A 72089-nucleotide genomic window follows, 5' to 3' on the forward strand; every position below is an offset into this window, starting at 1 on the left:
ACCTCTCAGAATGGTTATTGTCAAAAAGGCAAGAGAAAATGGAATCCTTGTGCACTGTTGGTGGGGATGTACATTGGTACAGCCACTAAGGAAAACAACATGGATTTTCCTCAATTAATTAAAAATAGAACTATCGTATGGCCCAGCAATTCCACTTCTGGGCATATATCAAGTGAAATAAAATGATTGTTTTGAAGGATAGCTGCACTTCCATGTTCACAGAAGCATTATTTATAATAGCCAAGATATTGAAACAACCTCAGTGTCCATCAATAAATGAATGGATTAAGAAAATATGGTAAATATATATTATATAAATATTTTATAGTTATAAAATATAAAATAATGGGGTATTATTCACTCACAAAAAGAAAATCCTTTGTCAAAAGTTTACTAAATTCTACCAGGTGCCACAGTTATAGATATACAGATGACCCTAATTCAGCTGCTGTTTTAGAGAATTTTCCCTGCCTGGGTGGGAAAAAAACAACAACAAAAAGAAACACAATGCTTTTGTAAAGCTTTGGCTATCAAGATGCTAAACTAATGCTTTGATTTCCGAAAATATCCACTGAAATAAGAGAGAAAAGGATACAGAACCTGATTTTCAACAAAGCTTATTTCTTAAGTTATATAGCATGTACTACCTATAATAAATTTGCTGATGGGTGTGAGTAAACTGTAGATAGTACTTGATTCCACATCAGTCACATAATCAGAGTCTCTGAGTGAAGGTCCCAGGGAACTATATTTGAAACAAACACTCCAAGAGATTATTAATGAGCAATGTTTTGAGAAACACTGTTTTGTCAATGTGTTACTGTAAGCTACATAGGTTACTGGAAGAGAAGAGAGGAGATGAGAAGTTAAATGGTCCTAGTTCAATTTTAGATAAAATGATAATTCAGTCCTCTTTGCTATCTTGAATGAATAGAACTAAAAGAAATCATCGTACATTTTTTTAACATATATGTGTATTCTATTCTGTTTTATTATTTGGTAGTCAAAGGCAAAAACTTAAAAGCTGGTAAAATCATAAGTTATTTTCTCCAAGATTGCAGTGAGTGGGTATGCAAAATTAAAAGAATTTCTCACTTAAAATACATTGCATTTGCTTTCATTAGTAATCTATTTTTTTAAATGTGTATATATTTTTGTGTGTGCTTATCATATTAAAAACTATTGTTTTTAGGAGTGTCTGAGCACTTGGGTTGAAACTGTTCTAAAATTAACTGGATTTTCAATTTTCCCTTCAAGTAAGTTTGTCATATGTATCCTTTCTTCTTTTTGCTAGGAAATTCTAGCTCCATATCTAAAGCCATGTTCTTCTTCCTGGGCACACTGCTAGACTACATACATTTCTCCCTTTCTATTGTGACCCAGTACATCAGTCTGACTATTTCTAGCCTGTGGAATATCATCTAAGTGGTAAGTGCCACTTCAGGGGCTGCCTGTTATAGTTTTTCTTGTGTACAACCGCATATTCTTGTCCTCATTTAGCTTGTTGAATTAGAATCTATACCCAGGGTAAACTAAGCCTTGGACTCTGGATGACTGTGGAGAAGAGCAGCTCACTGTCAATACACCCATTAAATCCTGCTATATGAGCAAGATATATGCTCCTACTTTGCTTGAGACATGATATATTTATGAGTATGTTTATTATGTCTGTTTCACCTAATATACACACAAATAGAATTATTGGAAATTCATGGATCATATACGATTATTTTTTAAACAGTCTTGTATTAAAAATAAATTCCCTAGACTAATATTAGCAAAGTATTTTTCATAGAGAAATTGAGGATAACAAAACGATAATATGAAGCTTCTGCTTTACTCACAGGGATATATAAAATCTGGAAAAAGCATCAGCCCAAACCATACAGTGAAAAGAAGCTGGATGAACTGCAAGTCTGAAGCTTCTGTTGAACATACCAGGTTTCTGAAGTTGCAGAGCAAGAACTTGACACAAAAATCTAAGAAGAGACTGGTGCCAGTTGGGAGAGATGCAATGGGAGCAGTCACTTAACCAGGGCAAGATTCACCTACAAACCAGAAAGAAGAGTTCAGGCAGGATGACTTGTGAATAAGTAGAGACTGAGTGAATACTGACAAGAGAAGATGAAACTCCCAGAGTCTGCAAATGTACGGGGAGTCCATATCCTCCCACAGCCTTTCTCCACAAACCCCACCAGGCACTCACAGAAAAGATTGGGAGTGCCCCGAAAAATCTCCCTCATGGTGCATAAGTGCAAGAGAAGAAAAGAGGCTACTGAAAATCCCACTGAGACTCCTCTCCCCTATGGAATGAAAGCTCGATCTGTGGAGTTAAGGACAACAAAAACTAACCCACAGGATACTGGTGAAAATCCACTGCAACTGGAGAAAAGGAACACAAAATAGCATCTGTACTGAGGAAGGAGCAGACATAAGTGCTACACAGAAGTTCAGAGGAGGCTACACCATGAAATTCAAAGATACTGAGCCTGCCGATGATTAAGACTTAATTAGAAAAACATAGAATATCCTTAAACCTCCACCACCCACACAACCAGGCCAACAAATGTCTAGTAATGAGTAACGTGCAATGGTGTGACTCTCGCAAAAGTCCAGCACAAAAGAAAGACTCAAAGCCAAAGATGGAGCAGACATTGGGGTTAAAACAACAACAACAACAACAACAACTCTGGCTAAGCAGGTCCTACCCTTAACACAGATATAGTTAAGGATTTGAAGTCTCTGAGGCACTGAGGTTCACCATAGGAACAAGAAACCACAAATCCAGTTCAAATAGTTGTATTAATTTATTTCTCACTAAGGGTCTTGTGGAAGCAAAGGCATGAAAGTTAGCAAATACAAAAACATGTCTTTTCAGTCTCCACCATCATTCAAAATATACCTGCTTTTCAACAACAAAATGATGAGGCATACTGAATTCAAAATATATGCATACTAGGAAGAGACAAAGAAATCATCAGATTTAGATTCAGATGGCACTGATGTTTGGACTATCTAACAATAAAACATATACTGAGGCATACTATCTTCCAGTTTCTAGAAGCACAAAGAAATGGAAAATTGTAAATATAGGCAGAGAAGAATGGACTCATTTCACAGAGAGTAACCCAGATAAGAATTCTCACTTCAGAAACCATATAAGCTAGAAAACAATAAAATGATATATTTAAAGTGTTGAATGAAAACAACCAGCACTCTATGACCAGTGAACATATCTTTCTAAAATGAAAGCTAAATGAAGAATTTCTCAGATAAACAAAATCTGGGGACTTCATTGTCAACTGACCTACACTTAAGAAATATTAAAGGCTAAGGAATATGCTACCAGACGGATACTTCATTTACACAAAGAAATAGAGTGTAGAAATAAAATAAATCAAAGTAAAATAAAATTATTATTAAAATAGTTTAATGCCTCTCAAAGATAACTGAGTTTCTAAAGCAAAACAGGAATAATAAACCATAGGTTAACAGCATTTTTAATGTATGACAGAAATGGCACAAGAGCTTTGAGTGAGGAATTGGAAATTTACTGTAATACATTTCTTATACTACTTGTGAATATTTGTAATTTTATTTGAAGATTGACTCATTAATAGTGTATATGAAACAATATGGCAAACACTAAATTTTTTAAGGTATATAAATAATAAGTCAATAGACAGATAAAGTCATAAAGAATCCTCAGTTAAACCAAGATTAAGCAGGAAAAGAACAAAATAAACAAAGAACAAGTTAGAACAAAGTAAACAGCTTGCAAGCTGGTAGAATTAAATACAACCATATTAGTAATCATATTAACTGTGAATAGTCTAAAGAGACCATTTAAAGAAAGAGATTGTTAGGTTGAATTAAAAGGCAAAACTCCACTACTTATATGCCTACAAAAAGAAACACAATTTAAATGAAAGACATTGACAAAAGTGACATCAGCAACATTTTTGAGAAAGAATCTCTGCAAATTCTCTCCCACATAAAAGCAATTAGAAAAATGATAAAAATTGATAGAATTAACTTTTTCAGAGCTCTGTATATTAATTAGAGGCTTGTAACAAAGAGATAAATATTTCTAAACAAAATTGGCTGCATCTAAGTGAGAATGGTCAGTTTTGTGGTATTACAATGTTCTAGTCACACTCCCTGGTTACAGTTCTCTTGTAGCCTTGAAAACTAATAGCCAGCAACCACAAAAATTAGCAGCACAGCAAAACTCTACTTTCATGAATGGATAGGACACCTAGACAGAAGATGAACAAGAAAGTAAAAGATTTAAATGCTATAAACCTAATAGAAGTTATGGAACAAGTCACTCAACAATAACAGAATACATATTCTTCTTCATTATACCTAGAACATTCTCAAGAATGTAAGAATATACCATAAACTAGTCTATAAAATGTCTCATATATTTAAGAAGACTGAAATCATACAAAGTGTGGACTGCAAACAAGATTGAATAAAATTAGAAATAATGGAGAAGGAAACCTGAAATATTCACAGCATGTGGAAATTAAACAACACACTCTGAAATTATTGATGGGACAATGAAGAAATGACAAACAAAATTAGAATATTATTTAAGATAAATGTAAATGACAAGAGCTTCATGATGACAGAGGAGAAGATATGGAGATCACCTTCCTCCCCACAAATACATCAGATATACATCTACATGTGGAACAACTCCTACAGAACACTTGCTGAACACTGGCAGAAGACCTCAGATTTCCCATAAGGCAAGAAACTCCCCACATATCTGGGTAGGGCAAAAGAAAAAAGAAAAAACAGAGACAAAAGAATAGAGATGGGACCTGCACCTCTGTGAGGGAGCTATGAATGAGGAAAAGTTTCCACACATTAGGAAGCCCCTTCACTGGAAGAGATGGGCAGTGGGCGGGGGGGAAGCTTCAGAGTCACAGAGGAGAGTGCAGCAACAGGGGTGTGGAAGGCAAAGTGGAGAGATTCCCGCACAAAAGATTGGTGCCGACCAGTACTCAGCAGCCTGAGAGGCATGACTGCTCACCCGCCGGGGTGGGTAGGGCCTGGGAGCTGAGGCTCGGGCTTCAGAGTTCAGATCCCAGGGAGAGGACTGGAGTTGTCTGCATGAACACAGGCTGAAGGGGGCTAGTGCAACACAGCTAGCCAGGAGGGAGTCCAGGAAAATGTTTGGACCTGCCTAAGAGGCAAAAGACCATTGTTTTGAGATGCGTGAGGAGAGGGGATTCAGAACACTACCTAAATCAGCTTCAGAGATGGATGAGAGCCACGGCTATCAGTGCAGACACCAGAGATGGGCATGAAATGCTAAGGCTGCTGCTGTAGCCACCAAGAAGCTTGGGTGCAAGCACAGGTCACTATCCACATCACCACTCCTGGGAGCCTGTGCAGCCTGCCACTGCCAGGGTCCCATGATCCAGGGACAACTTCCCCAGGAAAACACATGGTGCACCTCAGGCTGCTGCAATGTCATGCTGGCCTCTGCCACCAGAAGCTCACATCACATTCTGTTCCCCTCCCTACCCCAGGCCTGAGTGAGCAAGCACACCCTAATTGGCTGCTCCTATAACCCCCTCGGTCTGGGTAAAGAACAGATGCCAGAGGGTGACCTACATGTAAAAGTGGAGCCAAATCCAAAGCTGAACCCCCAGGAGCTGTGCAAAAAAAGAAGAGAAAAGTAAATTTCTCTGTGCAGCCTCAGGAGCAGTGGTTTAAATCTCCACAATCAACTTGATGCACCCTGCATCTATGGAATAGCTGAATAGACAAGGAATCATCTGCCAATTGAGGTGGTGGACTTTGGGACCAACTGTAGACCTGGGGTTTGCTGAATGAGACTGACTAGATTCTGATTTTTACGTTTATCTTAGTATAGTTTTTAGCACTTATCATTGGTGGATTTGTTTATTAGTTTGGTTGCTCTCTTGCTTTTTTTAAAATTGTTTTTCTTATTTTTTATTTTAATATTTTAATTTTTTTAATTTTAATAACTCCATTTTATTTTATTTTTTTCTTTCTTTCTTTCTTTTTTTCTGAGATAGGTGGTTGACAGGGACTTGGTGCTCTGGCCAAGTGTCAGGTCTGAGCCATTGAGTTGGGAGAGCCAAGTTCAGGACCTCCAAGCTCCATGTAACATTAAACTGTGAAAGCTCTCAAAGAGATCTCCATCTCAAAGCTAAGACCCAGCTCCACTCAACGACCACCAAGCTACAGTGTTGGACACCCTATACCAAGCAACAAGCAAGACAGGAACAGAAGCCCACCCATTAACAGAGAGATTGACTAAAATCATAATAAGGTCACAGACACCCCAAAACATACCATCAGAAGCAGTCCTTCCCACCAGAAAGACAAGATCCAGCCTCATCCAACAGAACACAGGAACCAGTCCCCTCCACCAGGAAGCCTACACAACCCACTGAACCAACCTTACCCACTGGGGGAAGACACCAAAAACAATGGGAACTATGAACCTGCAGACAGCCAAAAGGAGACCCCAAGCACAGTAAGTTAGGCAAAATGAGAAGACAGAGAAATACACAGCAGATGAAGAAGCAAAGTAAAAACCTATCACACCAAACAAATGAAGATGAAATAGGCAGTCTACCTGAAAAAAAATTCAGAGTAATGATAGTAAAGATGATCCAAAATCTTGGAAATAGAATGGAGAAAATACAAGAAATGTTTAACAGGGGCCTGGTAGAACTAAAGAGCAAACAATCAATGTTGAACAACACAATAAATGATATTAATAATTCTCTAGAAGGAATCAATAGCTGAAAAACTGAGGCAGAAAAACGGATAAGTGACCTGGAAGATAAAATAGTGGAAATAACTACCACAGAGCAGAAAAAAAGAAAAAAAAGAATGAAAATAATTGAGGACAGTCTCAGAGACCTCTGGGACAACATTCAATGCACCAACATTCAAACTATAGAAGAAAAGGAGAAGAAGAAGAAGAGAAAGAGAAAGGGACTGAGAAAATATTTGAAGAGATTATAGTTGAAAACTTCCATAATCTGGGAAAGGAAATTGTCAATCAAGTACAGGAAGTGCAGAGTCCCATACAAGATATATCCAGGAGAAACAGGCCAACACACATATTAATCAAGCTATAAAAAACTACATACAAAGAAAAAATATTAAAAGCAGCAAGAGAAAAACAACAAATAAAATACAAGGAAATCCTCATAAGGTTAATAGCTGACTTTTCAGCAGAAACTCTGCAAGCCAGAAGAGAGTGGCAGGACATATTTAAAGTGATGAAACGGAAAAAACTTTCAATCAAGATTACTCTACTGAGCAAGGATCTCATTCAGATTCGATGGAGAAATTAAAACGTTTACAGAAAACAAAAGCTAAGAGAATTCAGCACCACAAAACCAGGTTTACAACAAAAACTAAAGGAACTTCTCCAGTCACAAGAGAAGGAAAAGACCTACAATAAAAAACCCAAAACAATTAAAAAAAGGTAATAAGAATATACATATCAATAACTACCTTAAATGTAAATGGATTAAATGCTCAAACCAAAAGACACAGACTGGCTGAATGGATACCAAACAAGACCTGTATATATGCTGTCTACAAGAGACCTACTTCAGACCTAGGGACACATACAGACTGAATGTGAGGGGATGGAAAAAGATATTCCATGCAAATGGAAATCAAAAGACAGCTGGAGAAGCAATTCTCATATCAGACAAAATAGACTTTAAAATAAAGACTATTACAAGAGGCAAAGAAGGACACTACATAATGATCAAGGGATCAATCCAAGAAGAAGATATAATGATTGTAAATATTTATGCACCCAATATAAGAGCACCTCAATATAAAGGCTAATGCTAACAGCCATAAAAGGGGAAATTGACAATAACACAATCATAGTACGGGACCTTAATACCCCATTTCAATAATGGACAGATCATCTAAAATGAAAATAAATAGGGAAACACAAGCTTTTAATGACACATTAAACAAGAAAGACTTAATTGATATTTATAAAACAGTCCATAAAAAACAAAATAATACACTTTCTTCTCAAGTGCTCATAGAACATTCTCCAGGATAGATCATACACTGGGTCACAAATCAAGCCTTGGTAAATTTCAGAAAATTGAAATCTTATCAAGTATCTTTTCTGACCATAATGCTATAAGACTAGATATCAATAACAGGAAAAAAAATGTAAAAATACAAACACATAGAGACTAAACAATACACTGCTAAATATCCAAGACACCACTGAAGAAGTCAAAGAGGAAATCAAAATATAAATAGAAAAAAATGACACTTAAAGCATGATAACCCAAAACCTATGGGATGCAGCAAAAGCAGTCCTAAGAGGGAAGTTAATAGCCATACAATCCTACCTCAAGAAACATCTCAAATAAACAACCTACACTTACACCTAAAAAAATTAGAGAAAGAAGAACAAAAAATTGTAAAGTTAGCAGAAGGAAAGAAATCATAAACATCAGATCAGAAATAAATGAAAACGAAATGAAGGAAACGATAACAAAGATAAAATAAATACTAAAAGCTGGTTCTTTGAGAAGATAAACAAAATTGAATAACCATTAGCAAGACTCATCAAGAAAAAGGGAAGTTCTAGATAAAACAATCAGAGAAGAAAAAGAAATAAAAGGAATCCAAATCGGAAAAGAAGAAGTAAAGTTGTCATTGTTTGCAGATGACATGTTACTATACATAGAGAATCCTAAAGATGCTATGAGAAAACTACTAAAGCTAATCAATGAATTTGGTAAAGTAGCAGGATAAAAAATTAATGCACAGAGATCTCTGGCATTCTTATACACTAATGATGAAAAATCTCAAAGTGAAATTAAGAAAACACTCTCACTTACCATTGCAACAAAAAGAAAAAAACATATCTAGAAATAAACATATCTAAGGAGACAAAAGACCTGTATGCAGAAAATTATGAGACAATGATGAAAGAAATTAAAGATGATACAAATAGAGAGAGAGATATAGCATGTTCTTGGATTGGAAGAATCAACATTGTGAAAATAACTCTACTACCCAAAGCAATCTACAGATTCAATGCAATCCCTGTCAAACTACCACTGGCATTTTTTACAGAACTAGAACAAAAAATTTCACAATTTGTATGGAAACACAAAAGACCCCGAATAGCTAAATCAATCTTGAGAACGAAAAATGGAGCTGGAGGAATCAGGCTCCCTGACTTCAGACTATACTACAAAGCTACAGTAATCAAGACAGTATGGTACTGGCACAAAAACAGAAAGATAGGTCAGTGGAACAGGAAAGAAAGCCCAGAGATAAACCTACGTACATATGGTCAACTTATCTTTGTTAAAGGAGGCAGGAATGTACAGTGGAGAAAGGACAGCCTCTTCAATAAGTGGTGCTGGGAAAACTGGACAGGTACATGTAAAAGTATGGGATTAGATCACTCCCTAACACCATACACAAAAATAAGCTCAAAATGGATTAAATACCTAAAGGTAAGTCCAGAAGCTATCAAACTCTTAGAGGAAAGCATAGGCAGAACACCCTATGACATAAAACACAGCAAGATCCTTTTTGACCCACCTCCCAGAGAAATGGAAATAAAAACAAAAATAAACAAATGGGACCTAATGAAACTTCAGAGCTTTTGCACAGCAAAAGAAGCTATAAACAAGACCAATAGACAACCCTCAGAATGGGAGAAAATATTTGCAAATGAAGCAACTGAAAAAGGATTAATCTCCAAAATTTACAAGCAGCTCATGCAGCTCAATAACAAAAGAACAAACAACCCAAACCAAAAATGGGCAGAAGACCTAAATAGACATTTCTCCAAAGAAGATATACAGACTGCCAGCAAACACATGAAAGAATGCTCAACATCATTAATCATTAGAGAAATGCAAAGTAAAACTACAATGAGATATCATCTCACATCAGTCAGAATAGCCATCATCAAAAAATCTAGAAACAATAAATGCTGGAGAGGGTGTGGAGAAAAGGGAACACTCTTGCACTGTTGGTGGGAATGTAAATTGATACAACGACTATTGAGAATAGTATGGAGGTTCCTTAAAAAACTACAAATAGAACTACCATATGACCCAGCAATCCCACTACTGGGCATATACTTGAGAAAACAATAATTCAAAAAGAGTCATGTACCAAAATGTTCATTGCAGCTCTGTTTACAATAGCCAGGACATGGAAGCAACCTAAGTGTCCATCAACAGATGAATAGATAAAGAAAGTGTGGCACATATATACAATGGAATTTTACTCAGCCATAAAAAGAAATGAAGTTGAGTTACTTGTAGTGAGGTGGATAGACCTGGAGTCTGTCATACAGAGTGAAGTAAGTCAGAAGGAGAAAAACAAATACAACACACTAACACATATATATGGAATCTAAGGGAAAAAAAAATGTCATGAAGAGCCTAAGGGTAGGACGGGAATAAAGACACAGACCTAGTAGTGAATGGACTTGAGGATATGGGGAGGGGAAGGGTAAGCTGTGAAAAAGTGAGAGTGGCATGGACATATATACACTACCAAACATAAGGTGGATAGCTAGTGGGAAGCAGCCACATGGCACAGGGAGATCAGCTCTGTGGTTTGTGACCACCTAGAGGGATGGGATAGGGAGGTGGGAGGGAGGGAGATGCAAGAGGGAAGAGATATGGGAACATATGTTTATGTATAATTGATTCACTTTGTAGTAAAGCAGAAACTAACACACCATTGTAAAGCAATTATACTCCAATAAAGATGTTAAAAAAAAAAGTAAAAAAGGGAAAGACTCAAATCAACAGAATTAGAAATGAAAAAAGAGAAGTAACAACTGACACTGCAGAAGTACAAAGGATCATGAGAGATTACTACAAGTAACTATAGGCCAATAAAATGGACAACCTGGAAGAAATGGACAAATTCTTAGAAATACTCACCCTTCCAATTCTGAAACAGGAAGAAATAGAAACTATGAACAGACTAATCACAAGAACTGAAATTGAGAGTGTGATTAAAAATATTTCAACAAACAAAAGCCCAGAACCAGATGGCTTCACAGGCGAATTCTATCAAACAGTTAGAGAAGAGCTAACATCTATCCTTCTCAAACTCTTCCAAAATATAGCAGAAGGAAGAACCCACCCAATCTCATTCTATGAGGCTGCCATCTCCCCAGATACCGAAACCAAAGATGTCACAAAAAAAACAAAACTACAGGCTAATACGACTGATGAAAATAGATGCAAAAATCTTCAACAAAATACTAGCAAACAGAATCCAACAGCACATTAAAAGGATCATACACAATAATCAAGTTGGGTTTATCCCAGGAAGGCAAGGATTTTTTCAATATATGCAAATCAATCAATGTGATACACCATATTAACAAACTGAAGGATAAAAAACATATTATAATGTCAACATATGCAGAAAAAGCTTTTGACTTAATTCAACACCAATTTATTATAAAAAAAAACTCTCCAGAAATTAGGCGTAGAGTGAACTTACTTCAATATAATAAAGGCCAAATATGACAAACCCACAGCCAACATCATTCTCAATGGTGAAAATATGAAACCATTTCCACTAAGATCTGGAACAATACTGGGTTGTCCAATCTCACCACTATTATTCAACATAGTTTTGGAAGTTTTAGACACAGCAATCAGAGAAGAAAAAGAAATAAAAGGAATCCAAATCAGAAAAGAAGAAGTAATACTGTCACTGTTTGCATATGACATGAAGTTATACATAGAGAATCCTAAAGATGCTACCAGAAAACAACTAGAGCTAATCAATGAATTTGGTAAAGTAGAAGGATACAAAATGAATGCACAGAATTCTCTTGCATTCCTATACACTAATGATGAACAATCTGAAAGAGATTAAGGAAACACTCCCATTCACCATTGCAACAAAAAAAATAAATAAAATATCTAGGAATAAACCTACCTAGGGAGACAAAAGACCTGTATGCAGAAAACTATAAGACACTGATGAAAGAAATTAAAGATGATACAAACAGATGGAGAGATATACCATGTTCTTGGATTGGAAGAATCAACATTGTGAAAATGACTATTCTACATAAAGCAAAGTACAGATTCAGTGCATTTCCTATCAATCTACCAATGACATTTTTCACAGAACTAGAGCAAAAAATTTCACAATTTGTATGGAAATCCAAAAGACCCTGAAGCCAAAGCAATCTTGAAAAAGAAAACCAGAGCTGGTGGAATCAGGCTCCTGGAGTTCAGACTATACTACAAAGCTACAGTAACCAAGACAGTTTGGTACTGGCACAAAAACAGAAATATAGATCAATGGAACGGGATAGAAAACCCAGAGATAAACCTACAAACAAATAGTCACCTTATCTTTGATAAAGGCAGCAAGAATACAAAATGGAGAAAAGACAGCCTATTCAATAAGTGATGCTGGTAAAACTGGACAGCTACATGTAAAAGAATGAAATTAGAACACTCTTTAACACCATACACAAAAATAAAATCAAAATGGATTAAAGACCTAAATTTAAGGCCAGACACTATATAACTCTTAGAGGAAAACATAGGCAGAACACTCTGTCACATAAATCACAGCAAGATCCTTTTTGACCCACCTCCTAGAGAAATGGAAATAAAAAGAAAAATAAACAAATGGGACCTAATGAAACTTCAAGCTTTTGCACAGCAAAGGAAACCATAAACAAGATGAAAAGACAGCCCTCAGAATGGGAGAAAATATTTGCAATCGAAGCAACTGACAAAGGATTAATCTCCAAAATATACAAGCAACTCATGCAGCTCAATATCAAAAAAACAAATGGCTCAATCCAAAAATAGGCAGAAAACCTAAATAGACATTTCTCCAAAGAAGATATACAGATTGCCAACAAACACATGAAAGATGCTCAACATCACTAATCATTAGAGAAATGCAAATCAAAACTACAATGAGGTATCACCTCACATGTGTCAGAATGGCCATCATCAAGAAATCTACAAGCAGTAAATGCTGGAGAAGGTGTAGAGAAAAGGGAACCCTCTTGCATTGTTGTTGGAATATAAATTGATACAGCCACTATGGAGATCAGCATGGAGGTTCCTTATAAAACTACAAATAGAACTACCATATGACCCTGCAATCCCACTACTGGACATATACCCTGAGTAAACCATAATTCAAAAAGAATCATGTACCACAATGTTCACTGCAACACTATTTACAATAGCCAGGATGTGGAAGCAACCTAAATGTCCATCAACAGATGAATGGATAAAGAAGATGTGGTACATACATACAATGAAATATTACTCTGCCATAAAAGGAAACAAAATTTAGTTATTTGCAGTGAGGTGGATGGGCCTAGAGTCTGTAATACAGAGTAAAATAAGTCAAAAAGAGAAAAACAAATATCATACGCTAACACATATGTATGGAATCTAGAAAAAAATAAAAGGTTATTCTGAACTTAGGTGCAGGATAGGAATAAAGACACAGATGTAGAGAATGGACTTGAGGATATGGGGACGGGGAAGAATAAGCTGAGACAAAGTGAAAGAGTGGCATTGACATATATACACTACCATATGTAAAATAGATAGTGGGAAGAAGCCACATAGCACAGGGATATCAGCTTGATACTTTGTGACCACCTAGAGGGGTGGAAAAGAGAGGGTAGGAAGGAGACACAAGAGGGAGGAGATATGGGGATATATGTATACGTACAGCTGATTCACTTTTTTATACAGCAGAAACTGAGAAAACATTGTCAAGCAATTATACTCCAATAAAGATGTTAAAAAAGGGGAAAAATATATATATAAATGAAAGCATGACATATCAATAACTTAAAAGCAGTGCTTAGCAGGAATTTTATAGCTGTAAGTACCTTTATTGAAACAAGAATAATCATCTCAAATCAATAACTTAAATGCCACCTTAAGAAACTAAGAAAGAGCACAGTCAATCTGAAGGAAGCCTAAAGAAGGAAGTAATAAGATTTGGGTGGAAATAAATGACATAGAGAGTCCAAAAACAATGCAGAAAATCAATGAAATAAAAAGTTGGTTCTTTGAAAATCAACAAAATTGAAGTCCTTTAACCAGATTGAAAAAAAGGAGAAAATTCAAATTATTAATATCAAGATTGATAAAGGAGACATTACTATCAACCTGACAGAAATAAAAAGGATTTCATACAACATGAACTATTGTTTGCCATCAAATTAGAAAGCCTAGATGAAATGGACAAACCCCTAGAAAAATGCTGAAACTGGCTCAACAAGGAATAGAAAATCTGAATAGAACTCTAAAGAACAAAGAGATTGAATTAGCAATTTTTAAAGTTCTACAAAGAAAAGCCCAGGGCCTGATAGCAATGGGATGGCTTCATTTGTGAAGTCTACCAATGATTAAAAAAAAAAAAAAAAACCAGTTTTTTCAAATTCTATAAAAGACAAAATAATAATAATTAAAAATAATTGTAGAAAGAGGGGAAAACACTTTCTAACTCAATCTAGGAGGCCAGCATTACTCTGATACCAAAGTCAGAGAATGGCATCACAAGATCTTAAAATTACTGACTCAAATTCCTTATGAATACACAAAATTCTCAACAAGATATTAACAAGTCAAATCCAGTAACACAGGAAAAGGATTATATACCATGCCCAAGTGAGATTATCCATAGGACATAAGGTTGATTCAATATACAAACATCAGTCACTGTATTGCATCTTATTAATAAATATTCCCCATATTCAGTGCAATTATTCTCAATATCCCAGTTGGATTTCTTGCAGAAATTGACATATTAATTCTACCATTCACATGTTAATCCTACAATTTACATGTAAATGAAGCATCCCAGAATAGGTAAAACAATCTTAAAAAATAGGAATAAACTAGGAGAACTCACACTTCCTGACTTCAAAACCTACGGCAATAGGTACAGTAATGAAGATAGCATTTTACTGGCATAAAGAATAGACATAATAGTCAATGGAATAGAACTGAAATTCCAGAAGTAAACCCATATATCTATGGTTAGCTGATTTTCAATAAAATTGCTGAGACCATTCAATGAGGAAATAATAGTTTTTTCAACAAATTGTGTTAGAATAACTGGATATCCATATATAAAAGAATGAAGTTGTACTTCTATTTCACAACAGATAAAAAATAACTCAGTGTGGATCAAAGACCTTACATTTGTAAGATCTCACACTATAAAACTCTCAGGAGAAAGTACAAGTGTAAATCTTTGTGACTTTAGATTAGACAATGCTTTCTTATATATGACTCTTAAAGCATAGCAACACCTCCCCCCAAAAAAAAAAAGAAATCAAACTTCATGCAGATTAAAAGCTTTTGTGATTCAAAGGACACTGTCAAGAAATTGATAAGGTACCCAAAGAACATGAGAAGACATCTCTAAATCATTTATCTGATAAGTATCTCATTTCCAGAATACGTAAAGAACTCTCAAAACTCAACAATAAAAAATCCAATTAAAAAATGGGCAAAGGACTTTACTAAACCATTCCCCAAAGAAGATATACAATTGATCAACAAGTACATGAAAAAGTGTTCAACATCCATAGTCATTAGGGAAATGTAAAAAAACAAAACAAAACACAATGACATAACACTTCACTCCTGCCATGATGGCTGCAATAAATTAAAAAAAAAAAAAAAAAGGAAAATTACAAATGGTAACAAGGATGTGGGGAAATGGGAACTGTGGTAACTTGAAATATGAAATTGGAACTGGTGGGAATGTAAAACTGTGCAGCTGCTTTGGTAAACAGTGTGCAGTTCCTCAATAAGTTAAGCATAGAGTTACCATAAAAGCCTGCAATTCCATTCCTAGGTATATACCCAGGAGAACTGAAAACATAGCTTCACACATAAACTTGTACTAAAAAGTTCATAGAAGCATTATTCATAATAGCAAAAAAGTGGAAATAACTCAAGTTTTAATTAAATGATGAATAGATAAGCAAATATATATATATATATGTATAAATATATACACAAGTGGAATATTTTGCAGTCGTTAAAAGGAATTAGGTACTGATACATTCTACTAGATGAATGAACTTTGAAAACCTTATGCTAAGTGAAAGAAGCCAGCCACAAAGGCCACATAGTAAATAAGTCTGCTTACAGAAAATATCTAGAAACTGGGAAATCTATGGAGACAGGAAATAGTGGAGTGACTGCTAATGTGTATGGAATTCCTTTTGGAATGATCAAAATGTTCTGAATTAGGTAATTGTGATGGTTGTAAAGCCTCATGAATACACTAAAAATGTTTAATTGTATACTTAATTAGATGAATTTTATATGAATTATATCTCAAAAAAAAGGCATAAACATATTAAAAGAAAAAGAATGGACAGAGAAACTCCATATAGACACAAAACAAAATAAAGATAGAATTGCTATATTAATAACATAAAAAATAGACTTCAGAAGAAGAAATATTATTAGGCATATAGTAAATATTACAAAATGACAAATGAGTATATTATCCAATAATACATAAAACACTAATGTGTATTCTCCCCCAAAGAGTTTCTAATGTATGAAGCAAGAAATGAAAGAAAAAATCAACAATGCATAAATATATTTCAATATTCAACAATATTTTCTCAGTAATTAATAAAGGTAGGCAGAAAATTGGCAATGACCTGAAAAACAATATTTATCAGGTTAACTAAATGCCTTATTAGAATACTCCACCCAACAGCAGAATACACATTCTTCTCAAGTGTGCATGGGCTAGTCACCAAAACAACCTACAGTTGGGCACATAAAAAATCTTTACAAGTTTAAAAGAATACAAATAATACAAAGAAGTTTCTCAGACTGTAACAAATTAAAATATAAATAAATATCTGGAAAATACCAAAATATTTTAATATTTGGAAAGCACTATAGTTTTAAATAGCACATGTGTTCATGAGAGAAACTCTAAAGAAATTAAAATACATTTTGAATTAAATAAAATTGAAAACACAGCATATAAAATTTGTCAGATGCACCTAAAATAGTGCATAGAGGGAAATATATAGTATAAAATGCTTATAAAAGTGTAGATGAAAGGTCTTACTTGAATCAGTAACTTAAATTTATACTTTACTAATCAAGAGTAAAAAGAACAAATTAAACCAAAGCAAACAGAAAGAAGGAAATGTGCTTCATAGCACAGGCAGTGAAACTGAAAACAGAAAAACAATAGAGAACATCAATGAATCCAGATGTTATTTCTTTTATAAAAAGTTAATAAAATTGATACAACTGTAGGCAAACTGAACAAGAATGAAGGAGGAAACATTATTCTAGATCCCTAAGTCATTAAAATGATAACAAGGGATTAATATAAACAAGTATATGCACATAAATTCAACAATTTAGATGAAATGGACCAATTTGTGAATAGACAAAAGCTATCAACATTCAATCAAGAGAATCCTATTATGCTAAACAAACACAATTGGGAAAGGATAGTTTCTTCAATAAATGGTATTGGGAAAACTGGATGTCCACATGTAGAAGAATGAAACAGGATCCTTATTAACACTATACAAAAAAAAATCAACTCTGTATGGGTTAAAGACTTAAACATAAGACCTGAAACTGTAAACTACTAGAAGAAAATAGGGAGAATTCCTTTTGACATGGGTCTGGGAAATGATATTTTTGATATGACCTCAAAAGCATAGGCAGCAAATGAAAGCTAAAATAGACAAATCAGATTGCATCAAACTAAAATGTTTTTGCCTAGCAAAAGAAACAATCAACAAAGAGGCAACCTGTGTTATGGGAAAAATATTTGCAAGCCAAGTATTTAATTTGGGGTTAATATCCAAAATATATAAAGAACTCAAAAACAAGAAAATAGGCTGATTTAAAAATGGGAAAAGGACCTGAATAGACATTTCTCGAAAGAAGACATACAAATTACCAACAGATATGTGAAAAGGTGCTCAACATCACTAATCATCAGGGAAATGCAAATCAAAATCACAAGGAGGTATTGTCTCACACCTGTGAGCATGGCTATTATCAAAAAGACAAGAAATAACAAGAGCTGTTGAAGAGGATGTGGAGAAAAGGGAAGCCTTGAACACCGTTGGTTGGAATGTAAATTGGTGCAGCTACTATGGAAAATAGTAGGGAGGTTCCTCAAAAAAACTAAAAATAGAACTACCGTAAAATCCAGCAATCCCACTTCTGGGTATATATCCAAAGGAAATGAAAACAGGTTATTGAAGAGATATCTGCCCTCCCAGGTGCACTGCAACATTATTCACACTATTCACAAAAGCCAAGATATGGAAACAACCTAAGTATCTATTAACATATGAATGTATAGAGAAAATTATATATATATATATATATATATATATAGTATATGTACTATAGATAGTATATATTAGTACAATCTATAGTATATATACTATATATATTGTGTATATATATTTATATACACATACACACATAATAAGATTTCCTTATTTCTTGAGGCTGAACAATATTCCATTGTGTATTACGACAAAATGGATAAAACTGGAGACCCTTATGCCAAGTGAAATAAGTCAGACACAGAGAGACAAATACTGTCTAATCTCACTTAGATGCAGAACATACAAAAGTCAGACTCTTAGAAGCAGAGAGTAAAATGGTGGTTACCAGGGGCTAGGGGATGCAGAAAATAGGGAAAATGTTGGTCAAGGGGTACAAAGTTTTAGATATGCAGGATGAAGTTCTGAAGATTAGATGTACTACAGCATGGTGACTGTCATTAACAATACTTCACTGTACACATGAAAATGGCTAAGTGAGTAGATCTTAATTGTTCTCACACAAAAAAAATGGTAACTATGTGAGGTGATGGATATTTTAACTAACTTGATTATGGTAAACATTTCACAGTGTATACATATATAAAAACATCACATTGTATACCTTAAATATATTCAATTTTTGTCTATACCTCAATAAAGCTGGGGAATAGAAATAATCTTACTAAATGACTAAAGATGTTACAAGAAAGGGAGACTACAGACCAAAAACCTTCATGTGTATGAATGCAAAATTATTAACCAAACAAGAGCAAATATATTCAGTAATATACACAAAAGAAACTACATCGTGACCAGTGGGGTTTATCCCAAGATTGTAAACTGGTTCAACAATCAAAAATAATTAATACAATCTATCATATCAACAGCTTAAAGGAAAAGCACATGATCTTCTCAATAAATGCAGAAAAAGCATTTGACAAACTCAACATTCATTTATGGTATATCTATGTATTTGACAGATAGTCAATAAATCCATATTGGTTGAATAAATTAAAATACTCATTAAAGCCATAAAAATGGAAGGAAAACAAACAAACAACTTTAAAGCCATAATACTGATTGCAGAGTTATGATAAATTATAAAATGAAGCCACAGAAGCCAAATGAGAGAGATTTTTTGAAGGAAGGTGACCAAGAGCAGTGAGCTGCTGATGTCCTTCATTATGAAAACTGAGGAAAACGTACTTGAAAATTAGAAAATCCCTGGTGATCTTCATAATACAAGTTAAACAATCTAAAACAGAAGTGTGTGTGTGTATATATATGTATATATATACACACTAAGAGGAAGAGGGGAAAATAATTAATACCTGATACCTTTTTTTCAATGTGAAGAAAAAAATCTACCAAGAGGCAATATGAAAGTAAGCATCAAAATAATTTTAAATATGTTAAATACTTTAGAATTTCCAAATATTTTAGGGAAAAATATCATATGACGATTAAAAGTAGACCACCTCAGGAAGTTCCATAAAATTTTACTGCAATGGCCCACATATCAAAAATTAATATCGAGATAGAACATCCGATCTAATGTATTCATTTTAGTGAAGAAAGACTTCAAAAATAGAAAATTTGTATAGCACCTTGATTTCTAGAGAAAGCAGTTTAGGAAAATTATTTTTAGAGCCAGTCCTTCAAAAGAGAAAAATGATTAACTCTGTAAGTATTAGTTTTAAGACTGAAACAAAGCAGTATACATTTTACATAATATATTTTTGTGAGGGAGAGAAAGTTCACTGGTTAATCCATTATCTTTCGTGTCTGAATGGCCATTCATTGATGTATTAAATAAAATTGATGCCATAGCAAATTAATTTTTGCAGAACAGATACCTGTAGTGAAATTGAGGACAATAGTGAATTAAATGGGATCAATATTCAATTTTATAAAACAGCAGTATATTTACTAATTTTTAAGTAAAGTTAATTATTTTGGAATAAAGTACACAAGAAAAAATCTTAGTATATAAACTATGCCTTTGCATCCTAATACTCAGAAAACCAAATTCACACTTTAAAAAAAAATGAATGTATAAAATGACTATTCATGTGTGTTACATATACTCAGAAAGAATTTTGTTTTTATTCAATGTAAAATGAAAAAAAAAAAGCTCTTGTCTTACTTACTCTGGTGAAACTTATCCTTGCCTGATTATAATGGTGATGGATAATTTAACACCATCTTCACAACTCTGGTATGTTCTAGCCTTAGTCTAGCAACATTCATAATGAGGGATAATTAAGATAATATTGGGCCGTGCCACCAACAGGACAACCCACAGTTTTGTTATCTTACTTAATGTATCAGCAAGGGAACAGAGGCCAAATAATGTCACCTAACTAAGTCGGGAATTTTTCATGCAGTTGTGATAGATCATCTTCTAAAACATTACCTTGTTAGCTTACAGCTAAAATAGTCCCTATGTTAATATCTCACAGTCAATTCTGTAGCCTTTCTTGGGGAATTCAGTTCATTGATTTCAGTTATGATTGAGCAAAGGACTATTGATTCAGACCCCAAAGGCTTAAGGTAATAAATTTTCACAGACCTTATAACTAATTGCATTGTCCCAATTCATTACAATACACTACTCAACCTTTGTAATAAAGCTTTATTCACTGAACACAATGAACATTGTTTTCATGCTGGCCAGTATCCTAAAGTGACAGATTTAAACCAATATGGTTTTATGTATCTCTTTGAGGTCCCTATAATAGAGTAAATTCTTTATCAAATCAATATCACACACTTATGGAGACATTTGGCTATCTCAACTTTTGACAGTCCATATTCTAGATCAATGAAACACATATTTTAGTCTGTTTTTATTTGGAACATCTGTATATTGATTAGATAAAGCAACCCCAACCAGAAATGTTTAGAGATAAGGTTAGAAATGATGCAAAACTCTTAAACAAATCTGAAGAAATTTATTCCTCCAGGCATTTTAAATAAAACAAAACAAAACACAAACAACAACAAAATATAACTTTATTCCAAATCTTACCTCATTCTGATTTAATCTCAGTCATATAGAGTAACTTAATATTTTGGATTGTCCCAGTGTTCAGGAATGTTGTTGAAAAAAGAAAATCCAATTTTATTGCTAATATCAGGGCCAAAGAACTTTTCTTAAACATTCTTACTATGCTGAAGTAATGAACTCCAATCAACAGTGGTTTAAAATAACAGAGGCATATTTCTTATGTTTGCTACCTGCCCATGAGGCTCACCTAGGATACTACCCCCAAATTTTGCTTCTCTAAGAAAACAATAAAATTAGACTACTTATAATAATTTTAACCAATGGTACATGAGACTTTTTTCAATCTTAGCAATAAAGTTTCCAACATCTTACAAATTTCCCTTGTTCTCTTCTTCCAGGCTATAACCATTTCCTTAGAATACATGCAGGTTGTGAATAAAATGAAATGGCCCTATTTACCACTCTTCTGCCATTAATTTCCTGCCACTGGAGAGTGGTCATTTATAAAGCTACAGTTTTCTAAATAATCAGCACTATTCTTCCTGGAGTTGCCAAAAGCAGCCTTCGAATTCAAAGACCATCTAGCAAAGTTTTGCTTAGCTGTGAAAATAAGCCTGAGGATGTTCCACCAAGCATATAACCAATGAGCTAAATCATTTACTGTAATCCACAACAAAGACGCTTTTAAATAGAAAAGCAACTGAGTTGAAAACTTCTCCTTATGAGGAAGAGTAGCAGCAAGGCAAGGGCAAATAAATGAAAAATGTAGGCACACTAGTTCACAAAACCAAAGCAGTGAGAACATTGGGATTTATTACAATGAACTACTAGTGCTCAATTTCAAAGCATGTATATTGCAATATTGCCAGAAAATACTTTTATTATCCAAAAATGACTTATGTGCTACTTTACTAGCAATAAGAATTACTGATATTATTGAAAATGACAGCACAAATAGTAACTAATGCACTGAAATGCCTGAGCATGAAGCTTTCTCGCTTGCACAGATTTGCCATAAAATTGATACAAAACTGATTTTCATAGTTGACAGGTTATTTTAAAGAAAGAAAGGTACATTTCCACTTTCAGCAAATATAGCATATGAAAATCATGATACACCCCAGAGGTGCAAATAATGCCTAACATGTCATTGGTAAAATAAACCGTATTGTAAAATAAATAAATAAACAAATCTTTTTAGTTACGTTCTACCCTTACAGTGTTGTTATTTGTGAGTAGAGGAAAAAGAGAAAGTCTGACAAGCTTTGTCATGAAAAATAACACAAAAGATCATTAAAAGAGATGCACTGACTTTTGGAGAGGCAACATAAAACAGTGACTAAAAGACAGATTTGGAATCAGAAAACCTATGTTTAAAGTCACAGGTTTTCTACTAACTAGGAAACAATTTCATGTAAATTACCTCTCCAAGCCTCAGGGTCTTCACCTGTTAAATAAGGTATTAATATCTTCTTCACCATGTGTGAATATATTTAGTAAAATAAATATAAATCCAGCACATTGCTTGATGAAAAATCAGTGGTATTTGTAATAGAAGACTATGACTAAATGGTCACTCAAGTAGGAGTCAATAAGCCTAGGTTTATCCCAATTAGAACACTAACTCAATGTCTTGGCTTTTTCACTTATCTTCAGATCTTTCATTTTCATCATCTATAAACTATGAGAGAAGAGAGCAGGTGGATAAGAACATTCACTCATTCATTCATTCATTCATCCTTTCATTCATTCATTCTCTTTTACTGAGCACTTCCTATGGTTTAAGCACAGGGCACAATGGATGCACAGATGAATAAGTCAGTCTCTATCTTCCAGACATTGTTTGTCTAGTGAGGGAGTCAGAGAAGCAATCAGAGTAAGCACCGTGTAGCAAGGTCACCACTTTAACAAATTATAGTTGAACATAGAGAAGAGATAAATCAAAACTGCCAGGAAAAGTCAGAGCTTGCTAAATCTCTGAATACTATGCGTACTCCATCTTGAGAAATAATTTTTTAATGTAGTTTAAGAAGAAGAAGTAGAATTACTTTCCAGAAGGAAGAACATGTGCATAGTCAGGGATGAGTAAATGACACTTTTGAGTTAGAAGGGCAATTGATAGTGAGCTCGGTGCCACAGTTGGAGAGGTGGGTAAATTCAATCTAGTCTGGAGGTCTTATCTAAGGAAGCAATGTGCAAAGCTTTATCACAACTTTTGGATATGAGCTTCAAGCTGAGGTTTGGATAACTATTAGCAAAGGACTACATGAAATGTTTGAATATAAAATAAATCACAGCTAAGTTCTGGGTGGTGGGTGGCAAAGTGGAAGGGATTACAGTAAGTGACAGTGTTCTGCACTCAGTCTTTTGGAAGGACTCCAAGGTTTTGATCAAATATTGAGTCTATTAGGCAAAATTGACACTTGCAAAATGTTTGGAGGAGAAACAGTAGAAAGAAATACAGGCACAATTAAAGAGACTAAATTTACCTCTGAATCCACTGGGCAGGTGAACAACATTAGACTTCCAGGTCACACCGCAGATCTGGAAGACAGAATAGAAGAAAGATGTTCACCCTGTAAGTGCATGTGGTTATAAGTAAGTGCAGCCAGACTGTAAACATCAAGAAAAATGATAAACTCACAGATCTGCTTTTCAAAATTATTAACTCTGGAGTTTCTTTTAGACCATGGACTTTTATCTTTTTCACAAAACAGATAACCCATAACTAAAATAATTTACTTTATCTCAAAAAATACTATACTTAAGGTAGGAGGTAGGTAGGTAAAATATTTGTATTATTAAGCTTCCCACTCTATTAGAAATGCATAAGGCTTGACCTTGTAAATCTGTCCTGTTCTTGTTTAAAATCCAGCTTGTCACTTTTTCTTTATTCACTTCATCAACTACAAATCAAAATCACGACATAGGTTCTGCCCATCTTCTGACATCCTAATTACCACTCATTGTCTCCTTCTAAGGGAACATGATTGTGATGTTTAGCAATCTTCATCGTTATCATTCGGGAGGGAAGGTGAATAATTCTGAGATGATCCTTAGGATGAAAATTTATAATACACATAACTATTTTTTGAACCTTAGAGAAAGGAAGATAGTGCTTTTGAAATGCAAAAATCAAGAGTCTCTTCTTTGAAGCATGTGATGGTTAGTGTAGCATCATGCTGACTAAACAACTCATTGGAAAACCATAATATTCCACATTTTAAACCCCACGTGCCATTGATAGTAATCACACACTAGGTTTCAGGTAAGTGAATGTTATTGTTCAACATAAAAACACAATTTCTTATCTTCTCCCTTCCCTAATACAGTACTAATAATACCACCCAGTACAATCATCAGTGTACTTTTATCTTGGTTCTTATCATTAAATAAATTAAAATTTACCTGTAAATTATTATTTTACATGACTTTCCTTTCTTAAAAGCCCTGAGCAGTAAATTTTATTTAAAAAAGAAATAAATTTTATTTATTTAAAAAAGAAATAAAATTTTATTTATTTTAAAAAATAAATAAAATTTATTGATATTCTCCTCTACTGGGAATATCGTGTGTTTACCAGACTCCTGGGGAAGAGATTTGTGTCATAGAATTCCTGCTAGAATTAGTCTATGGGAATATATTTGCTTATTGCTGAATAATATTTTAGGAATGTAACCAAACATGCTATTAACAATATTAGGAGGAAGTTTGGGGCCGGGAAAGGAGGAAAACTAAACAAAAATCTATACACACATGTGTGCATACACACATATATTTCTAAAGCCATGAACCATTTTCCTATATCATTTTATATATTAGCCCAATTTCTAATTCAGTTTGAAGTCACATTGTAGTTTCTCTTATTTTTTTTTTTAATTATTAAACTCGAATCACATTGCTTGTCTATCCTCACTCATCATAGCCTCAATTCTCATGTACTTTGCCTTCCTTTCAATTATCACACATGGTCCCACTGTGCTACAAGGTAAGTCCAGCCCTCTATGTGTGCCCTAGATTCCATTTCTTGTTACCTATCCAAGGACATCAAGACATTGCATTAACAAATTTTCTATCTCTCTTTTTCATTATCAATTTTGCCTTTTCCATCCATCAGCATGAAAACACACTGTTATGTTTGTGATTTTAAAGAACCAGGAGACAAACAGCAAAGGCAAAACTTCTCTGGACACCTCTACCCGCTTCAACTTCAATCCTATTTCCCTGTTTTCAATTACAACAATAATCCTCAAAAGTATTTTTTTTTCTACTCACTTTATTCAATATTTCTTCTCACCCTATCTTGACCTTTTGCAGTGATCTTCAAGATACTAAACCCCATGGTCAATTGTCAGTACTCTTCTTACTGAACTATCAGCAGCATTAGTCTCTCTTTCTCAGAAATGTTGTCTGGTTCCCAGAATAGCCCATATTCTTGGTTTTCCTCCTAGATTTCAGGTGGCTCTGTATTATTATCTTTTTGTCAATTCTTATTACCTGGGGTCCTTAAATTTGGGGTTCCCCTGTACTCAAAGATTTTCTCTTTTCTACATAGTGTTTGACTTGGTAATCTCTTCCTGGGTCATGGCTTAAACCACTAATTGAACAATGAATGTTTGTACATTTTTAACCCTAGTGTAGATTTCTCTTAGGTGTTGATTCCAACAACCAACATAGAGTGAAAAAATACTGCTCATGGGTTAGGTAAAAAGATGATTAACCATTAACCACTGTACATAATAAGAAGACTTGACGTGTGTTATTTTAGTGTACAGGTGGGGTTGAAATCCTGTGAAGAATAGATTCAACAGAAAACAGGATGAAATAATTGGAGACTGTAAGCACTGATAAATATTTCAAGGAGGTTTTTTATAAAGGGGAATAGAGAAATGGGGTAATACCTGCAAGAGAGGGTTTTATGTTGAGAAATATTACAAGGCAATGGTCCTGGTGCATATGTAAAATTGGTAGATATTTTGACTTACTCAATTTGGGGACTTTGTCAAATTTGGAGAACACATGAAAGTCAAAAGTAGAAGATATATGTATGTATGTATGTATGTATATATATATATGTATATATGTGTGTATATATATATATATATTAAATCAACTAATTATATTTAAATTTTTCACAACCATTGACAAGAAATGATTTCCAGAAAGAATAATTTGATTTGCTTATATTAAGCAAGTATATCCTTGCTTAGCAGCTTTAAGTTTAATGGAATTAATGAGAATGATGAGACAAAAATATTATGCATCTACCATTTTTTTGTAAAACAATTCAAATCTGTGAAAAACTTATATAAAATATTCATCAAAAGTGGTCAAAGTTATATTTTGAAAATAATACCAGTTCATTTCTACCTTGCTTTTCTTGAATGGTACTTTTTATATATCTGTTATCAGAGTTTTAAAAAATTCTATTAATTTCCCATATGGTTTTCTTCTCTTACCAAGATTTTAATGAATCCACATTTCCTTTAGATTTTTCCAAATGCTGTCTTTTTATATTTTTGTTAAAAGTTGTATTTATTGTAAAATAGGCACATATGTGTTTTTAAAAACAGAATGTAATGCAGCAAATCATAATGGACACGACATTTAGACTTTATAGGAATAAGAAGGAAAAGAGTGTAGAGGGCACTTTTATCCTCTAACTGCCCTTATAGTCACAATGACCAATTGTACAGTTTATTGCATTTGAGAAATTACTTTCACATATATAATCTTAATTGATCTTCCAAATAATTCAGTGAAAGAGATTTTCATCTCTATTTGCAAATAACTATTTGAGTCCTCCTTTTAGTCACAAGTTATTATATTTAGGATCAAATTCAAGTCTTTTAATCTTAGAGCTCTTTTTGCTAATTTTACTGATGATTAAACTTGGCCCTTATCTGGATTAAAAAGTTTAAAAGTCCCATTAATAAGAAGCTTTTATGGTTTTCCTTTTTTTTTTTTTTGTCTTCCTTGTATTAACTGCTATATCTGATTCTGTATTCCTAAAACTTCAAAAGAGTTCATGAGTGATTACAGAAAATATGGATTTCACATAGGGCAAACCAGACACAAAGAGTTCTGCTATAAACTTATCCAGAATCTTGAAATAAGATAATCTACACTTAATTTACTTTAAATTTGTTTCAATAAGGATGTCACATTTAGGAGATAAGCATACTTTTATTTTTTTATTTTATTTTTATTTATTTATTTTTTTTGTGATACGCGGGCCTCTCACTGCTGCGGCCTCTCTCGTTGCGGAGCACAGGCTCTGGATGCACAGGCTCAGTGGCCATGGCTTACGGACCCAGCCGCTCCGCGTCATGTGGGATCCTCCCGGACCCGGGGAAGAACCCGTGTCCCCTGCATTGGCAGGCGGACTCCCAGCCACTGCACCACCACGGAAGCCCAATCCTTTTATTTTGAGTCAGTCTTTAGAAACAACACAATATTTCAGGAAAAAATGAATAAGAGAGGATTTTGAATAAAAGAAAAATGCTGATTACAAACAATGCAAGGTTTTCCTAATTTTTTGTTAAAGAAGTGTCCAAAGTCATTTATAAGCTAATTTTAAGTGGCATGCCATCTTATGCATGCCCGTATTTTTGTAAAATCCAGTGTGCATAGTATCTATAGAATCAATGCAATTTGGAAGCTTTTTAGTTTCAAAATGTTATCAATACACAGATAAGTTAGTAAACATTTTAGACATATTAAATTGGGATGTTAAGAATAATTTTATTGACTTAGAAACAAGTAATCATTTCTTTATATTTCTACGTATTGATGTCCATTATACAATGTCCACTGACACTTAACCAAAAACAGTACTAATGACTTTTCACAGTGGACTAATCTTTTATTGTAAATCATCATAGTAATGTTTATTAATATTTTTGAATAGTAATAATTTTAGCTTCTTAAAACTTTAAAAATGATTCTATATTTAAACAAACTTCCCTGGTCCCTATTCAATAAAGATAAGAAATCCAAAATTGTATGATTTCAGAGCTCACTCAGAACATTAAATTTTATATGAAATCATTAAAATTAATTATTCATAATTGAACCTGAAATGGAATATAGCAAATATCTTTTTTACGAAATCAGGTCAAGTCATCTTTTTTCATTAAAATTGATTATTTAAAATTCAATGCACACAGTACTTTCTTCTAAAAATTATTCAAGAATTATGAAAATATAGAATTCTTCCATTTTCATTATTGAATTATTCTGACCATCTGGGGAAAACCATCTTGGTCATGATCCCATGTTTCTGGAGGCTATTTTCTTAATTGTTAACTATGGAGGCCTGGAGTAACTTGAATTATTAAAACATGAATTGTTATGAATCATGTACTAATAGTCTTACTCAGTTTATTTAGAGAATAAATAAACCAATGTAATGTATACTTGTATAGTTGCTTCTGCTGCCTGACATTTGTCTATTGCTAATTTTATAACACAAGGGAAAGGTATTCAACCTTTAATATGGAAAAATTTTGATTCTTCATATTTTTTTATTCCCCCCCAGCTTTATTGAGATATAATTGACATAAAAGATTTTATAAGTTTAAGGTACATGATGATTTGATGCATTTATATATTGCAGAAAGATTACCACCATAGCATTAGCTAATACCTCCATCCCATCACAAAATTACCATTTTTTTCACACACATACACACTGTATTTTATTTTTACAAGAGATAAACTGACAGCAAGCATTGTAAATGGATGACCACAACAAAAGCAACAATGATTGCATTTACCAAACATGAAACAAACTCATACTATGTCATAATATTGACATTCAGTCCAATAAACCTCCACTGTAACAGCTCCTTTCCTTCACAGTAAATATTGATTTGTATATTTTTTGCCTCTGAGTCGTTGTGGGATATTTTTTTTTATTCAAACAGAAAGTCACAGAAATTATAATCATCCTCATCAGTTCACTCAGTCCCATGTAATTAATTTTTTTTCATCTTGATCTTTTGTTAGCACTTTTATGAATTCATCAGTTTTCCATTAGAGTTCTGAAAATGTTTATTCATTCAGTTCAGAAGCACAGTCAGTTACCAGAAACCTGTACTTGTCAAGAGTCTTTTCCATGAATTCCTTGAAGATGAAACAAATATGTTCCTTTTATAGGAATATATTTGCAAAAGCCTCAGAGTACACCCAGAACTGTCTGTAAGGACAAAATACTTAAAAATGCCCACAGTTAAAGATTTGATGAAAGTTAATAATAATGCAATTGACAAGGAAATATAGTTATTTCTGATATACATTTTAAAGTAATAACTAGAAATATGACTTATAACATTATACCAGAACATTTAAGATTTTTAGAAATTTCATGTAATGTCTGAAACATTTATATTAACATATTTCCACACAAATAACCCAAAGAAAGTTTAGTATTAGTTGTTTTTTTGTGTTTGTTTGTTTGTTTGTTTTATACTGCAGGTTCTGATTAGTCATCAATTTTACACATATCAGTGTATACATGTCAAACCCAATCGCCCAATTCACCACACCACCATCCCCACCCCACTTCAGTTTTCCTCCCTTGGTGTCCATAAGTTTGTTCTCTACCTCAGTGTCTCAACTTCTGCCCTGCAAACTGGTTCATCTGTACCATTTTTCTAGGTTCCACACATATACGTTAATATACAATATTTGTTTTTCTCTTTCTGACTTACTTCACTCTGTATGACAGTCTCTAGATCCATCCACTTCTCAACAAATGACTCAATTTTGTTCCTTTTTATGGCTGAGTAATATTCCATTGTATATATGTACCACACTTCTTTATCCATTCGTTTGTCGATGGGCATTTACATTGCTTCCATGACCTGGCTATTGTAAATAGTGCTGCAATGAACATTGGGGTGCAAGTGTATTTTTAAATTATGGTTTTCTCTGGGTATATGCCCAGTAGTGAGACTGCTGGATCATACGGTAATTCTATTTTTAGTTTTTTAAGGACCCTCCATACTGTTCTCCATAGTGGCTGTATCAATTACATTCCCACGAAGTGCAAGAGGGTTCCCATTTCTCCACATCCTCTCCAGCATTTGCTGTTTATAGGTTTTCTGATGATGCCCATTCTGACTGGTGTGAGGTGATACCTCATTAGAGTTTTGATTTGCATTTCTCTAATAAGTAGTGATGTTGAGCAGCTTTTCATGTGCTTCTTGGCCATCTGTATGTCTTCTTTCTAGAAATGTCTATTTAGGTCTTCTGCCCATTTTTGGATTGGGTTATTTGTTTCTTTAATATTGAGCTGCATGAGTTGATAATATATTTTGGAGATTAATCCTTTGTCCGTTGATTCATTTGCAAATATTTTCTCCCATTCTGAGGGTTGTCTTTTCGTCTTGTTTTTATGGTTTCCTTTGCTGTGCAAAAGCTTTGAAGTTGTATTAGATCCCATTTGTTTATTTTTGTTTTTCTTTCCACTACTCTAGGAGGTGGATCAAAGAGGATCTTGCTGTGATTTATGTCAAAGAGTGTTTTTCCTATGTTTTCCTCTAAGAGTTTTATAGTGTCTGGTCTTACATTTAGGTTTTGAATCCATTTTGAGTTTATTTTTGTGTATGGTGTTAGGGAGTGTTCTAATTTCATTCTTTTAAATGTAGTTGTCCAGTTTTCCCAGCACCACTTGCTGAAGAGACTGTCTTTTCTCCATTGTATATCTCTTCCTATTTTGTCATAGATTAGTTGACCATAGATGCATGGGTTTATCTCTGGGCTTTCTATCTTGTTCCATTGATCTATGTTTCTGTTTTTGTGCCAGTACCATATTATCTTGATTACTGTAGCTTTGTAGTATAGTCTGAAGTCAGGGAGCCTGATTCCTCCAGCTCCGATTTTTTTCCCTCAAGACTGCTTTGGCTATTCAGGGTCTTCTGTGTCTCCATACAAATTTTAAGATGACTTGTTCTAGTTCCATAAAAATGTCATTGGTAATTTGATAGGGATTGCATGGAATCTGTAGATTACTTTGTGTAGTATAGTCATTTTCACAATATTGATTCTTCCAATCCAAGAACATGTTATATCTCTCCATCTGTTGGTGTCATCTTTAATTTCTTTCATCAGTGTCTTATAATTTTCTGCATACAGGTCTTTTTTCTCCCTAGGTAGGTTTATTCCTAGGTATTTTATTCTTTATGTTGCAATGGTAAATGGGAGTGTTTCCATAATTTCTATTTCAGATTTTTCATCATTAGTGTATAGAAATGCCAGAGATTTCTGTGCATTAATTTTGTATCCTGCAACATTACTGAATTCATTGATTAGTTCTAGTAGTTTTCTGGTGGCATTTTTAGGATTCTCTATGTATATTATCATGTCGTCTGCAAACAGTGACAGTTTTAATCCTTCTTTTCCAATTTGTATTCTTTTATCTCTTTTTTTCTAAGATTGCCGTGGCTAGGACTTCCAAAACTATGTTGAATAATAGTGGTGAGAGTGGACATCCTTGTCTCTTTCCTGATCTTAGAGGAAATGCTTTCAGTTTTTCAACATTGAGAATGATGTTTGCTGTAGGTTTGTTGGATATGGCCTTTAATATGTTGAGGTAGGTTACCTCTATGCCCACTTTCTGGAGAGTTTTTACCATAAATGGGTGTTACATTTTGTCACAAGCTTTTTCTTCATCTGTTGAGAGGATCATATGGTTTTTCTGCTTCAATTTGTTAATATGGTGCATCACATCGATTGATTTGCATATATTGAAGAACGCTTGCATCCCTGGGATAAATCCCACTTGATCATGGCGTATTATCCTTTTAATGTGTTGTTGGATTCTGTTTGCTAGTATTTTGTTGAGGATTTTTGTATCTATATTCATCAGTGATATTGGTCTGTAATTTTCTTTTTTTCGTAGTGTCTTTGTCTGGTTTTGGTATCAGGGTGATGGTGGCCTCATAGAATGAGTTTGGGAGTGTTCCTTCTTCTTCAATCTTTTGGAAGAGTTTGAGAAGGATGAGTGTTAGCTCCTCTCTAAATGTTTGATAGAATTCACCTGTGAAGCCATCTGGTCCTGGACGTTTGTTAGTTGGAAGATTTTTAATCACAGATTCAATTTCATTACTTGTGATTGGTCTGTTCATATTTTCTGTTTCTTCCTGGTTGAGTCTTGGAAGGTTATACCTTTCTAAGAATTTGTCTATTTCTTCTAGGTTGTCCATTTTATTGGCACAGAGTTGCTTGTAGTAGTCTCTTAGGATGCTTTGTATTTCTGCGGTGTGTGTTGTAACTTCCCCTTTTTCATTTCTAATTTTATTGATTTGAGTCCTCTCTCTCTTTTTCTTGATGAGTCTGGATAATGGTTTATCAATTTTGTTTATCTTCTCAAAGAACCAGCTTTTAGTTTTGTTGATCTTTGCTATTGTTTTCTTTGTTTCTATTTCATTTATTTCTGCTCTGATCTTCATGATTTCTCTCCTGGTAACTTTGGGTTTTGTTTATTCTTCTTTCTCTAGTTCCTTTAGGTGTAAGCTTAAATTGTTTACTTGAGATTTTTCTTGTTTCTTGACGTAGGCTTGTATAGCTATAAACTTCCCTCTTAGAAGTGCTTTTGCTGCATCCTGTAATTTTTGGATCATCGTGTTTTCATTGTCATTTGGCTTTAGGTATATTTGATTTCCTCTTTGATATCTTCAGTGATCTCTTCGTTATTTAGTAACGTATTGTTTAGCCTCCATGTGTTTGTGTTTTTTACGTTTTCATCCCTATAATTCAGTTCTAATCTCATAGCGTTGTGGTCTGAAAAGATGCTTGATATGATTTCAATTTTCTTAAATTTACTGAGGCTTGATTTGTGACCCAGGATGTGATCTATCCTGGAGAATGTTCCATGCACACTTGAGAAGAAAGCGTAATCTGCTGTTTTTGGATGGAATGTCCTATAAATATCAATTAAATCTATCTGGTCTATTGTGACATTTAAAGCTTCTGTTTCCTTATTTATTTTCATTTTGGATGATCTGTCCATTGGTGTAAGTGAGGTGTTAAAGTCCCCCACTATTATTGTGTTACTGTCGACTTCCTCTTTTATAGCTCTTAGCAGTTGCCTTATGTATTGTGCTGCTCCTATGTTAGGTGAATATACATTTATAATTGTTATATCTTCTTCTTGGATTGATCCCTTGATCATTATGTAGTGTCCTTCCTTGTCTCTTGTAACATTTTTTTTTATTTTAAAGTTTATTTTATCTGATATGAGTATAGCTACTCCAGCTTTCTTTTGATTTCCATTTGCATGGAATATCTTTTTCCATCCCCTCACTTTCATTCTGTATGTGTCCCTAGGTCTGAAGTGGGTCTCTTATAGACAGCATATATATGGGTCTTGTTTTTGTATCCATTCAGCAAGCCTGTGTCTTTTGGTTGGGACATTTAATCCATTGATGTTTAAGGTAATTATCGATATGTATGTTCCTACGACCATTTTCTTATTTGTTTTGGGTTTGTTTTTGTAGGTCCTTTTCTTCTCTTTTGTTTCCCACTTAGAGAAGATCCTTTAGCATTTGTTGTAGAGCTGGTTTGGTGGTGCTGAATTCTCTTAGCTTTTGTTTATCTGTAAAGTTTTTGATTTCTCTATCAAATCTGAATGAGATCCTTGCCGGCTAGAGCAATCTTGGTTGTAGGTTCTTCCCTTTCGTCTCTTTAAGTATATCATGCCACTCCCTTCTGGCTTGTAGAGTTTCTGCTGAGAAATCAGCTGTTAGCCTTTGGGAGTTCCCTTGTATGTCATTTGTCTTTTTTCCCTTGCTGCTTTCAATAATTTTTATTTGTCTTTAATTTTTGCCAATTTGATTACTATGTGTCTCGGCATGTTTCTCCTTGGATTTAGACTGTATGGGACTAGGTGTGCTTCCTGGACTTGGGTGGTTATTTCCTGTCCCTTGTTAGGGAAGTTTTCGACTATAATCTCTTCAAATATTTTCTCTGGTCCTTTCTGTCTCTCTTCTCCTTCTGGGACCCCTATAATGCAAATGTTGTTGTGTTTAATGTTGTCCCAGAGGTCTCTTAGGCTGTCTTCATTTCTTTTCATTCTTTTTTCTTTATTCTGTTCAGCAGCAGTGAATTCCACCATTCTGTCTTCCAGGTCACTTATCCGTTCTTCTGCCTCAGTTGATTTCTTCTAGTGTAGTTTTCATTTCAGTTATTGTATTGTTCATCTCTCTTTGTCTGTTGTTTAATTCGTCTAGGACTTTGTTAAACATTTCTTGCATCTTCTCGTTATTTGCCTCTATTCTTTTTAAGGTCCTGAATCATCTTCACTATCATTATTCTGAATTCTTTTTCTGGAAAGTTGCCTATCTTCACTTCATTTAGTTGTTTTTCTGGGGTTTTATCTTGTTCCTTCATCTGGTATATAGCCCTCTGCCTTTTCATCTTGTCTATCTTTCTGTGAATGTGGTTTTTGTTCCACAGGCTGCAGTATTGTAGTTCTTCTTGCTTCTGCTGTCTGACCTCTGGTGGATGAGGCTATCTAAGAAGCTTGATGGGAGGGACTGATGGTGGGTAGAGATGACAGTTGCTCTGGTGGGCAGAGCTCAGGAATATTTAATCCACTTGACTGTTTATGGGTGTGGCTGGGTTCCCTCCCTGTTGGTTGTTTTGCCTGAGGCAACCCAACACTGGAGCCTACCTAGGCTCCCTGCTGGTGCCAATGACAGACCCTGGGAAGGCCCACACCAAGGAGCACTTCAGAACTTCTGCTGCCAGTGTCCTTGTCTCCATGGTGAAACAGAGCCACACCCTGTCTCCACAGGTGACCCTCCAACACTAGCAGATAGGTCTGCTTCTGTCTCCCCTGGGGTCACTGCTCCTTCCCCTGTGTCCCGATGCACACACCCCTTTGTGTGTGCCCTCCAAGAGTGGAGTCACTGTTTCCCCTAGTCCTTTCAAAGTCTTGCAATCAATTCTCACTAAGCTTCAAAGTCTGATTTTCTAAGAATTCCTCCTCCTGTTGCCGGACCCAAAGGTTGGGAAGCCTGACGTGGGGCTCAGAACCTTCACTCCAGTGGGTGGACTTCTGTGGTATAAGTGTTTGCCAGTCTGTGAGTCACCAACCCTCCAGTTATGAGATTTTATTTTAATGTGATTGCACCCTCCCGTCGTCTAATTGTGGCTTCTCCTTTGTCTTTGGATGTAGGGTATCTTTTTTTGGTGAGTTCCAGTCTCCTCCTGTCAATGATTGTCCAGCAGCTAGTTGTGACTCTGGTCTTCTTGCAAGAGGGAGTGAGAACACGTCCTTCTACTCTACCATCTTGGTTCCTCCTCCTCTATTCTTCATATTGATCATAGATTTTTAGCTCAAATTTTAAATTGTAATATTTTATTTCCTCTTTTCTAATTTCTGTTCACAGAACCTGTATGTCCCACACAATGAATAGTAAACTAACCCATCCAGAAGAACACTGAGTGCAGTATAACATACCACTTATATTGCACTTTATCTACTTTAATTTGTAGCTTAATGTTCTATTATGTCTAGTGTGATGTGATTTTCCCAAGGAAGGCACTTTTCTCCCTCTGCTTTTATTGCATCCTCAGTGTTCAGCACAGGGTCTGGTTCAGAAAAAATGCTCACATAGAATTTATTATTAATGAATTAATACAAAGCAGGAAACAAAAGCATAGTTCTACTTATGGAGGTATTGATCAACCTCATTGGGAGAGGACTTGAAATGAAATGTTACTTTCCAAATATTTTGCAGATAAATTTGTTGGGGAATTTGATTGTATTTATATAAAAAATAAAATTTAAATTGGGAAGCATTTTCATCTTTAGCAGAGCATTTGACGTATCTCAAAATGTATGCTTTGCTTTCTTGTTCAGACAAAAATAGTTTCAGAGATTTTTGAAATTGCATATGTAGGTGACATGCAAAACTGGTTGCTTTTCACTGATTGGAATCTAATAAGTAAATCAAAGCAAAGTAATTAAAGAAATACACACACTTTTCATTTATTTATTATTAATTTATTTATTTATTAACATCATTATGGAGTATAATTGCTTTACAATGGTGTGTTAGTTTCTACCTTATAAGAGAGTGAATCAGCTATACATATACATATATCCCCATATCTCCTCCCTCTTGCATCTCCCTCCCTTCCACCCTCCCTATCCCACCCTTCTACATGGTCACAAAGCACAGAGCTGATCTCCCTGTGCTATAGGGCTGCTTCCCACTAGCTAGCAGTTTTACATTGGGTAGTGTATATATGTCCATGCCACTCCTTTACTTTATCCCAGCTTACGCTTCCCCCTCCCCATGTCCTCAATTCCATGCTCTAGTATGTCTGTGTCTTTATTCCTGTCCTGCCCCTAGGTTCTTCATGACCTTTTTTTTTTTTTTTTTTTTTAGATTCCATATATATGTGTTAGCATACAGTATTTGTTTTTCTCTTTCTAACTTACTTCACTCTGTATGATAGACTCTAGGCCATCGACCTCACTAAAAATAATTCAGTTTTGTTTCTTTTTATGGCTGAGTAATATTCTGTTGTATATATGGGCCACAACTTCATTATCCATTCATCTGTCAATGGACAGTTAGGTTGCTTCCATGTCCTGGCTATTGTAAATAGGGCTGCAATGACATTGTGGTACATGACTCTTTTTGAATTATGGTTTTCTCAGGGTATATACACTGTAGTGGGATTGCTGGGTCATATGATAGTTCTATTTGTAGTTTTTTAAGGAACCTCCATACTGGTCTCCATAGTGGCTATATCAATTTACATACCCACCAAGAGTGTTCCCTTTTCTCCACACCCTCTCCAGCATTTATTGTTTGTAGGTTTTTTGATGATGGCCATTCTGACTGGTGTGAGATGATATCTCATTGTAGATTTTTTTTTTTTTTTTTACAGTACGCGGACCTCTCACTGTTGTGGCCTCTCCCGTTGTGGAGCACAGGCTCTGGACGTGCAGGCTCAGCAACCATGGCTCACAGGTGCAGCTGCTCCGCGGCATGTGGGATCCTCCTGGACTGGGGCACGAACCCACGTCCCCTGCATCGGCAGGCAGACTATCAACCACTGCACCACCAGGGAAGCCTTCATTGTAGTTTTGATTTGCATTTCCCTAATGATTAATGTTGTTGAGCATTCTTTCATCTGTTTACTGGTAATCTGTATATCTTCTTTGGATAAATGTCTATTTAGGTCTTTTGCCCCTTTTTGGATTGGGTAAACACACTTTTTAAAAACAACTTTAAAAACATATCTCAGGACTTCCCTGGTGGCGCAGGGGTTAAGAATCCGCCTGCCAATGCAGGTGACACGGGTTCGATCCCTGGTCCGGGAAGATCCCACATACTGCGGAGCAACTAAGCCAGTGGGCTGTAACTACTGAGCCTGAGCTCTAGACCCCGAGAGCCACAACTACTGAGCCTGAGTGCCACAACTACTGAAGCCCGCGCACCTAAAGCCTGTGTTCCGCGACAAGAGAAGCCACCGCAATAAGAAGCCCGCACACCGCAACAAAGAGTAGCCCCCACTCAGCGCAACAAGAGAAAGCCTGCGTGCAGCAACGAAGACCCAATGCAGCCCAAAACAAATAAATAAATAAATTTAAAGAAAAACAACAACAACAAAAAAAAAACCATATCTCAAATCTTCTCTCATGCAGTCAATATAAATGGCTGGAAAGTGTGCATTTTTATTATTTTTAGGGCCTAAGGAATATTAATTCAGATTCGGAATATTTTTACTTAGTAAATCTCGAGATGCTAACAGGAAAAAGGCAGGATGAAAGCAAAAGAGAGGTTATAAAAATAAAGATTAAAAAAGGAAACTACAAAAATTTGTTACATAGTCCACTATATGGACTATTCGTATAACTTACAGATGGAGGCAATTAATATACTTATGATGTATTCCTAGTTTTTCTATTAAGTAACAAGGGGTTAGGGAGCTTTTGTTTGAATGTGGGTGGATGGGGTGTGTGTGTGTGTGTGTGTGTGTGTGTGCATGATGATACCGTCTGTATTAGAGAGTTGAGGACAGATTTTTAACCACAGTTCTGTATTACTCAGGGCTCCCTATCAAACATTTTATTCCACCTTACTCAACAATTTGGTAACATTAAAGGATCCTGTCTTTAAACATATGACAATTAAATAGAAGTAAATTATTCTTCTATAAAACCCAAGATTTTAAGTTCCTATATCCAAGATTTTAGATAGTATTAGAGTATATATAAACTTGGTTTCCCAGCAATATAAAAGAAATTTTAAGAGCGAACTGTAAGTCCACTTTAAGATCAGAAATAACCCAGGAAGATTCCAGCCATTTCCATACATGAAGAATGAATAACAAGAGACCTAGTTCCTTTTGTCTCTATACATCATGAAAGACTTACACAAAAAAAGATTTTTTGTTTTTCTTTTTTGGATTTAACTAGGGTTACGAGTTTTTATTTTCCATTTTAGGACATTATTAACTAAGTCTAGATACCCAAACTGGCATAACCAATTCCCCAAGGGAGCCGTTTAGAAGTAGCAGAAACCTGAGAGAGGATCAAGTCCCACCTTGCACTTACCTGAGCAAACTTCTGGCATTTGCACAGAACATGTGTAAAGCAAAAGAGTAAGTATATACAGAAATTAAACAGTCACACCAAGCAAAGCATAGCCCCTTGCCACCAATTTCATGGGGAAAAGCTCCCTGATGTCATCCGGTAGCTTGGCTGTATTGCTTCGGTGCTGCTGCTTGTAAATTGTTCTCGCGTTTTCACTGCGGACGCCGCAGAAAGCCGGTGCATGCTCGTGGATATTCGCTGTTTTAGACTTTTGCTCAACTGTGTATTTCTGTAATGGAGCACTTCTGCTATGGGGAAAAATATATTTTCAATGTGTCCTTTATGCTTTTAAACTGAATTCCCAGTACGTGATGAAATATGTAGTATACCCAGATATCATGTATTCTAAAAGAAATGCATTGACATACTATTATTCAGATTTTTTTTTTTTGTATTGCACATTCAATATTATATCTCAGTTGAAATCACTTGGAAACATTAATCAATCTGGTTTACTGGTCCAGGGATGTGGCAAGTAGTCAGGGTGAATTAGTGATGAAGTCTGAGGAACTTTAAAGACATATTTGTAAAATGGTATTGAAAGTGTCTGAGACTGTTTTTTCCCAGTAATTTTCAAAATGAAGAATGATCATTTCAATGTAGGCAAGAATGATGTTCAAAAATCAGAAAATGTTTATGTATTTTCTTATTTAAAAAAGGGTGTATGAGCCAATGTCTAAGTAGGAGCCAGATCAGCAGAGGAGTGAGAGGGCTGTGCCTTTGAATTAACCTTCACCAAGACCCCTTACCTTAGCACAGGCCAGAATAATGAATGTGAGGTGTGTATGGGTTACCCAATGTGCAGCTAAATGTTATCAGTCCTTCAAATCACAGTATTTAGGATTGCTAGATTCAGCAAACAAAAATACAGGATGTTCAATTAATTTGAATTTCAGAGAAGCAACAATTAATGTTTTTAGTATATGTATGTCCCATGTAATCTGAGGGACATACTAATACTGAAATGTTTGCTGTTTATCTGAATTTGAGTTTAATTAGAATTCCTGTGTTTTATTTGGCAACATCCTATTATATGGAGATTTTGTCCTATGAGGCTTCCTCTAAATTTACTCTTGGCTCAATTTTTCTTAGAAAACCATGTGTGCAGCCACTATACTGAAAACCTCCTGGTTCCATCTCATACACAATTTTCCATCTATGATACCTAATCTGTGTTACTCAATGCTGGGAATTGCTTCCTGCATCATCCATCTACCATGGGCTGCTAGATCTCTGAGGGATGTATTGAAATTCATAAGAAATTTAAAAAAATATTACCTTTGAAGTTTATCCAGAATCAAAAGATTCAGGCAAGAATCTCTGTATCCTGAGCTAGCCTAGGCATCAATCTCTAAAAATGAACTCAGAGAAAATACCAGACCTTAACAGAAACAGTGTTTCAAAGAAATAGATCAAACTTAATTACTCTAACACATCCTATAAAATATATTTTCTTAAGAAACAGAATACAGATTCCAAAATATCTAAAATGTCTTTCTGATAGGGACAGAAAAAAGGGACAAAGCAGGTGGTTAAATAATTAATTCCACTAAAGGATTGTAAGGAGAGAAAAAAATATGGGAGACCTGTAATTTAATGATCACTCAAGAAAACAGGCTTAACAACTAAACCAAGCAGGCTTGCTTAGCAACAAAATCATGCAACAGAAGCATGGGACATGCGCCCAAACAATAAAACAATGGTGGAAAGAGACCCACATCTTGTTCAGTGAGGACAGTAAGTTAGTGGTTCTTAGGATATGCTGCTCTGCCTGCACTAAAAACAAAAATATAGAGAAAGGTGACATTATATTGAAACCTGAAATGATTTACCGTATTTTAGTATTTGTTACTAAACTATTTCCAAAGTGCCATGACAGTCCCAGTTTGACCATTTAGGTACAAGAAAACTCCCCTGCCCAACTTGAAGGAGCAGCGGATGATGGAAGTTTGACATCTATTCAAGAATGAGGAATAAGGTGGTCTTCTTACCCTCCTCATTTTTCTTTGATTGTAAAACTGTAGCCCACTAAGTTCTCAGGGTATCAGTCCCTTGCCTGCCTGCTTGCATCTCTCACAAGCTTATATCTCTATACTAATTAACTCTTTCCTTACCTGTCATTCTGCCTCTCACTGAATTCTTTCTGTGTCAAAGCAGGAGAACCTATGCTTTAAAAGTCCCAAGATATATTCTGTGGGTTCATTTCCAATAATATTTAAATTTATAACAGAATAAAGTAATCATGAATAGATTATAAATCTGAAAAAGAAGTCATAGGACAACACAATATTTTAAAGCAATAAAAGCAGTAAGTAGCAGAGTAGATATTGCAGTAAAAGTAAATTAATGAAATAAAGCTAATGTAAAACATTCTCCCATTATTCAGAGAAAAAATGTGAAGAACTAAACTTGAAGAATGAAAATAGAAACACTGAAAATACATTGAGGTAATTCAATCAATTATTAAGGAAGAGGGCAAAACAGACAACAAACATGTAGATAACAATTAGAAAGGCACAAATATATTTATCTTTATGTAAAAATTATATCATTATAAAACTGAAAAGCCCAAGTGAATCAACTAATTGAAATATATACTACTTCTGTTCATGATTTTACTATTCTTTATAAAAATATTTGTGAAAAAATAATGCACAAATATTTATATATTTACTTAAAAATGTAATGGTGGACATTTAAAAATATATAATAATGAGTTTATATTTATATAAATATTTTAGAAGTCAAAATGGATTAAAATTTCAACTTTAAGTTAGTATAAAATGAAAAAGTGAACTTGAATTGATGTTTCACAAGAGAAAAAATATATGTGACTATTTAATCAACTATTAACTGGACCCAGTTTTAGGTATTTTACTCATTTTCCATACATTTATTTATTTCAACCACTCTATGAGTTAGTTCATATATCGTTATCTACTTTTAACAGTCAAAGAACCTAAGGTACAGAGTGGTTAAGTAGCTTGATAAAGTTAGAGATAATTTGCAGTGGAACTGGAATTCAATCCCTGTCATTTTGGCTGGAGAGTCTTTTCTCCTACTAATGTGTGTACTACACCTATACATTTACCTTTACTATTAAAGTGAACAGTATTTTTCTATTTTTTACATATATAAATGATACATATTATATCATTTATATAATGGGTGAAACCAAGGGTTGACAAGAAAACAGTTTTTTGAAAGTGCTTTTTTTTCCCCACTATATTATAAAGGAAGTGATTTAGTAACATATATCATGATCCTTTAATGTTTGTACTTTTTGATCAAATAATTTCCTTTCTAATTTTATATCAAAGTAATAATAGTAGACTTCTAAAATAGCTACACATTTTTAAATCACACTTATTAATGACATTGTACTTTGGGACAGTGAATAAATGTTCAATAATAAAATAATCCTTAAATGATGATGTTTTAAGAGAGTGGACAAGTACAGAGATATTAGTGTGGTACGCAGAATTCTAAAATGACCCCTGACCAAGATTTCCTGCCCTAACCCCCAGGGCTCTGAATAAGATGTGATATCATGCCTGTGATTATGTTAGCTTATATGACAAAATAAATGTTGTGCCTATTTTAAGGTTACAAATCAGTTCATACTGAGTTAATTAAATGGTAGATTATGTAGAGGGGCCTGATCTAATCACATGAATCCTTTAAAGCAGAGAGTTTTCTTGGCTGGTCACAGAGGGGAAATTAGAGAGATGCAAAGCAAGAAAAAGGTCTGTTGTGACCTGCTGGCTTAGTGACTTCTCCACAACAGCCAGAATGATCTTGCAGGTAGATTCTCCCATTATAGCCCAGGCTAGAGCCCGGCCTGAAAAATACTTGGATTTGTCTTGTGAAAACCTCAGTAGACAACTCAGTTGAATCTGCCCAGATTTCTGAACTATAAAACTGTGAGTTAATAAATAGGTATTGTTTGAAGCTGCTAAATATGTGGTAATTTTCCATGCAGAGATAGAAAACTAACACAATTAAAAATCATTATTTCAATGAAACTTAATAGAACATAATAGTTTAATATTATGTACCATAATAATAGTATCATGAAATAATAAGAATATAAAAATAAACATATGACTCAAACAAACCCAAACATTGATAGGAAAAGAAACATTAATATCATTTAACTATGAGGAATAGAATTGCTGTTCATTTATTTTAAAATGCCTTTGGGCAAGTAACTACACTCTCACTCTATCTTGAAAATGGGGCTAATAGTTGTATCTATCTCATAAGGTTGGTTTAGGTTTAAATGAAATAATTCATGTATAGCACTAAAGATAGTGTCTACCAAGTAGCAAGTGTTCAATAAACATTAGCTAATATAATAATTGTTTAGTAATATTGGTCAAAGTATATTAAGGCCTTCAGTTACCATGATAGGAAAAATAGCACTGCATTGGGGTTCTCCATCCTCAGGTATAAACTATTGAGTTATGCAATTGTTATACTCTTGTTAAGTATTTTACACGTAATATTTTATTATATTACATTTTAAAAGTAAAAATAAAAAGTTATCACTCTTTATTCTGTCATTTATCCTCAAGTTATCTTTTTTGGTATAAGTTACTTTATTTGGAAAAAGGTAAATTAAATATTAATTTAAATAACCCCATACTCTTCTGTACAGTGTTTCCACTTTCCCATTTATTTCCACTGATGTATTAAACCAATAGAATTATTTTCCATAAAATAATGGAAAATAACTATTTTTCTATAAAAATAGTTATTATTGGGACTTATGTTAAATTAGCATGTCAGGGAAGCTGTCTCTGAGAAACAGATATTTGAGGGGATAAATGAATATTATTGATGAAAAGAATGAGAAGGTGGAGATGGATAAAGGAAGGGATTTTCATTTCATTTATTTTTATCATTAGTTTAAAAATTTTGGTTGGTGAATATTTCAAAGTTATTTTATTTCTTTTTAAACTCCTTTATAGACAGTAATAACTTGCTGTTATCTAATGAAGAATGTCATCTAAATCTGATTATAAAAGTGGTGTCACATCAAACTCTCTTTGTGATAATATGTTATATGTCTTTACTTCCTACTGCTGATTTACTGGAATTATTTTAGCCCCTGATCATTTGCACATCAATGGTTGCTATAATCTAGGCAGGGTTGTTATTTATTTGCCCAATTAAGATGCAGAAGACAGTTCCTCAACACTGTCTATTTCAGGAGGCATGTGAACTATTTACACTTTGCTATGTGATTCTTAATATTTTGAGGGAGACTAATGACTTATTTAATTAGTAGACTAGATGAAACCAATTTGAACTGTCAATTGCTACAATTTCTAGTCAATTTTTAATTTTTTTCTATTTTTATAGCTATTATTAATATATAAAGGACCTTTTTGTTGGATGTTGTCTTTATTCATGATTTATGGAATTGTGTATGTGTGAGGTACATAGGAATATACCACACAAAGTGTTTAAAATGTGGCCCTTTATCTATTTAATTTATACCACACTCATGTTAATAATATTGCCAGAATATTTTGATGTATATTATACATTTTTATTTGATATTGCTAAGAGCTTGTCTGAAATATATTTATCAACATTTGAAATAATGTTTAAAATTTGGAATAGTTTTATTGATCATACATGATCATGTATTTGGAGAAAGAATATCACTAGTACAGACTTCAGTACTGACTTCTGGAATTTCAAACCAACTATCCAACTGACATTTTTATCTAGATATCCCACAACTCAAACTCAACATACCCAAAGTCAGCTCATATTTCCCTACCTCTAATCTGGTTCTCAATTAGTATCAATATTATAACGAAGTACATGAACTATTTCACGTCAACCAATCAGAAAACACTTTGCACCTTACGTTGTATTTAACAGTGACCCAGTTCCATTAATATCACCACTGAAACTTATCTCTTATCCAGGCTCACTGTCTTGGTTCCAGCCCCCTCTGTCTTTTGAAGGAATATAACATCAGCTTTTTAACTGATTTCTAAAGATTTCTATCTCATTTCATTATTATCCACAGGATTGTGAGTGGCCTTTCTGCAATATATCTTATCTGGTTAATTTCTCTGTAACATATTTCCATATCCACCCCTGCCACTTAAACTATAGGCTATAAAATTATCCTTCTTAAACATTTATTCTATGTTTTCCAAGGTCTGCCCCTCAAGTTTCCTCTTTTGCCTCATCCTCATTCTGACACTTTGAGGCAATCATACTTAACACTTAAAGTTCTTTGAAAACATCTCTGGATCCTTGCCCTCTGCCTGGAATGTTTACCTAAACCTCCTTCACTTCTTCTTTCATCTTCCTAAAAATACTATTTTGTCTCTAAGATTCTGCTTAAACAAGTTTGCTTGCCCACACCTAATTCTCTATTAGCTACTGGGAAGAATTGATACTCTCTCTTTTATACTCAAATGCACACTGGACATTGTGTTAAGTTAGTTATACCTTAATAAATTTACTCTGGATGGTGAAGAAACAAACCATTCAGCTCTGTATAGAGATCATTCTCTCTGCCCCTTTCATGGAGTTCTATCATGAAAGTTCCAATCTTGCCCTGGCCTCTAAATAGTTTCTTCACACATATGTGCTAATCAGTACTCAGATGAAGACATCAGAACCTTCTGCACACATCTGTAACTTTGTCCCTGTTCAGCTTTCTCTTCCTGGTATTCTGCCTTGATAATTCTAGCCCCCTTAGGTTCCCCAAGACAATAAACTCTCTCAACTCCAGTAGTTCAACAGTCTTTCTCTTTCTCTAGATTCTTGGTCCTTCCAAACTCCTGCCTACTCTCCACCCCCATTTTGCAACTTGATAACTCAGCAAGTCAGAAGCTGGGACAGTTGTGGAGCTTAATCCATTTATTGCCTTTCTTTCAGGAATCACTGTCCACACTGCCTGTTGTTTAATGTCTGAAAATCATTTTCTCATTTATATGTTTACTTTGTATTTTGCTTTGGTGGGAAGTCTGAATTTAACCTCTGTTACTAAAATATCCCCCTGGAAGCAGATGTCTACTCAGTGTATGTTCCCTCTAAGCATTTTCTGAATTCCTAAACTGCCCAGGGAAAGAGTTTAAGAAGTTAAGTAGAACAATTCTTGTAAAGAGAGAGAATTTTCAGCTGTTTTATGGCTCTGAGAGGGCGAAAACAAAAAACCTGTAGTTCTGTATGCCAGTGAAAAAGGGTCCTGTTGAATGATTTCTGCTGCAAATTGGAATCCCCTAAATTGCTATTCCCCAGAAGTGGAAGCAAACCAGAGGTAGACAAGGTCTTGCTAAAAATGTAGTCCAGAAGTGGGACAGATCATCTGATTGGTTATTTTGATTTGTGCCATTCTATCTACTTTCCAGAGCAAAAAGTGAATTTTCTCTGGAAGAAGATAGCAACACCCAGACATTCTGCAATGTTTCTTACATAATGTACAGAATCCAACAAAATGTTACCAAGTATACCAAGAAAGAGGACCAAGAGAATATTATAAAAAGAGATAGCTACACATAAAGACAGGTACAGAGAAACGATGGCATTATTTGCATTTTCAAACATGGCTTCTAAAATAATATGACTGATATACCCATGAAAATAGATGAGAAGGTAGAGAATTTAACTAGAGAACTGAAATAAAAATCAAATGAAATTATAAAAATATAAATTCAAAAATTAAGGACACAATAGATTAATTCAAATACATATTGAGCAGAGGAGACACAACATTAGTGAACTGGAAAATATTCAAGTTGAAACACTGAGAGCTAAAAAATTAAAAGTACAAAAAGAGACTTTGTGTTAATTAAAAGGTCTAACAAACAAGTAACTCAAGTCTTAGGGATGAAGAGAATATATAGGACAAAAACAACCAAAAAAGGTGATATGTCTGCCCACTTAATCATCCACATTTTTACTTAACCTGAGTAGGTATAGTATATGTTTGTTTACTGTCTATAAAAATTAATTACATAAAGTGCAAAGTTTAAGAAAAATAAAGATGTGAGTCCTCAGATAAGATGTACATTATGAGAACTGAGCTGGATAAAGAAAAATAAATTCATATCCAAAATATGATATTTGGGCTTCCCTGGTGGTGCAGTGGTTGAGAGTCTGCCTGCTGATGCAGGGGACACGGGTTCGTGCCCCGGTCCGGGAAGATCCCACATGCCGCAGAGCGGCTGGGCCTGTGAGCTGTGGCCTCGGAGCCTCTGCGTCCGGAGCATTTTACAACTGGACTGGGAATGCTCTATTCTTGTCTTTGGGGACCTTGGGATTTCTTAGACTCTGGGCTAAGATAAGAGTAGTGGGGTTTATGACCTGCTTTTTTAAGGCTGAACCCCCCTGGCAACTCCCAAGGCCAGTTTGTTTACTGATGATTTCACCGGCATAGCATAATTGGTCAGATGGCATGACTTGAGCAAAGGGGTGTAAAGGACTCCACTGGAACTTCTGCCTTGTGTTTTCCTGAAGCCAAGATTCATTGCACAGATTTTGGTGATTCAAACTGAAGTTTGTCAATACGTCAATAAGGACCCTGGTAAGCTTGCATCTGGATGTTTCTAAGACCTCTAATGATTTCCTGCATTCTCTTCCTCTTGCTTTACCTTATCCTTTGCCTTTAAATAGAAACCTTAGGTTTGTCTGCTATATGGATTCTTGTGAGTCTTTTCAAATATATAAACTTGTGGAATTTTTGTAGTAGTTAAAATATAAAATATTAGAAATGAAGAAAAATCGTCAAAAATACCAATGATAATGAAAGATAAGAACCATATTTGACTGACAGTCAATCCCTTGTCAGAGACAATAGACATTATAAGTAAGCTGAATATTGTTTCCAATATGTAGAAAAATTGTTTCTTGGAATTTTGTAGAACCAAATTATTTTTAAGGTATTGGATAAAATAAAGACATTTTCGAGCACAAAGAGACACATTTGTTTTCTCACATTTACTCTAATAAATATTAGAAAATTTTAGGAAAATAATGAACCCAGGAAAATGTCATAAGTTCTAAAAGAAAAATATGGCAAACACACAATTATATTACATATATCAATAAAGCCAATTATTAACTGTAAAAATGAATATTTTTACTTTGGAATATAAAACAATATCATGAAGGTAAAGTATACAGTGTAACGTCATTAACAATTAGAAAGCAGTTAGAAATATTGGAAAACTATTCTTTTATAAAATATCATATTTCAATATATGATTAAAATGTAATAATTTTAGTTTATAGAAACAATACCTTTTATTACTTCCTTTAGTCTGTGTTGCCTAGGACAACAGTTTTGTCAGGTTTTTTTCTTTTGTTCATTTTATTTATTTATTTACTAAGAATGTATTTTCTTGGGTTTAATAAATAGAATTTTAGATTAAAAGCACTTTCAATCTATCATTTTATTATTTTGGGGCTTTCATTGTATATGATAAAACACTTAAAGACAATGTGTCTTTATCTGTTGTTAAGGTTGTCGTTTTGTTTTAGTTTTTCTGAGCTATGTCTAGTGGTGGGTTTTTTTGTATTTATACAGTTGATATTTTTTAAAAATCTTGAAATTTCTAAGCCATTATTTCTTCCAATATTTCTTCTATCTCATATTCTCTTTCTCTTTTTATGAAACTACAAAAATATATACATTGTTTTTCTCTATTTCCCTGTCTTGTTTTTTTACTTTATTTTCTTTTGTTTTTTGCTCAATGTTTTAGATTGAATATATTGTTTTAACCTATATCCCAATTCCCATTAAATTAATTTCTGCTTAGACAATCTGCTCCTACATCTAATTTTTGCATTCTAAATTTCAGTCTTTGCATTGTTCAGCTCTATAATTTTTAAAAATATATGTTCAAATTTTCTCCCCTGAAGTCACCATTTTGTAAGTCTCTTAATCATTCTTTTATGCTTTAAAATATATATATATATGTGTATATATGTATTTATGTTTTTTATATATATATATGTCTGTTGACAACATTATCTAGATTTACTTCTTATTTATTTTTTAAAATAAATGTGTTTATTTTTGGCTGTGTTGAGTGTTTGCTGCTATGCATGGGCTTTCTCTAGTTGTGGTGAGCGGGGGCTACTCTTCATTGCAGTGTGCAGGCTTCTCTTGTTGTGGAACATGGACTGTAGTCATGTGGGCTTCTGTAGTTGCAGCACGTGGGTTCAGTAGTTGTGTTTTGCGAGGTCTAGAGCGCAGGCTCAGTAGTCGTGGCACACGGGCTTAGTTGCTCTGTGGCATGTGGGATCTTCCCGGACCAGGTCTCGAACCATGTCCCCTTCATTCGCAGGTGGATTCTTAACCACTGCACCACCAGGGAAGTCCCTATCTAGATTTTCTTTGGGAGTATTTCAATTTTTTTTTTTCAGGCAAGTGTCTCATCTCATATTTTGTTATGAAATACTGTAAAGATATTTTGAAGCTCTGGGTGATATTACTTCTCACCAGAGAAGATGTATGTACTTTTACTTTTCGTATGTACCTATGCTTGGGTACCTACCATCCCCACAGAAGTAATAAATTATTGGGATAATTTAAACCTAGGCTTCAGTTGTTATGAGGAATGGACTGTTTCTGATTTGCCCTTTCTCTTTAGATACAGACACTTAGTACCCAAATTAATGTTGGGATATTTATCAAATATCTTTATTTTTGGTGGGAACTTAACTTAAATATTAGCCTCCCAGCCTGTAATTCTTTGAAAGTACTGCCCAGATTCTCAGCTTCTCAATCACTGCTTTAGGCAATGGCTATCATCTCAGATGGAAATATTGCACACAGTGACAGGCTTGACTTTCTTTGCTTTCCTTCCTTTTAGGATCTTTATCTAACAAACCTTTCTATCTTGAAGGCACCCCAATATTTTATATCAATTAGTACTAATATTGTTTTTTTAATATTTCAATAATTAGCTCAAAACCCTCTGGTCTACCATTTTCAGCTGAACAACATCTCTGTAAAGTGGCATGAACAAAGATGATGTGATATTTGTGCAGAGTTAGAGCAAAGGAATAAAAATTATCCAGAAGCTAATGCAGAAAATACTTGATTTATTATGAAGTATAAGTCAGGAAATGGTGGATCATTCAAAACTGTTGCTGCCATTATTGGTCACACAGCAGAATATTAAATTAGATGACTGAATTTCACCATGCACAATATAAATTTCAGACCTATTAAAGAATTAAAAGCCCATTCTAAATGACATAGAATAAAATAAATGATAATATTTCTATAATTTTCAGGAAGAGAAGATATTCTAAAATAAAGATTCATACACACAAAAATGGAACTGCAAGAAAACACTGACATAGTTAATGTCACACATTAAATTTTAAAATATCACACATGTCAAAAGCCACTACAGACAAGATATAAAGGCAAGCCAGACACAGGAAAATGATTTTTCTCTTGCAATTAACACCAAAATACATATACAAAATGAAAAATCTGAATTGTAGGAAAATATTCAAAGAGAATGGATATGTAAGCCACAGTAGAAAAACACATAGGAGATGATGAATCATTAGTATTTTACAGAAATTTAAGTTAAAACTATAGGACACTATTCCCTAGCCATCAGAATAGCTAAAGTTAGACATTAAAAGTATTGGTAAGTTTTGGAGAAAGAATTTTCTCACATTGATCATGGGTATATAAATTGGTACATCAGTTTTAGAGACAACTTGATACTTTATGAAAATTCATAGATGCCTTGTATCCAAAAATGTAGAAATTCCTTTTAAAGTATGCATCTTAGAGAACTTTTACCACATACATTCATGAAAATAATATAGAATATATTTATTTTAGAATCTTTCTTTATACAAAAATGGAAATAATGTAAAAGACCATCAAATCAGAATAAATAAATAGATTATGAAATATTCTGGAGTACCTCAGTTCTTTTGGTATCAATTTTCAATTAGAGGAGAACCCCTTCCCCAAAAGGGGTTCTGCATTGCCACACTTCTTCATGAATTTTCTTCAGAAACAGTCCAAAGCAGGAAGCTATAATTAGACCTGACTGTTCCTTTTGCCCTGTGTGACCTCACATCTTTTGAAGCAGGAAAAAGTAATACATACTGATCATGCTTTTCAGTTAGCTCTGGACATCCATTTCCCAACTAGGCATTGTCACCCTCCAATCAGTTCCCATTATAAAACTGAGTTTTAATACCATGTTTTTCTCCACAGCTTATTTCATTTTATTTTTTTAAAAAATTAACTAGACAAGACATATGAGCATCATGAAGCCTTAAAGCAGTAACTAGAATTGGTCACATTTTAAGTCTGTGGTGTGTAGAGGGAGGGGTTTAGAGAAATACAGAATGTAATGGAGTTTATTCTCTTCCTTTCCTTGTATATCCCCATAGATGATAATATGCTCCCTTTTTCTTATGCTTTGGTTCATTTTACTGGCATCTAGGGTGTGAAGACAGCTGAAGCTAAAGATCAAGAATGAGAAGAAACAGCAGAAGGTTTACTCACTTCTTGTTTTACCTTGTAAATCTTCTTTTGGCAACACAGAAGCAGACCAGGAGATTAAGAATTAAAAAAAAAAATAAGATGAGGAGGGGAATAGAGGTTTAGTATTCACAGTCAACAGTTGTATTTTGATATTGAGAAGGGACATGACATGGAAGAAAGGTGGGAATTTACAGGAGCAGCCAAAGATGTATCTTCTGATTGCTTCTGCTTCTTCGGATCTTAGTTTTTTGTGTTTCTCTTCAGAGTCATTTCTATACTAACCACTTGCTAATTTTTGATTAATTTTTGCTATACTCAATTTTTTCTGAATTGCCTTTTGGCAATAGAGGTCCTTCTTTCTACTAATGTATATTATGAAATATCTTTCATAGAAATATTTCCCAAAAGAGAAAAAAAGTATCTGAAGTGATTTAGTGTGAAAAAGATTGTGATGAAAATGGGGAGATTTGACTTCTGGCCCTATTTTATTTTATGAATTAAATACTCCAGCAATAATGTTCATGTAAGACACAGAGAGTCTGCTGAACAACGTTTTTTTTCTCATCTGGGTCACTTCCTGATGCTGAATGCTCTCTGGAAACTCTAAAGAAATTTTTAAAATTCAGAGATATGTCTGAACCACAAATCAGTTATAATGGTTTTACTAAACTGTTATTTTTAGATACAATTCTACATTTTTGTTTTTTTCTGGGGATTTAGAGCGTATAGTATACTTTTGATTAAAATTGATGTTAGAAATATTTCAGAATACCGGTTCTAGATTTGGTGGTTCAGATAATCAGTTTGTTATTAAGACAAGTTATTTAAACTTTTTTTTTCTCCAGTATCAAGAATTCTAAAATGAAAAGTTTGAACTTAACTATTATAAAACTACTTCAGAACCACTCTGACTCTTCTTGCTTCATCTAGCATGATTTCATACTTGAACCTACTTTCATTTTAGATATTTCATGTTATATAAAATACAGTAATTCTCTATATTTTAATTCAATGTTTAAGTTAAAAAATTAATGAATTTAATGCACACATTATTTATTTTACACATTGAAACAATTTTCCTTTAAATTTATTTTCTTTTATTTATTTTATTTTTGGCTGAATTGGGTCTTCATTGCTGAGTGCAGGCTTTTCTCTGGTTGCAGAGTGCAGGGCCACTCCTCATTGCAGTGCACAGTCTTCTCATTGTGGTGGCTTCTCTCGTTGTGGAGCATGGGCTCTAGGTATGCGGGCTTCAGTAGTTGTGGCACACGGGCTCAGTAGTTGTGGCTCGTGGGCTCTAGAGTGCAGGCTCAGTAGTTGTGATGCACAGGCTTAGTTGTTCTGCGGCATATTGGATCTTCCTGGACCAGGGCCGAACCTATGTCCCCTGCATTGCAAGGAGGATTCTTAACCACTGCGCCACCAGGGAAGCCCAAAACAATTTTCAATTCATACATTTTTATCGTTACAGAAGTATAGGTCTGAAAATGATTCCATTATTTTCTTCATAATTCCCAAGACTTCGAGAAATGAAAATACTAATTTATCTCAAAACATCAGAATGTAGCCAAAGAAGCATTCTAAAAATAAGAATCTGTAATCTTAATGTGTTTTGTTTCCAATTAAATCACCTACTAAGCAATAGGAAATTCTAGTAGTAAGATTATTAAAATGTGATATTCTAGAAACGGAAGAGAAGTTTTCATTGTCTAAATGATTTGGATACAGACCTCTGGTTTAATAGCTTTGGATTTCTTTCATCGCAAAATTGTATTGCATGTCTGTAATTTTCCTTTTTGGCACAGGGGACAGGTGTTCTACAGATGGAGAGACAGTTGTGGTTTTATGGGACCTCCTCTCCAAAGCACATTAATATTTGTCACTCACAGGGGTCCTCTTTCTAGAAATGACAAATTCCCTCATGCACACTTACTGTCAAAAAAGACTTTAGGGTCTATGAAAAGAGAAGAGATGGTTTACCTTTACTGAGTGTGGGATGGTGGGTGAAGGGAATTTCGTGATGCAATCTAGATATTGATTATATAAGAAAGTGGTTTCTTGATCACATGTACTTATGGAAAAGAGGCTATGGTTGCAACACATACTAATTATAACCCTAGAATGAGCCATCCCCATCCTCACCCTCCACCCCAACATACTCACAAACAAGAGGAGAAAGGCATGCCATGTAAACAGATGAGAGATCTCTGGTGATAGTGATAGAAGTTACAAGACATCTGTGGAAATGATGAGAGATATTGAAGTGAGATCTACAGCTCCATTTATCCGCCCACAAGACCACTTTGCAGACCAGGCTTGACCCGCTTTCAGCGAACTAGGTCAATAACATGGTTCATAAAACCCCGTGGGCAGCAGTAGGTGTGGAATAATTACTAAAAAGCACTCCTCAGCCATACAGTTGCTTGGGTAGAATAGATGAATCAGGGGATTTGATTAGTTCCTTTTGTGTCCATAACCCCTGATACTCTTTAGTTAACTGAAACTTTCAGTAAACCCACTTGATAACTGGGCTCCTTGCGGTAAGAGTATCAGAACCAGAGTGTTTTGCTAACCAAGTTTTAACTTGTATTCCAAATTTTGCATCACATTCTAGATATAATAATTTTGTTTACAAATGGGAGAAAATTTTGAAATATTAGCTGTTAGTGAAATTTTTAAAAAATGCTTTGTGGTTATTCCACAGGAATATCATGTTCAAGAAAAATCTACCTCTTAGGAAATATGTTTCTTAGCCAGAGCAAGAACTAATACATTTGACTGAACATTTTAAAATTCAGCTTTGTCTTTTTGGTAATATATTTCATCTTAAAAATATAAGAAAACAGTGAATTTATGTTTTTGCAGAAGAAATTTAGGAAAAGGGTACTCATTTTAGTGGTGAAAATAAAGAATCAGTACCAGATCTAAATATCCACTAGAAAAAGCAAGCAAAGAAACAGATAAATGAAAAACACAAAGAGAAAGATCCTAGTTTTGTTCCTCCACAAAACACTCAGTCTTTATTCTTGCTAAATAGTAAACAGTTGTTAAATATTTTTCCTGGTCACTGGAGAGGGATCTGGATGAAAGAGCACAATCACAATGTAATTAAAATAGGAAAATAAAACCTCACTAATAAGAACAACAGTATTTCTTTGGTATTTTCTGAAATATGACTTAAATAAAAATTTGGTACCATGAGATTATTAAAGAAAAACAGTCATTAAAGATATAATCGTCTTCAAATTCAATTCTTTTCCTTATAGTTTTTAATTTATAGGAGAAGTATATGATTGCAAATTTCAATTTGAGAACTTTAAGTTAAAATGCAAAAATAAATGCTTAAAAATAATAATATTTAGGTAAATTTATCATCTAAATTAACATAACATTTTGGTACATATATATTTTATGTGATGGGGAGCACAGGTATAAAAGCTGCAGTCTGTAATGTACTCTAAGCATCATTATAAGATTAAATAAAAATGCAACTTTCAAACTATGTTGGATTTAAGTAAATAATTAGCACTATACCAGATTAATAATCAAATATAGTACAATTAATGTCCATTTTAATGAAAATTTCCATTTTCCTGTGTCTGGTCCTTTCATCAATTGTTCAGTATCTAATATTAAGAAGTAATCACTGACTTCAATCTCCTGTGTCTGGTCCTCCATTCAATTGTTCAATATCCAATATTAAGAAATAATCTCCGACTCAAATCTCCAGGTTTCCCTTGCAGTTTCAGTGATAGGGAGCAACTTGTTAGTGTGATACTGTGCTCCTAATTAGAGGCTGTACACCTAATCAGAGTCAGCATGGCAAAGGCATGAATCTGCAGATTAACCTCTCTGAATACTAATTAGTATGTGAAAACGTTGAGCACCAGTCCTAATTCACGGTAGATGATCTAGAAGCATTATGTTATTGGAATGTCTGTTTGATCTGAAATTTTATTTACAGGGAATGATATCAAAGGTCACATAATTTTGAAAACCAGTCTGTATATACTTAATTAAACATATCAAGTTTAAGTACCAATCCTTCAAACATTAAAAAAAAAAAATTAGTATATGCTGGCTATGATTGGTGATTAAAAAAATAACAAGTATTTATTACTAATACTAGGTAGTCAGCATAATCTTCCAAATCTAAAATTATATATTAAAAATAGTGTTAAAAATTAAGTAAATTAATTAAAAACCTGGATTTGCTATGAATAGTAAATAGCAACTCAAACCTAAGTTTAATTTTTTTAGATATTTTGAAATCCCACAAATAAATCTAAAGCACAGCACATTTTTTTAAAGTTTTCAAAATCATTGAAGTTATTCTTTATGAAGTAAAAAGTGATATAGAAATGGAAACCAAAAAATCAAAATTAAATGTTCCCAGCAATCCCACTACTGGGCATATACCCTGAGAAAACCATAATTCAAAAAGAGTCATGTACCAAAATGTTCATTTCAGCTCTATTTACAATAGCCCAGAGGTGGAAACAACCTAAGTGTCCATCATCGGATGAATGGGTAAAGAAGATGTGGCACATATATACAATGGAATATTACTCAGCCATAAAAAGAGACGAAATTGAGCTATTTGTAATGAGGTGGATAGACCTAGAGTCTGTCATACAGAGTGAAGTAAGTCAGAAAGAGAGAGACAAATACCGTATGCTAACACATATATATGGAATTTAAGAAAAAAAAATGTCATGAAAAACCTAGGGGTGAAACAGGAATAAAGACACAGATTTACTAGAGAATGGACTTAAGGCTATGGGGAGGGGGAAGGGTAAACGGTGACAAAGCGATAAAAAGGCATGGACATATATACACTACCAAACGTAAGGTAGATAGCTAGTGGGAAGCAGCCGCATAGCACAGGGAGATCAGCTCGGTGCTTTGTGACCGCCTGGAGGGGTGGGATAGGGAGGGTGGGAGGGAGGGAGACGCAAGCGGGAAGAGATATGGGAATATATGTATATATATAACTGATTCATTTTGTTGTGAAGCTGAAACTAACATACCATTGTAAAGCAATTATACTCCAATAAAAAAAATAAATAAATAAAAAATAAAGGATTTCTGGCAAAAAAAATAAAAATAAAATAAAATAAATGTTCCAAAATCTCATCAGTTGGTTTTACAAAAATACACAAGTATAAATGAATTATTTATTTATTTTTTACTCACTCTGCCAGAGTATTTCAGGAATCTTTCCCTTGGGCAGAGTCATTTTCAACACTAACAATATGAGTGTTCTTTATATTTCTGAATAAAGTAAAAAATAATGAATTGTTTTTTTTTTAATTTCTAAAATATACTACAACAAGGCTCTAACATCCAGTAAGAGAAGGATACATATAATGTGCTACCACATTTCTATGGCAATTCTCTCAGTTCAAGAGTTATCCGTCTTTATTCTTCATTCTTTTATTACAGAATGAAATTGGCTGTTATGAATGGCTGCTAAGTTAAGGAAGTTGTGATTGGGTATGTTATCATCATGGCCCAATATTTCTGCTCCTGAGTACACCATAAAAGAGGCAGAAAACATTATAATTTGAACTGTAGACCTTGGCTAGTGTTGAGAAAGTGAAGTTTCAGAGGTATTTATACTCATGAATGGAAATTCACCTCATCAGCAGAGAAGTGGATAAGCACTGGCTGTTGTCCTGGATAGAGTAAAATGTGAAGAAAAGGACATTCTTTGACTGGTTTCTGTGAGTTGGAGTCCTTCCTCAAACTTTCATGAGCTAAGTACTATACAAGCTGGAGAGGAAAACCACCTTCCTTATGGCAACATCCTGAAACTCCCACAGTAAAACTGCTTTTTCCTTCAAACACATTTTAGAGAAATGTTCTGGAAAGAACCTTGCAAAAATCTTATTCAAACCTGTAACTTTGTAGAGGAGGACCTTAAGCTCTAATAAATGGGTTGCTTATGTAAACTGAGTTTTTTCCTTAGCTTTGCAAAAGCTTTTAAGTTTAAATAAGTCCCATTTGTTTATTTTTGTTTTTATGGACAAGACAAAAAGACAACCCTCAGAAAGGTAGAAAATATTTGCAAATGAAGCAATGCGCAAAGGATTAATCTCCAAAATATGAAAACAGCTCAGATGGGCAAGAGGCACATGAAAGATGCTCAACATCACTGATTATTAGAGAAATGCAAATCAAAACTACAGTGAGGTATCAATTCACACCAGTCAGAATGGCCACCATCAAACAATCTACAAACAGTAAATGCTGGAGAGGGTGTGGAGAAAAGAGGACCCTCTTGCACTGCTGGTGGGAATGTAAATTGATACAGCCACCATGGAGAACAGTATGGAGGGTACTAAAAAACTAAAAACCAAACTACCATATGGCCCAGTAATCCCACTCCTGGGCATATATCTGGAGAAAACCATAATTCAAAAAGACACATTCACAACAATGTTCATTACAGCACTATTTAAAATAGCCAGGTCATGGAAACAACCTAAATGTCCATCAACAGAGGAATGGATAAAGAAGTTGCAGTACATATACACAATGGAATATTACTCAGCCTTGAAAAGGAATGAAATTTGGTCATTTGTAGAGATGTGGATGGGCCTAGAGTCTGTCATATGGAATGAAGTAAGTTGGAAAGAGAAAAACAAATATCATATATTAATGCATATATGTGGAATCTAGAAAAATAGTACAGATGAACCTATTTCCAGGGCAGGAATAGAAATGCAGATTTAGAGAATGGGAGTGTAGACACAACAGGGGAAGGGGAGGGTGTGATGAATTGGGAGATTAAGTTTGACATAAATACACTACTATGTGTAAAACAGATAGCTAGTCGAACCTGCGGTATAGCACAGGGAGCTCAGCTCGGTGCTCTGTGATGACCTAGATGGGTGGGATACAGGGGATGAGAGGGAGGTCCAAGAGGGAGGGGATATATGTATACATATAGCTGATTCACTTTGTTGTACAGCAGAAACTAACACAACATTGTAAAGCAATTATACTCCAATAAAAAAAGTGAGTTATTCTTTGTCAAGACTGAAATCCAAATCATTTGTTTATTTTTAAAATTAGAACATTTTGCATTTATATCAATTTTGTTGCCATTTAAATGTTTTCATACATACCTCTGCATATAGTATGATATTTACAACAACCTTTTACATGACAAAAAAAATCATGATTTTGTATCTCTACTACATCAGCACAGATACTAAACCTCAGAAAGGTACAGTATATTTGTTGCTCTAAAGAAATTTAGGGTTTATTTTCAGATATCTCCAAATATATTTAACACTTCATAAAGTTTCCCCAAATGTCCAATTCACCAAGACAATATGACTCAGAAACTAAACTGAATTCTGAGAAAAAACTTAAGCTTTTTATTTATGAAAAGCTTTAACCTTGCCAATAACAGTACAAGAAATTTCATTTTTCATCTGACTTCAGCCAGTTTCTTATGGATCTTCCCGGAACTGCTCCATTCTCTTTGCCATGGAACTGAGAAAATTGAAGCTATTCATCAATCCCAAAGAGTAGCATGCTAGGGTGTGAAACTTTCAGTGAATTTCTTTTGACCTTGTTTTATTTGGTGATTTAACATAGGTGAAATACACCTAGCTGGTGAAGACTTCAAGGTCATTCTCAGAAAAAAGAAAGAAAAAAAAATGTGTGAACTAATATTGACTGATCATCTCTATTTAAATTTGAGAAATTATAAATCTAATGACAAATTAATGTCTTCAGTGGCATGAGCTATTGTGAGAAACAATGTTTGTGAAAAAAAGTGGTAAGGTTTATTTATTCCTCTATTTCCAATTACCAATCCTTTTATTCTTTTGTGTATATAGTCAATTATAATATTGTATTCTGCCAAATGAACTTGTGAGTAAGTATATGTTTAAATGAGTCCATTAATACTACTGGTAACTAATCTGAAAATAGGTGAGTAAAATCACCTCTATTTATGGAATCAACATACATCTTAGAATTCACCCAGTATCATCTTTTGGCAAGGTGAGCTATTTGAACTCCACATCTTAAATTCTGAGAGTCCTAGAACCAATCCTTATATGAACTAATTGAGTGTGTTTAGACAAAAAATAAAATAACACCTGGTTTTTATTGACCAGTATTGGGGCAGTAAAATCATTGAATGTAATAAGCATACCAAATCAATGATTTAACAAGTTGTATATGTTATATTAAAACGTTGACCGGCAAGTAGATATTTTTTTCTTTTGTTGAGAGAATACTGGCAAAACATTTGCACAAACATGGAGAAAAATTGCTTCACAGTCTCTCCCCTCCCATAAATATTCTTTAACCTTGGAATAACTTTCTTCATATAAAATGATGAAAATGTTTTAATAGCTGATTAAGGCTGTTTTCCCACTTATCTTTAAAGGTATTTTTTCCTGTTGTTTCTTTCTTTTTGTTTGTACTTTACCAAAAAATAATTAATTGCATGAGATTAAAAAGGTACTTATCTTTTTTTCACTGCTGTGGCCTCTCCCTTTGCAGAGCACAGGCTCCGGACGCGCAGGCTCAGCGGCCATGGCTCACAGACCTAGCCACTCCACAGCAGGTGGGATCTTCCTGGACTGGGATACGAACCCGTGTGCCCTGCATCAGCAGGTGGACTCTCAACCACTGCGCCACCAGGGAAGCCCGGCACTTATCATTTTAAGTGTTATAGTTATACACTGTTGAATGTTCAGGGTCATATTTCTGTTTTACATAAAATTTAAGCTACAGAATATGACCCTTAGATAAAATGAAGCTAAGAGAATACAAAAGAGGTACATCCTTTCCAGCGCAGAAATTGTAAGTCACTTTTCATGAAATATAACAACTGATGATGCATTTTGGAAGTTTAATTCTGTCTTATATTTCTGAATAGGACTTTATTTTCCATGGTAAGATAGATGAATTAAATACATGATAGCTGAATAGATGGTTGGATGGTATTCAATTAAGTGAGGTATCTAATTTTTTTAATTTATTTTTTGTAGAGGTGTAAAATAATTTTAAAATAATCTTCAAATGTTACACGTCGATTTTCTTTACAAAAGTTTTTGATGAAAATGATTCATTTTAATACAAATCAAAAATTCCAAATTATTATAGTTAACAGGTAATAGATTTAAATTTTTTTTTCATTTCCTCTAAAGTGAAATATTCTAAAAGTATAAGTACAAAATGATATTACTAAAGTTAAATGTTCAGTAAGATATAAAAAACATTCCCTGCGGAATGTTACCATCACTGTATTGAAGTGATTTATCTGAAATCTTTGCTTTGAGTTAAATGACTCAAACTGATAAGCTTCATGAATTTGTCAGAAAATATTTTGCATTTTTGCCTTCAAACTAGAGGTTCCAAGTATTTAACAATTTTATCTGTAAACTCCGACTATGAATCAAAAATTGTAATTTTTCAGACTTACAATAAAACCTTCAGTTCACTCTCAGTGATTTCAGTATGTTTTCTTTTTTTGGCATAAGGATATGATAAAAAAATAATTCGCATTCTCTAAAAATGCCCAAATAGAAATGTTATTTTTACTTCAATGTAACATCACTTCAACATATTGTTCATAAATCAAGTTTTATTTATTTAACATATACTGTTAGCCCTGAATATTATTGTATGAGAAAAAGTAATCTTTGTAGGCATTTCCAAATATGTATCTATGAAACAGATCAAGACCCTATGGGCCTGCCCAGGACAGGACCCTCCCTCCCATGTCCTCTGCCTGCCTTTATCTGTAGGAAAACTTGAGTCGAAGAATAAATTTAATCAGAGAAGTGAGAAAAGCAGAAGCAAAGGAAAACAGTCAAACAAGGCCAAATGAAAATAGTTTAGCCATTAAATAAAGTCAAGAACCTTTATTTCCTCCTCAAGAGCTATAGATAATATTCTGACATACAGCCATATCCTGTGAGCTGTTTTGTTGATACTGAAACCCTCACTAGGTGGAAGAAGTTAACTATCAATACATGATGACCAAACTGTAGCCATGACATAAGCTGTCACAATTCTGAGAACTGGTCTCAAAGAAATGGGAGCAAACCAACCCTGGAACGGAAGATTAACTATACTCCAAGCAATACGATGATGCTGTTCAGACCACTGCATGACCAATTTCAAGATGACTGTCAGAGTTGACTGTGCTATTTCTGCATGTAGCCCCCTTCCTCCGCCTATACAACTGTGAAACTCCCCTTTAAAAACTCTTGCCCACTGATTATCAGTGAGGAGTTGACCTTTGGATGTAAGTCTGCCTTCTTTCCTGGCTGCTGACCTCCAGAATAAAACAAACTTTCCTTTCCACCAATCTTGCCTCTTGAGTATTGTTTTTTCAGTGCTGAGCAGTTAGATCTGAGTTTCGGTAGCATATACTCAAGATCAAGTTATGGAATCTACAAGCTATCATATTGGCTAAAATAGAAAAGAAAAGACCTAGGCGGTAAGGAAAGCACTTTTAAAAGTAAAAATTATTGATCACACAGAAGACAATTTGAACGGTCTTCAATCATGTCTACAGATCACTTACTACAGATAAGGTGCATGGTCAAGTTGTAAGATGCTAATACAGTCTTACAAATTACAAAATGTATAGATCTATGAAATATGCTATTTACCATCTAGAACAGGTACAAGATTTTCTTATCAGGAAGGTCTTAATATCATTATTCTACATCTCCATCCCTTTCACACATTTTTAATTGCTATACCTTGAAGAAAACAAAGCCTCAAATTCAGTTAAGAACTACATGAAAATGCAAAACATGAAAGAGAAAATGCAGGAATTGGCAGGTTAGTTAAGATAGATTCAGTTTGAAAGAGCATTATAATTTGTGTGCCTCCATTTTCCAATAATCTACAATACATTTGCTGTAACAAATATAGTCTGTTTAAAGTAAATTGGCTACTGAGTGGGAGTACTATTCCTCAACTCCTTTCAGGGTTAGGAAAAGAATCTAAAGGCAGCAATGGAATAGCAACAATAGCTGGATAAGACCTGGAGGCAGGAAAGTGTCTGGCTTGTTTAGGGGAGCTGTGTGTGATTCTAGCTCACTTAGACCACATGGTGCATTGTATAGGTGGTAGGCCAGGCTGTAAGAGGTATGGAAGGGCAGGCTAAGGAATTGGTGTTTATTTTGTTGGCAATGAAAGGAGATAATGGAGGTTTTTAAGCAAAGGAATAAGTGATGAGACCAGTCCAAATTGTAAAAAAACACTGATAGGGTGGTGGATGGCAGATAAGTGTAAGAAACACTTCAAGGGCTTCCCTGGTGGTGCAGTGGTTGAGAGTCCGCCTGCCGATGCAGGGGATACAGGTTCGTGCCCCGGTTCGGGAAGATCCCACATGCCACGGAGCGGCTGGGCCCATGAGCCATGGCCGCTGAGCCTGCGCGTCCAGAGCCTGTGCTCCACAACGGGAGAGGCCACAGCAGTGAGAGGCCCACGTACAACAACAACAACAACAACAAAAAAAAAAAACAAACTTCGATTCCTTTTAGCATAAAGGTAGATAAAGAAGCTATAGAAAATGACCTAAAATTATGATTTTTGTTTAAATATTATGCAATACATATGTTAGATGTAACAGATGTGCATACATAACATGGGTATATATTTATATGTACTACACACACACACACACACACACACACACACACACACACTATTGGTAGAGTATCAAGACTAGAATTTTATGAAAGCAGAGTCATCATCTCCTAATTTTTAAAAGTTTCTAATTTTTGTTTAACTGATTTGATTTTCTTAATTAGGAAATAAAAAATAAAATGTTTCCATTGTGGACTTTCATTATGTATTATATTATATTTTATCATATCATATTATATAGTTGTTTTTCTCTTTTAGGAGATGCTATCAGGCTTACTTGGAGGTACTACAAAGAGAATGCAGAAAATAAATATGTATTTGAAATAGGGATATTTGCAAAAAGAGACATAATGGGAAGTAAGAAAGAGAGGGCTAAATAAATACAACTATATGTATATATTATGTACAGAATTTCTAAAACTGCATCTTTTTTACTTAAAAATTAATGTTAAGGGAAACTGACACCATATAGATACAAGCATCAAAGTGGATACTATTAAAGGATTACTGTTGTTTAAATTTTATCTCACTATATTGATTTACAGTAATGGAAGTAGATAATGGCAAAGAATTGAACAATTAGTTGATTGAATCATGATCATTTGTAGTTCTTTGTGTTTCATCTAGAGCATTAGATGGTAACGACGTTTGATGAAGGCTCACTCTTAATTTGTTTAAGAGGTAATAAGCGGGCTTCCCTGGTGGCGCAGTGGTTGAGAGTCCACCTGCCGATGCAGGGGACACGGGTTCGTGCCCCGGTCCGGGAAGATCCCACATGCCGCGGAGCGGCTAGGCCCATAAGCCATGGCCACTGAGCCAGCACGTCCGGAGCCTGTGCTCCGCAACGAGAGAGGCCATGACAGCGAGAGGTCCACATAACGCAAAAAAAGAAAGAAAAAAAAAAAGAGGTAATAAGCAATAATTTGGAACTTTAAATATGTATATGTATATTTTGCATTCAATAAATGGTAAATATTATATTGGCTACAGAATATAAGGCAATTGGTAGAATTCAGTTCATCTTTACAATGATTATGTATTCTAGTTATTGAGACATTTGTTTTCAAGTGACTACATATAATATGCAGCGGTATAGCTACTTGATAAAGTATTGAAATATTTCCTCAGCAATTTTGGTAAACAGCCACTTCCTGAAGTCCCCTGAGGGTCCCATCACTACTTTCCCTATACCATCCACCTTCTGAAAAGGGTATTAATAAGAAGGCTATAAAAAATGGACTCCAGTTCTGGTGTCCAACTTCCTCACATGTTGAAAGACTCATTTCTTGAAAGAGTAAATGAATAGCAAACAGATAAGGCCTGAGGTGGGAACAAATTTCTACTTTTGAAGAAGAGCAAGGCCACCCACACTGATGAACAGTGATCCAGGAAATAGTGCACAGAGAGATCTGAGGTGGAGACTAATGGTCTAGCTCACTCAGGACCTCTTGAGATAGGGCAAGGTGTTGTGATTTTGTCACATATTAAATAAAAATGCAATGGAATGTGTAAATGAGAAAAAGAACAAGACTGGTTTTACATTTTAAAAATCTTATACAACTGTTCTGTAGAAAAGGGACAAAAAGTTTCTCATTATAAATTCTTTTCTAGACATGTAAGTTTTGAAAAATTTAAGACCAATTGTATAATTAACTTCCGTCTGAAATAGTAGGTTGCCCAAATATTTAATAGTCACACAAAGACTAGAGACACTCCGGATTTGTAAGTCTAGTTTGGACAGCAAAATTACTATATTAAATTGGGCCCTTATGCTTAGAAAATAGATTATGAATGTTAATCATAATGTAAAATAGTACCATCCCTCACTAGAATCCTGTCTACTTATTAAACCTGGTGATTTCTCATGGAGAGAAAATGTTTCTCTCACTTTCTATTTACTTCATTGCACAAATGGGTTTCAAAGCCAGATGGCTACACAGATGAAGCAAATTATAGTAAAGAATGAAGTGTGCTCAATGTAAAATAATGAATAATGATGGGGGTAGATTGCCTGTTTATGACCATGAAAAATTATCCAAACATACTTCTAACACATAATAGAGGACAAAGAAAATAAATTTGTTGCAATTTCACAAATTTATAATAGTATATTCACAATGATGACTGTCTGTCATCAGGGGGAAATGTCTGTCTCCCTGGTTTCTTAAATGGAACTGAACAATGCTTTAGGAAAGCTCTTCAAAGGAAGGTTTCAGCTACTGAATATGAGCAAGTAATGACTCTCAAGAAGTTCATCTGATATCAGTGAAGAACCATATACACACAACCTTATAGAATTTTATGGCAGGTAGGAACTGTTATGATGATTGAGTTGAAACCCTTTAGTTTTCAGACAAAGATTTATGTCTCAGTATTCTCTATAATATGCAATTTTCACTTGGTTTTCATAGGAAGCATAACATCTGAAAAAGCAGAGGATACTTCTCCCAGTAAATATAAATGGAAGAAAGTAGTTTTCAAATAAAACACAAAATTATATTTAGGAATTAAACTCCAGGAAGAAATCTATTTAGTATCTGTGGTAAAATTCACAAGACCTAATGTATGGGTAAATAAATATATAACTTAGAAATTGTCAAAAACCTTAAATTTTATCCACTGAATATTATTTATTAGTTATTGAAAATCTACATTCTTATATAAGAGTCTATTGTGAATTTTCAACATGAAATAAGAAGAAACACTCAGGAAAGCAAGATCAAGGGTCCCTTACAAGTTACAGTTAAAAATCTAAAGTCACATATCTAGGAATAAACCTACCTAAGGAGACAAAAGACCTCTATGCAGAAAACTATAAGACACTGATGAAAGAAACTAAAGATGATACAAATAGATGGAGAGATATACCATGTTCTTAGATTAGAAGAATCAACATTGTGAAAATGACTCTACTACCCAAAGCAATCTACAGATTCATTACAATCCCTATCAAACTACTACTGTCATTTTTCACAGAACTAGAACAAAAAATTTAACAATTTGTATGGAAACACAAAAGACCCCGAATAGCCAAAGCAATCTTGAGAACGAAAAATGGAGCTGGAGGAATCAGACTCCCTGACTTCAGACTATACTACAAAGCTACAGTAATCAGGAAAGTATGGTACTGGCACAAAAACAGAAATATAGATCAATGGAACAGGATAGAAAGCCCAGAGATAAACCCACACACATATGGTCACCTTATCTTTGATAAAGGAAGCAGGAATGTACAGTGGAGAAAGCACAGCCTCTTCAATAAGTGGTGCTGGGAAAACTAGACAGGTACATGTAAAAGTATGAGATTAAATCACTCCCTAATACCATAAACAAAAATAAGCTCAAAATGGATTAAAGACCTAAATGTAAGGCCAGAAACTATCAAATTCTTAGAGGAAAACATAGGCAGAACACTCTATGACATAAATCATAGCAAGATCCTTTTTGGCCCACCTCCTAGAGAAATGGAAATAAAAACAGAAATAAACAAATGGGACCTAATGAAAGTTCAAAGCTTTTGCACAGCAAAGGAAACCATAAACAAGACCAAAAGACAACTCTCAGAATGGGAGAAAATATTTGCAAATAAAGCAACTGACAAAGGATTAATCTCCAAAATTTACAAGCAGCTCATGCAACTCAATAACAATAAAACAAACAACCCAATCCAAAAATGGGCAGAAGACCTAAATACACATTTCTCCAAAGAAGATATACAGACTGCCAACAAACACATGAAAGAATGCTCAATGTCATTAATAATTAGAGAAATGCAAATCAAAACTACAATGAGATATCATCTCACACCAGTCAGAATGGCCATCATCAAAAAATCTAGAAACAATAAATGCTGGAGAGGGTGTGGAGAAAAGGGAACACTCTTGCACTGCTGGTGGGAATGTGAATTGGTACAGCCACTATGGAGAACAGTATGGAGGTTCCTTAAAAAAAACTACAAATAGAACTACCCTATGACCCTTTAATCCCACTACTGGGCATATACCCTGAGAAAACCGTAATTCAAAAAGAGTCATATACCAAAATGTTCATTGCAGCTTTATTTACAATAGCCAGGAGATGGAAACAACCTAAGTGTCCATCATTGGAAGAATGGATAAAGAAGATGTGGCACATATATAGAATGGAATATTAGCCATAAAAAGAAACGAAATTGAGCTAGTTGTAATGAGGTGGATGGATCTAGAGTCTGTAATACAGAGTGAAGTAAGTCAGAAAGAGAAAGACAAATACCATATGCTAACACATATATATGGAATTTAAGAAAAAAAAATGTCATGAAGAACCTAGGGATAAGACAGGAATAAAGACAGAGACCTACTAGAGAATGGACTTGAGTATATGGGGAGGGGGAAGGGTAAGCTGTGACAAAGTGAGAGAGTGGCATGGACATATATACACTACCAAACGTAAGGTAGATAGCTAGTGGGAAGCAGCCGCATAGCACAGGGAGATCAGCTTGGTGCTTTGTGACCACCTAGAGGTGGGGGATAGGGAGGGTGGTAGGGAGGGAGACGCAAGAGGGAAGAGATATGAGAACATATGTATATGTATAACTGATTCACTTTGTTATAAAGCAGAAACTAACACACCATTGTAAAGCAATTATACTCCAATAAAGATGTTAAAAAAAAAAGTAACAATGGAAATTTAAAAGAAAAAAAAATCTAAAGTCATTTAATACACCTCAATCATTATTTGTTTAAACAAAATCTTTTAATTTATTCAGAAGTCATTTCACAACAATATCTCATTTAGCAGTCATAAGAACATTTCCAGATACCTAGAAAATCTATTATAAATTTCATTTTCTAGGTTAGGAAACTGAAGTTAAATAACTCAAGTAGGGGAAGTTCATAATGATTCAGAACCCCACTTCTGCCTGTACTATCATGTACTAGAGCTCAAGGTTAACATAGTCATGTTGTTTCAGCTGAAAAACCTGGTATATGATACATTTTTCATATCTATCAAGCTTTGTATGCTTTCTGGTTAACTTTATCAAAATTCACATTATTCTAATTTGTTAGGAATGAAGGTGACAGGAAAACGATTTCCTTGGCATTTTTCAGCATTGGTAGATCACTTAAGAGGTCTTATGCTGAATAGGTCCAGTTTTTGAACTGGATTCACTACTGTGAAAATAGAATATCTTCAGAGAATATCTAGAGGTGATTTAGCTCCCCTATGAATAGTATATCCTCCTGTCAACTCTTTAATTGACCTAAAACACATTGTGCAGCCTTTGGTCATAATGATCTTACCTTAGAATAGATATGCTCTTAAAAGAAAAATCAAAGTCAAGTAATATCTGCAGACAATATGAAAATGTGATATCTTTTGGAAAAAGGAGAGGCTTTGGGGTGTTTTCTATTGTTTCTGTCATCTATTATTCTTCTTAGAACACATGTAGATGATATTTATATTTTTATTTTAGAATTTTAGTTTAGAATTGCAGGAACATCTAAATCTATAAAAAGTTAAATTCCTGTTACCTAATTCCCAATTTGACCTAGTTTCTCCCACAGGATGGGTCTATGTGTTATGTAAATAGGAGGTTAAAGTGGAGGCAAACAGCAAGTTCTAGTTGCTTCTATTCACAGGTAGTACAAAGCTCAATATGGAACAGAATGACATTTTAGAGCCTTGTAATAGTGATTCAGGTTTTTACCACAGTGAACTTGCATAGTCTTTGAAATACGTGACACTGTTCCCTACTTAAACAATGAACAAGGCACATGGCATGTCACTCAGAATCCTCCATGCCTGTCAAGAGGTCAAGCTCACTTTTGTTAGCTTCAGGGTATTCTGTCAAAGTTGAACATTTTTTTGCACAGGTGTCTCAGACAGTGTTCATTGTATAAGCTATTGAATCTATACAAGAGTTTGATAGAGCAAGGAAAAAAATTTCAGTTAGAAATATAAAGAACAATATAAGAGAGCTAAAATGTTGATTTGTCTTTTTATTAAGAGAAGGGAATACAATAAAACAAAAATCCTTACATATTAAATTGTAAAAAACATGCATTGTGTGTAATATAGTTTTCTAAAACACTGTTTTGACCCCATTTTAGAACTCTGACTAGTGGCCTGTCACTTCCCCTTCTTGAGCAGCAAATTAAGTCCACACCTCAACCTCTTCTCTGATCAGCCTCTCACTCCAGGGCTAGTATTAGCACTAGGGCCAGGTACCAGACACTTAGGGATATTCCCTATGTTCTAGATCCCAGGAGATTATTTCAAAATAGACAACCCATACCCTGTTTGTGTTACATAAGCTTCTCCCTACAGCTCCAGCTTGCTGTTACCCTGTCCTCTGGTTCAATCCCCTATGTGACCTTGTCTGGCAACCTAACCTCTTTTGGACCTACAAGTAACAAAAAATTCTGCCTTTCAGCTATCTGAGTGTCATTGTGTTGCATCCTGCCATCAACCAAATCTTTAAATCTTAAAAAAACATCATATAAGTGTAATACTAGACTGGGCCACACAATACATAAATCCTAATGAAGGTTCTGTTATTTCTTAGCTAGATGATGCATAAGAGATATGACATCAAGATTGAAATTATCTTCATTGAGACCACATTCTATGAGAGTGAGGTGATACTTCTTTAATTGCTTTGCCCTAATCCACAGAGTGGGGATTATTAAATTAGTATATATAACTATACAGGCACACATACATGTGTTACCGGCAGAACAGCGATTTCCTCGGTTCTTGTCCTCTCGAGGGAAATAATTTAGAAGAGGCATAGAGCAGTTTCATGCAGCAGGAGTATTATTAAGAGTACAGACTACACTGTTGAGAAAGGTTGAGAGTGGGCTGTCCAGAAACCAGAAGCAGCCCTGCAGTGAGGGTAGTGTTGGATACTTTAGGGGTGGCAGTCTCTCCCTGTCACCCACATCATTTGACTGACAAGTTGATTGCCAGTTTTTAGGTATATAACTTTTCTCCTAGTAAGCAGTTGCTTACCCATAAGCACCCAAGCGAAACCCATGGTGGGTGGTGGTGGTGGTGGTAAAAACAGCAATGTTAATTTATTATAAATACAGCATAATGGGCCCTGGGTTACTTTGGGTCACTTTTTCGGTCTTGGTTCACCTGCGCCAACCTGTGTTGGTGGTTTTATCCTGCTTAGTCCTGATAAGGCTGGAAAGTTAGTGGTGGTCCTTTACTAGAAGAGAAAGGATCTCTGGGCATGATCTGCTTACCAGTGTCCAGGTTGGGGAGAAAAAGTTGACTCCCTCCAGTATGGGGCAGGACCCACTCATGTGTGACTAGCTACCTAACACGTGCATTCAGTGGAAAGAACATATATATTTTAATAGATTATCAAATCAGTTCATGGCTTCCCCAAATTTAAGTATCACTGAAACAGAAGAGTTTTTAACTTAAATTTTGTGAAGTCAAAAACCTAAGAATAATTGAATCAAAAACGTTGGAAACAATTTAAATAAAATTTAAGGTAGACCTGAATTAAATGCAAAAGTATTATTAATTTTTAATTCTTCCCTACAAAGGACCTTGTAAAAAAACTTTAGTTAAGTGTGGCTCAGAGGTGATATTTACCCTGATTCCACCAGCCTTGCATTTTTCCAGGTGCTTCCCAGGTTCTAATGATACTCTGTTAGGTTTTTCATATCATTTATGACCCATTTGGAGATGTCCTGATTTTCAGGTATTTATATTCTTTTAAAAATGTTCAGTTCCTACAATACAATTTATTTTAACAACAACAATACAACACGCTATCAAGTGTTTAAGTTTTTCTTTGCTCTGCTATAATCAGAAAATGGTTTCTTGTAAACCATTACTCTGAAGAAATTATTTCCTTTTTCCTTCATAGAGCTAGATGCCACTGTTTCCTAATTCCTAGTAATTTAAGTATTCTATGTGTAGGCCTATTGCCTTTGTGTTCTGCTTGTGGAAGGGCTGCTTTACTATTCTCCACATGCCATAAAAAATAATAATATGCTTATATAATATAAACTGAGAAAATAACAATTGTTAATATAAATATTAAGACAATGGCATTTCCTGTATAAACATGTATTATAATGCCTTTATAAATCAGTGCTAGCATCAGAAATTCTCATAGTTTACTATTTGGCTTTTCAATCAAACAACACATAATTCATTTTGTTCAAACTCTAAATGCTCTCAACTCTGGGTCTCACTTTATTCATTTATAAATCTGCTTTTTTCTTGAAGGTGTTTCCCAAGCCAGTCGAACAGTAGCCTCTGATTTTCATGATCTCACAGGGCCCAAAACCTACCAAAGTAATTTAATTTAATAGGATAACAGCAATATTAAGCAGGTTCCTTCAGATGGAAATGTCATCAGTGCAGAAGGAACTAGAAATAAACACCATATAACCTTTAGTGTCTAGATGAAGCTGACAGAATCAAGTACAGATTTTCTCAGGAAAGAGTCATGAATTTTAGGCCTCATCAATTACTTATAAACAATATAATAAGGAAAATGAATACCTCTCCCTCCCTCTTTCACACACACACACACACACACACACACACACACACACACACACACACATACACTTAAATTGCAAAATACATATAAACAACTGAAAAAAAAAACCCAAAAACACCCACACTAGAATAAGACCTGAAAAAGACTTGAGATAAAGGAATTTTGGGCACATAATTAAAATAGTTCAGAAATAATAGAAGCTTGAACATATATAAAAAAAATTGTATAAGAACCGAAAAGAAGTTCCAAACATAAAATAAAACAAAATAAAGTAACTGATATATTAAATCCAATCTATGAGTTTAGCCACAAATTGACATTTTAAGAGACCAGTAAACCAAAAGATAAATCTATAGAAATTATCCAGATTGTATCAGAGAGATTAAAAAAAAAAAAAGAAAGAAATTATGT

Source organism: Orcinus orca, chromosome 18, assembly GCF_937001465.1.
Source record: "Orcinus orca chromosome 18, mOrcOrc1.1, whole genome shotgun sequence".
Taxonomy (NCBI): Eukaryota; Metazoa; Chordata; class Mammalia; order Artiodactyla; family Delphinidae; genus Orcinus; species Orcinus orca.